We start from the raw sequence: 60948 nt of genomic DNA on the forward strand, positions 1-60948 counted from the left end.
TGCCCTTGCTGCTGTTGTTGTGCCCCCATGATAGGTTGGGCTACTGCAGGGGGTGTGTAAGGTGGAGGTGCAGTAGGGCTATTATCTAATAGCTGTAGCATTACCTCATCTTCCTCTAATGCATGTTTGGTTTCTGTTGGCTTTGATACATAACTTCCCTCCACCTGGGCCCTATGGACTCTATCTTCAGATTCAATCCCTTTCTGGGTTTGGGAATGGTGATAAAGGGCGGCCTTCTGCATGATGGTTCTCCTGTTTTCCCTCTCTATCAGTTTATCTGATTTAATTTTTCTTTTAGTGGCCTCCATTTCCCATTTTCTGTATACCTCAAACATATGTTGTCTAGCCTTTTTATGAAACAAACATTCCTGTAGGTAGGTTAGTTTCTTTAAATCAAAAGACCCATCCTCCGGCCACTGGAGGTCAGGACAATGTCTAGTATACCTGCGCCATATACTATTATACAAATTATTCTCTAAGCCATAATCCTTTAACATGTCCCACCCTGGTGTTCCCTCTTTTGGGATCGGTTGCTTTTTATCTAAACGTGGCACATGATTTCGGCGAAAACAAAGACATAACCCTTGCCAACATTTCTTATTTCCCATATCTAACCTTTAAAATTTTCAAAAGACAACACGCACCAAATTTCAAAATGCAACATGCACCAAAGAAACCCTTTTTCAAATGTGCACCAAAGAAAACCTTTTTCAAATGTGCACCAAAGGAAAAAAAACCCTTTTTCAAATATTTACCAACTTACAAATTGCTCCAGGCCTGGGCAAATTACTCAAACAAGAAAAACACGTGTAATACAAATTGTCAAATGGTACCTTGTACAAATGCAAATTTACCAAGAACTAATCATTCCCAAAAGTGATAAGTTATCCAAAAACAATTATTCTCTCAAATGCAAGTTAAAGCAGACAAGTAGCCAGCGAGGAACAGTCTTACCTGACTATCTGCTTTTTCCTGGATTTCTCTCCGGCCGCCCGTGTCAGACTAATCAGTCAAGATAAAACCGATGTTTTCAGGGACTTCGCTGGGACATCACGAGAAATCGGGGAGAGGCCTGCCCGGTGGATAAGATGCAGCTGCTTTTGAAACTAAGTCTTTGTGCAGGGGCCCCTGAAATCTACACCTCCGGAACGGCGTCCCCCCACTGGCAGCACGTCTCTTGACAGAGCTACTGAAGATATCCACTGGAAGGTCCCTATTCGGGCGCCAAATTGTCAAATGCACATATTTGCAGATACTTACAAATGCATTTACAAAGGAGTTTTTGACACGGAGAGCCGGAGTGAAAAATCAATGACCAAAGGTCTGTTTATTTTTGCTGCAGCAAAGAGGACAGGTTTACCACTGGCATCCCAGGCCCGAAGTAAAGTGTGCTAGCATAAAGCGTTTAACAGTGATATTTATACTCATACATCAAAGGATACATAAAATGTGTAAATAATGATATACGTCATACAGATATTTTAAGGAGTTAATCAGTTTCCACACACCGGTTCCATTCCCAGCTTTGTCCTTGCCTCCCCTCTGCAGCTGCCTGACTCCCCACATTCTTGAGACCCTTCAAAGGATTACGTGGTTCAAAGGTATAGATATCAGCCTTTCCCTCCCCAAAATACCACAGCCGAGGTCAGTTAGTTATTTGAACACACAATTATAATGAGTACAGTGCCCCAGTTAGGGAAAGAAACCAGCTGCAAGCCTATGGCGTGGAACCAGGCTTATTTTACTTAAACAAATATACATAAGATAACATATGTGATAGACAGTGCGTTCAGAGACAACAAAAGCTCAAACTTACACGTGTAAAAGGAACGAAGCAATTCAAAATGAATTCTAACAGCTGTGAAGGTGGGCCCTGCTGTTGTCTTTGTGCCAACTCTTTGCAAAGCCTTGAAAGGGGTGAAACTGTTGGAGACAGCTGCACTGGCACAGAAAGGACGATGGAGCTCGCTGTGGCCCACCTTTCCTTGAAGCACTGCAGGGCCAAGTCACCTAATCTTTGAAGAGATGGGTGCCATCAAATGGAATGCCCATTAGTGATGTCTAAACATTTACTCAGCTAGATGGGAGTCTGTCAGAGGAAAATATCCTCTTCCTGAATGCCTACTTGAGTTTTGATTCCTTCTCGGGTGGTGTAGAAGGGAATGAAATAGTGTTTATCCTACCCGAGGACACCTGACCACCAAGCTTTCAGGCATAAGGGTTTGCATTAGGAAAGGAGGACTGCCAGTAGCAGGTCGAGATCTTCTGGCCACTTGTGTATTTAGATGTGGGCAAGAACAAGGGTTGCGCAAAGTGGATGGTTGTCTGTCAAACCCTGGTTAAAAGAGAAAAGTGGTTTTGAGGAAGCCTGCCCAGATTTCAGGACATCTGTCAGGAGATCAGTTGATGAGAGCTGCAGATCTAAAACATCAACAGCCCATCTGATCACCACAGCAAAAAAAAAGCAAATTTCTCTGTGGAAGGGCCGGGGGAAGAGTTCAATCCAGGATACAAGGAGGTGTCTAGCCCACTAGCATTCTGAAAACCCATAAAAAGATTACTTTAATCATAATAATGGGATGCATCATTACAGTAATCTCCAGGATCAGTGCTGACTGTGTTCTGAGTCTGAGGCAAACAGAACGTGAAGTGTCCTAGGTAGCGGCAGTGTGCTGTCGGAGTCAGAATGAGTTTTGGCCAGCTGTACCAAAGGTGGTGATGTTGACGCAACAGGGACTGGTGTGGATTGAAGTTGAGTTGGGCATCACCCTTAGAGCTGGGAATACCCCACAGATGAATCAAGAGGCACAAAAGGTACAGAGAATGGATCTGCTGTCAGTATCACACCTGGAGGTCTCATTGGGGCCCAAGGCCAGGCCAGAGGGAGCCGAAACAGTGCAGAAAATGTGCAACACATATTCGTTAAAAGTCTCCTCAGGAATTAGCTTGCATCAGTATGAGTTGTGGAATCAGTTCCTCAGTAGGAGACTAAGACTGAGACTGAGACTAGGAAGCACCTTGACATACTGGAGACTTCTCTGGACAAGAGTTGTGGGATGAGGGAAAGTCAGTCTTTGAATTCTTAAGTTTCTTTTTTGATTTGGACTTAACCTGACGACTTGAAATGTGAAGAGGTCCTTTCGCCATACTGGGCAGGAGAACGGGACTGTCTCTTCACTGGGACAACTGTGTTCAGCGATGTAGAACTTCGTTTTGCGGTCACGGAAAGCTTTTGGATTCATTTGGGCACAGTCCTAGCAGGACGTGAGTCTTGTGAAAGCCCTAGGCACCAAAGAAATACCTGTTGGGATCTGTCACAGACATCTGCTGATGACAGTTCCTACAATTTGTAAACCCCGCAGCCCTGAGAGATGTTCCTTTGCATACTGTAGGAAACTTTGAGAAAATTTGTCAAAAGGATGAGGAAAAAGGTGACCTCCGGATCTCCGTTGGAAGGCAAGGAAAGAAAGAACAGACGGTGCACAGGAGAGGTGCATATATTTGGCTCTGGTGTTACTTCCGGGGAGGGATAAAAATGACGCTGAGCCACAGGATGCCATCTGTTGGCATGCAAGACAAATGCTGAGAAAAATCTCCGGATCCAGTCTGGCAACCAGGGGTATTCGCAAGATGAGAAATCTGCGGTTAGAAGAAGCCATTAGAAGCTACCACTGTCAACACCCACAATGAAAAGTGTTTGCAATAACAAACCGCGCTTTTGTGACCTACCACCAGATGTCAGAAAAATGTAAAGCCTATGAACCAACAATGTTTATTTCTATAGAACATGGATCCCGATCCATAATCAAAAGAAAAGATTGCATAGCTGGTCTGATACTGCACACATCTTATACTACCAAGTAACTGAAAAATAAGGTAACATTCTTTTTTATCCAATGGAAAGTCAATTATCCTATTATTGGATGGCACAGAGGACTTCTCTGGCCACAGGGTCAGCATGACATCACACCCTTAAACCATATCCTTGTTTTGAGCTAACCTGGAGTCAGCCTCTGCCATTTACATCAGGGAGGTGTCAAATTCTTCACATCCTATTAATTTCATCACTCAAACAAATGGTCTAACATAAGGACAAATTGCCATTTTGTTACACTTTTCTTTCCTATTTGTCCAGTGGGGAGACAGCTGAACTGCCTAGATATTTTCTCTTTCCAAATGCAACTGCACTCAGGAGTGGCAGGTCAGTAAATGCCTGCAGAAGGATAGGACTTTGGTAATACTAGGGTGGATCTTTTTATTTCTTTCATGTGCTTCGAAGGCCGAGGCATGTCATAATTTTAGGGCAAGGGATCCCTCTGAGGTGGTTTCCACTGCAGCCAAAACAACAATACTATTGCCTGGTCATGCTTCAGTTTCAGTAGAATATAAGTGTGAGAAGAAACCCTACCGGGATGCATAGAATACTGTGAGAAAGTGGATGAAGTGGGGAGAAGCAGACCTTTTAAGCCCCAAGCTAGGTGGTATCAAACATCATTCATTGTTGCCTACATATGCACTTTTGACAGGGAGTGCAAATTTGAGTCTGAGAACCATTAAGGAACACGCCTGCAGAGAGATGGGGCAGAGAAACGAAAATGATGAGCCTTGAGCAAAGAAGAGGTAGTTGGATGGACAGGGTGATCGGCTACGGGCAAGGAAAGGGGAACAGTGAAAAGCTCACATGTAGGGACATGGTTCTCAGCAGTTGGCAAGGAAACGTGTGTGGAAAATGATAACCTGCAGCAAGGGCCAAGATGATAGGTGAAGGACAAGAAATCGGGTGGAGGCAGTTTTATAGGGCTGTTACGAGAACCTTGAAGGCAAAACCTCCACAACAGTTATTAACAGAAAACAATGGCAGCGATGGAGTGCAGGAAGGAACGTGTGATGCAGAGACCAGAACTGTACCTTCAGGATGCTGGAATCTGCAATACAGACTATGACTCTACAAACAAATGGTATAACTAGGAAAGTCCCGGGGGGCGTGGCCTGACGCCGATGGCAGTGGAAGCCTCTCCGTGAGGCTCCTACCAGTGATCCCCACTCCGGTCCAGTCTGAAAGGAGGTGGACCCCTGCACGCCCCACGGACTATCAGCAGGGTCGGGGGGGTCCGGAGACTCATTTGGCGGGGTCCGACCCCGGAAAAAGGAGAATTTCGGGGCCGAATTAGCGCCCGACGGAGTGCCGCGAGGAAGGGAGAGAAAAAAAAGAAGATGGCGGCCGCGACTTGAACGGCGTTTTTGGAGGCGGAGGACCCAGTAAAGGCAGGTTCTTGCTCCCTTCCAGTGTATCCCCCCGGGAGTCAGAGAACGAAGGGTGCACTAGGGGATACTTTTGGGGACTCATAGCGACGAACAGAGAGGTCCAGTATTGCGGCGGAGACCAAATAGGGACCGCGGGGCGCCCCGCGCCCTAAGGCTGAATCGGATGGGACTCGATAAGGGGCGATAGCGCCGGGATCTCTCCTGGGGCTCCAGAGACAACTTACCTTTGGCGACGACTGCTTGGGAGAGACGCAGTGGATCCGGGGGGCCCTTTCCGGTGCGGCCCGACTCCTTGGTCCGCCGGAGGGGGGCTGGAGAGAGAAAGGCGAAGCTAATGGTTAGAAGGGGCGAACTTGAACGAGACAGAGAAGCGGCGCAAAAGTCCCCGTACTGCGGAGATTCCCCCTGATGACGCGGCGCTGTGTGCACAAGAGCGCAGGAGATCCCCAAGTTCAAGTTGAGAGCCACTCCGTCTTGAAGGTGCTCCCCATGAACAGCGAAGTAATCGGGTTGGATGAGATCGCACCCTGACTCACGGACGAGATGGTGAAGCAGCACAAAGGACCCCGTGCTGCGGAGATTCCCCCGATTGCGCGGTGCTGAGAGCATAAGAGCGCAGGCGACCCCAAAATCCAGGATGAGAGCCAGTCAGACTTGAAGGTACCCCCCATGACCGGTGAAGAAATTGGGCTTGATGTGATCGCACCCTGACTAGGAGGAGGGAGTGAGGGGCCCATCCTTGTGGAGTGAAATACCCCTCGGGAATGGTCAGTAGTCACACGCGGGCATAGTGTGCTGGAAACAGCAATTTATTAATGAAGGACTGGAGATCCCCCTGGCGGAGCAGGGCACCGAGTTGGGATGAAAGAATAAATGTTTAATGACCATTGAACAGTCGTTGTTGAAGCTACACCTCAGAAAATGGGTAAAACCGGTCGCGAAGAGACACAGAACAAAAAGAGGGGCCCACAGTTGAGACACAGGCATATACGCCCGAACACAGAAATGACGCCTCGGGGGTGAACATACCGATCCCACACTTCAAGATGTCCTGCAAGCTATAACGGCTTCCCGGGTAGCACTGGAGGGGAAAATTGATGCATTAGCCACGGATTTTACAGTACTACGAGACGATCACCGCCGCCTGGCTGAAAAGGTGTCCACCACAGACAGACAACTTAAAGAGCTCTTCCCGGAGGTCAAGGATTCTACTAAGGCCACAAAACTGCTGGAGTCCAGAATTAGGACCTTAGAACTAAGAGCAGAAGATGCCGAGAATAGGTCACGGCGCAATAACATTCGGGTGATTGGAATGCCTGAAAGTGTCCCTCAAACAGGCCTGGCGGAGTTCCTCGAGCAATGGCTTCGAGAGGGCTTAGCGGGCGATGGACTTTCTACCTTTTTTGCCATTGAAAGGGCTCATAGAGTACCGGCGCGCCCTCCCCCACCGGGAACCCCCCCCCCCGAGGCCTATAATAGCCAAGCTGCTTCATTACCGAGACAGAGACTACCTATTGCATCAAAGCAGAACCAAAGGGGATCGTACAATGGACAACCACAAGGTTCGTATTTTCCCAGACTTTTCCCGGGAAGTTCAGAAACAAAGGGCCACCTTCAGTGCTGCAAAACAGAAACTGCGCCAATTAGGTCTGCAATATGGCATGATGTTCCCGGCAAAACTTAGAGTAGTAACCAAAGAAGGGACACAGTTTTTCACTACGGCGGAATAGGTATGGCAATGGCTTGACCAGCTTCCACAAGAGGGGAATGGTCCTCCGGGACAAGTCCCCGGTCATGGGCGGAAGCGAGAGGCTAAACGCAAAACGGCCCGTACTGTAAACAGTCCTTCGCATGGGGAGATGCAAACGGAGAGGCGAAAAGCCATGGAGGCAGCAGCTTCATTGAACGGCTCGGATCGCGGGTCACAAGTGCAATCTGCAGCGAACTGTGAACCATCTGATTCAGAGCATGAGTCAGAGTCCTCTCGGGTATCCGACGGATCGGGACCAGTCATAACTCCGGGCACCTCGGACTGTATCATATGAAGGCCCTCATACCAAACTGCTCTTGTGGCAGTTGTCCTAGTAATGAAGGTTTCCAGTGGCGGACATCGTGGTGCTTAGTGAGGAGGGAGCACTGGCTGTTGCTGTGGAGGTTATCCTCACCAGATGGGCGAGAAAATGGGTCCACAAGTACTACGACACCCTGTAATCCGGTAGTGGGGATCAGAGGGATGGCCCACTCCTTCGAAGAACTTGGAGTAACCCCAATTACAATAAGCTAGTTAAGATTTTGAGTCGTTTGGATGAGAGCTGTTTTAACTTTTGTCCTGGGGAGAGGGAGTTGGGGTGTTAATTATTGGGGTATGTTTAGGGGGAGTGATGAATGGTGGGTATCTATCACTGATCTACTGATGGTGTGTGAAGTGAGAACAGGGTTCCTAGTGGTAAATGCTAGCCCTACACGGGATTGGACACAGATGGGGCTTGAAACACAGCTATGGCGTCATTAGGCAATTATAAATTTTTATCATGGAATGTACGGGGTATGCACACAATGGCTAAAAGATATAAGGTATTTTCTCATTTGAAGCGGAGGGGGATTCAGATTGCGCTGCTTCAAGAAACACACTTAACCCAGTCTGAAGGGCTTGCTCTGCAGAAAAGGTGGAGAGGCCAGACATACTATACCTCTTATTCTGCATTTGCCAGGGGTACTTTGATATGGATCGGAGCTGGGGTCCCATTCCAACTTTTGGACAAGCTCATAGACCCGGAGGGTTGTTTTGTAGCAATCCGAGGGCGATTGGAGGGAAGGGATCTGGCGTTGATTAATGTCTATGCCCCGAACGGGGATCAGGGGGGAGTTCTTCACTCGCTTATCGGGCCACTTGGCCGCCTATATGCAGTTCCCCCTCGTGATGGGGGGCGATTTTAATTGTGTGGCCGATCCTTCTAGAGATCGCTCCCACCCCCCGTTACACGATTCTCCGTTGATGAGAGTAGCAAGATTATTTTCTTCCTGGCAGGCGAGTTGGGGACTTGTGGATGTCTGGAGAAAGCTGCACCCGGGGGGCAGAGACTATTCCTTCTTCTCCCCTTGGCACGAGCTCCATGTCCGTTTAGATGTGTTTTTCTGCTCGCCAGACATTTCCCCTCGAGTACATAATGTTGAATACCTGTCCCGCACTATCTCCGATCATAATCCTCTTTTATTGGAGATAGGCTGGGGTTCACCCCCTTCCCGCATCACCACCTGGCGGCTGAAGATTGAATCTCTAGAAGACAAACCCTTTCAGGAAGAGTTAAGACAGCATATTGTCCATTACTTTATAGATAATGAGGCTTCGACAAATAACCCATTGATTGAATGGGACGCTTTTAAGGTGGTAGTGCGAGGGCGCTGTATTGCGGGTGCTGTGGGGGTCCGAAGGTCTTTACTTAGGGATACTGAAAAAGCAGAGAGTGAACTGCGGGAGATGGAGAAAAAAAGGCCTGAAAATCCGCTCCTTCAGCCTTCTATCTTAGAGCTTAGAGCAACGGTGGCTGACTGTGTGGAGCGCCTTAGATGTTTTGACTACCAAAACTATATTACACGGGCACATGAGGAGAGAGACAAAGCAGGTCGGATGTTAGCTTGGGTGGTATCGCAAACACATAAGACGTCGCCCATCCTGGAAATGATCTCGGAGGATGGGAATTCCCTTTACGGGCAGGAGCAAATTAACTCTCACCTGATGGCCTTTGATGAACGATTATATAAAAGCACTCTCTGTACAGACGGTAGCTCTATCGATAATTATGTATCTGGACTGCAGTTGCAGACACTGCCGCCAGATGCTACACCACAACTTGAGGGCCCCATTACACAACCAGAGATTCGGAAGGCCATTAGTGAGCTATCGAGGGGAAAGACTCCGGGTACAGATGGTCTCCCCATCGAATTCTATGCCGCATATATAGATCAGTTAGCTCCTAGACTCGAGATTCTATATCAATCAGCCAGAGATAGGGGAATCTTACCGGCAACAGCGAGGGAGGCAGTAATAATACCCTTGCTTAAAACAGGGAAAAATCCAACGGAAGCTGGGGCATACAGACCTCTATCCATGCTGAACCTGGACTACAAGATCCTCAGTAAGGTTCTGGCCACTAGACTGCTCCCCCACATGACAACACTAATTCATACTGATCAGGCGGGGTTCATCCCGGGGCGCAGCACAGCGGATAACATACGCAGATTTATAGCAGTCATGAATGATCGAAAATCGTCCAGCTCAGCCCCCGTAGTCCTCGCAGTCGATATAGAAAAGGCCTTTGACAGCTTGGAGTGGTCATTCCTTTATACAGTGTTATCCCATCTTCGATTTGGACCGGAATACATTGCCTGGGTCAGACTGCTGTATACTAAACCCATTGCTAGAGTACGTACGGGACGGATCATATCCAACCCCTATGTCGTTGAACGGGGTACCAGACAGGGATGCCCCCTATCGCCGCTGTTGTTTGCACTGGCTATGGAGCCGTTGGCGGCGGCGGCGCGGGGGGGGGGAGAGGGGGCCCTGGTATAGTGGCAGGGGACAAGAGACATCAAATAGCGTTGTATGCAGACGATCTATTGATTTTCCTAGACGATATACACAGAGACCTACCCCGGGCCCAACAGTTGCTTTCGCAGTTTGGTGAGCTTTCTGGTCTACGGGTGAATTGGGGTAAGACCGGCTTGTTTCCTTTGGATGCTACAGTAACACCTCCATTAGAATTGGGAAATGTCCAGTGGGTTCCAAGATGCCTCTCATACTTGGTGGTCAAGGTTTTTCACGACCCACAGGATATAATCGACAGCAATATTGGAGGCGCACTGAGTTCTACCCGATCCAACATGGCTTTTTGGCGAACCTTGCCTTTATCTGTGGCGGGGAGGGTAGCCATCCTTAAGATGGTGGTACTGCCTCGTCTCCTGTACTATTTCACAGTCCTGCCGGTATGGGTTCCTAAGGCCATATTTACAGAACTGGAGACCATAGTCATGGCATTTATCTGGGGAGACAGTCGAAAGCGAGTTGCTCTGTCCAAACTTCAGAGGTGTTCAATAGATGGTGGCCTAGCAGTCCCGGATTTTGAGGCTTATTACTTGGCAGCGCAACTTCAATGGTTGGCACAATGGATATCCAGCAGGGCTGCAACAGGGTTGAGGGTTAAGGCGTTTACTCCCCCAGAAGCTAGATTATACGAACTGTTACTAGGGTACCCGAGTATGGGGAAGAATGACTCCCCTGAGTTTAAAGTCCTTGCGCGATGTTGGAGGAGATTTTTGCGTAAAATCAAAGTAAGGGCTCCTTACTCCCCGGACCTGCCCCTCATGTCCTTAAGGGCTTTACCTCATCGTGGAGACTGGGGCGGCCTCCGGTCCTGGGTGGAAGCTGGGATACAGTCGGTGGGAGCACTGTTTAGGGAAGGAACACTGATGTCATTTGAAGCACTGCGGTCACAATTTAATCTACAGAGGGGACACTTTTTATTATTTGGTTCTGTGGCGGCTAGTATCAGAAAACATTGGTTAACAGGAACTGGGGGGCCCGCAACACAAACAACCTGTACATATTTGGTGACCTCTTCGGGGGCCTTTAGAGCAGTTTCTAACCTTTACAAAAGAATTCGGGAGGATATGGCCACACCTTTGTCTCAGCTCAAATCGTCCTGGGAGGTAGACCTGGGCACAGCTATATCCGACAAGGATTGGGAGCGTACGCTTGGTGGTTTCCCTAAGATGACTCGCAATGCCAGATTTAAGCTGATTAATTTTTATGTCCTACATAGGGCTTATCTCACTCCTGAACGGATCAGCAGATACTTTGGGGTGGAGGGATTGGGATGCCCGAGGTGCGGGTTGGAGAGGGCTGAATTTGGACATATGTTCTGGAACTGCCCTGTTGCGGAGGGATTTTGGGCAGGGGTGTGTAGACTGGTGTCTGGAGCGATGGGAAGAGAAGCCCCTTGCACGATAGGGCAATGTTTGCTAGGGTGGTTTCCACGCACGGCTAAGTACAAAATAACCAACAGATTCAGGGATCTGGCCTTCGTGTTGGCCAAGAGGGAAATAGCGATATCCTGGAAAAAGCCGATTGGACCAAGATTGTCCCAATGGTCCAGAGAGCTAATTAGATGGGCTGGATGTGAGAGCTCTGTCCTTCATAGTGAGGAGAGAAGGGGTAGACGGCCCCTGGGGGCGGCACAATGCTGGGATGCAATACTTGATTCCTTTGAAGAAGAAAGCCGGGTTGAACCAGTCCCCCTGTGCGAAGGGTGATAAGATGCCATTTAGAAACTGTCAACAGTCCCAACAAATAGTTGCAGTACAAGATGACCCAGAGGTGAGATTCTAGGTGTAGGCTACTCGGAGAACCACGTACACGTTAAGAGCAGAGGGCTGACTCCTTCATATCACATCTACACACAAAACGACAATCTAGGCATACTACTAGTATCATCACTGGGGGGAGGGTACAGTTGGGGAGGTTGAGGGAGGGGGAGTAGGGTAGTTAACATGACAATAGAATGCTAGTTAAGTGAGAATGAGTAGGTTGGAGATCACTGGTCTTATGAGTATGTAAAAGTTGTTTTTTTAATTTTTTATTGCTATGTACTCACAAGTGTTGAATTTCCTACTTATTGCCGTTAAGAAATGCAATAAAATTTGTTTACAAAAAAAAACTAGGAAAGTCCCCTCTTTCTGGCATGGTTACTTCCACTTTTGCCTGAAGTCAGTGTGCTTAGACTGTTAACTGGGATCCTGCTAATCAGGATCCCAGTGATTGTGCGCTCTCCTCTAAATTTGGTTGTCATGATAATTCCTTCCCCCCACAATTGGCATACTGGTGTACCTTTGTAAGTCCCTATTAGGTGGTGCTTATCTACCCACTGCATTGGTACACCAGGTGTCCCCATGGGCTGCAGCATGTATTATGCCACCCTCATTAACCCATGCAAACTCTGTCTGCAGGCTTGCCATTGCAATCTGCGTGAAAAGGTGCATGCACCCTTTCACTGATGGACACCACACCAGGTCACTGTAAGTCACCCATATGGTAGGCCCTTTCAGCCCAAGGGCAGGGTGCAGGTCCGTGTGTGTGTATGAGCTCCAGTTTCAATTCCCTGGGATTCGTAAGTGTGGGGAAGCCATTTTAGCTATTTACGGACCACTGGTCCAGCTACATAAAGGTGACTCCAAACTTGGGCATGTTTGGCATCAAACATGTAGGATTTAGACCCCCACTACCGATTCCAGTATTGGTGGCATGATTCCATGCACTCTGGGGGTTCCTTAGATAATCCCCCAGTTCTGCTCCTACCAGTCTTCCAGGGTCTGCGGACAGCCTGTGCTGCTGCAGCCCCTCAGACTCGATTCTGCCCTCCTGCTGCTTGACTTGCTTGAGCAGGGGACAGCAGAACAAAGGATTTCCTGTAGGAGAGGGTGCAACCTCCTCTGGTTTGGAAATAGGTGTTACTAGGCTGGGAGGGAAAACCTCCCCAAGGCACTGGGCTTGCTTTGATGGGCACCTTTGGTGCCCTCCTTGCATAATCTGGTTTGCATCAGTTCAGGAACCACTGTTCCTTGCTCTGGGGCGAAACACACAAAGGAAAGGGGAGTGTTCACTCCTGTGTCCAGCTCCACCCCGAGGTGGTGCCCAGAGCTCCTCTAGGTGGCCACCTGGTTCTGCCATCTTCAAACCAAGATGGGCAGAGGCCTTTGGGAGCATCTGACTGGGTAGGCCAGGTAGGTGGTGTCAGAGACCCCTCCTTATAGGTGGTCACTCCAGAGAGTGACCAAATGCCCTTTTTGGGTTATTTAGGGACTCCCTTGAGGGTGGGTCCCCAGATTCATCGTGCAAGACTCCACCAGGACCTCTCCGCGAAGACATCTTCTGCTCCTGGCCTCTGAAACCACTGTTGGGCAACACAGGGACCAAACAGGACTGCAACGCCTGAGAGGACTTCTCCTTGAGACATTGTTTCTGGGGTTTCTGTCAGCAATCTGCAACATTTCCACGGCTGTGCACCCTATGGGGTCGGCAAGACTTCAGCTGCACTAAAGAAGCACGAAGAAATCTCTCTTATGAGTGAAGGGTCACTCCCCTCCATCCACAGGTACCCAAGGCAACGATGTCCGGCTGGTGGGAACTTCTGTCCTCCGGATCTGCAAAGATTCTCCAACACATATGGTATTTCTGAGGATCCCCTGGGTCCTCGCTGCCTTCTCTCCAACGTGGGAGATGGTAAGCCCTGGCCTCTGCCACTGGGACAGAATCCCATTGTAACGCAACTCTTGCACCAACCAAGGCTTGTTGACTCCTGCTCTGAGGGATCTTCAGGCTACAAGTAGCTCCTGCCCCCAGCACTGTACCTCTGAAAGGATAGTCTCTTCTCTGTTGCTCCAGTGATGTGGGTCTCTTCTCAAGGTGTGCTGACTGGGCCTCACTGCGACTTACTATGCCTGCTGCCAGTGGATTGCTTGTGGGGGCTCAGATTACTTCTGCTAGCTCTTCTGTCTTGAGGGTCAGCCCGGACTCCCTTCCAAGGGTTGAGTCCCCAGGACCTGGCTGGTCCACCAGCATTCTGCAAAACTTCCAACAGCTCCTCTTGCATTTGCTTGTGCTTGTTTGTGGCCATCTTGACCACTGACCCATCTGTAAACAGGTGACCATCAAGGGACAGCTCATAGGCAGCTTCTGGGACCCCTCTGCAGCTCCTAGACCCTGCAGCTGGACTTTATCCATCACCATCGACCTGGATCTTCAGTTACAGAAGGGAGGGCATTGGCCCCTACCCCTTTGTGGTTTGCAGGTCCTCTTCACCCAGAATCCACCCTTGGGTTCTACTGGTTCTGTCCTGCTTCTGTATTCTCCAACCGGGATGTCACCATATTAGCTTGTGGGAAACCCGGGTAACTTACCTCTCTGCACCCGGCCACTGGAGATCTTCTAGGTACTTACCTTTCGGGGTTCCACTCTTCCCCGTCGCTTGTCTAACTACTCCATACACTCTGGTGGGTGACACCCGTTCGTGTCCCATTTGTTTTGTATATGGTTGGCGCCCCCTATAGGGCCCTTGCTAATTTATGCTTTTCCTAATTACTTACCTATGAATATCCGGGGTGTTCATACCTCCAAAGGGAGGTATACCAATGGTAGTCTAGTTTGGTGTGTCTATAATAAAATACTTTTATTTTTGCAACACTGTGTGGGTCCTTTCGTGTATGATAAGTTACTGTGTGGCTGCTTTGGTATTGCAAGTGCTTCACATGCCTTCTAGATAAGTCTTGGCAGCTCACCACAGCTACCCTAGAGCACCCTGGCTGTCCGGACACTGTAACACTCACTAGTAGGGATTTGCTTGAACCCAGTATAACGTGTAACACCCTAGGTGTCCACCAATCACTGGGACAGCTTCCTAGAGTATACATATACACAGATATCTCTGAGCTTTGTGGGAGAGGAAGCAACTCTGTCACAATTACATAGCGCGTGAAACCGGAGAGACAACCAGAAGCTAAAAGAAGTTGAGTACTTGCGACACCAGTTAACAGTGAATCACTGCTTGGTAAAATCAGTCATAACTGTCCAGACACAAGAAAAACTAGGGAGGCCAAGTAGTAAATATACTACGAGAAGCAGGATAAGTGGTAAATTTAACATAGGTGAAATAAAGGTGTTATTTTGTATATTTTATCTGCTTTTATGATTGTGAGATACAATCGAATAAAGTATTGCTTAAAGAAGGAGAATGTCATTTAAAAAAAAAAAATTCTAAGAACACAGTAGCCTATCTAAGGCAGGGATTACATTCACTTATCACAAAGTACAAAGATGACACCACATAACAAGTAAACCCTGAAACAAGGTACTTATCACATTGTAAAAATTAAACTATTCTAAAAATGGCAGTGTCAACTACGCTAGAACACAAAATGAATAAAAAATGCAACTGCACCATTTTATTTCTTAATATCATTTATTTAGCTAGCTCATAAATAATACTTCCAAATAAAGAGGATTATCTGGGTGTCTGATCTCATTCCTTGGGCCTGCAAAAGGAAATTATAAGTCTGTAGCAAGTCAGGCACTTTAAAGTGGCAATTTGGCTAACCACTGGACTCGTACATTTTACTCAAAAACGTATTCAAAGCAAAATTATTTGTAAATTACAATTACATAAAGACGTCAACTAAACCATCTGTAAAAACACTTGAAAATTCTGCTGTTACATGAACACCACTATGAACCACCGAAAAACGTTCACTGTTTTGTAAAAGTCCTTGTTAAGAGCTTGAAGAGCCATGGTTTACTGAGGATTCAAATTTCTGGATATAGTTTTCATTGTGTACCCCTTCCATTAAGGTTTTTCTAGTTGGCCTTCACCTATGCTGCCTTTATGCTAAAAGTCACACTAACGGGCTATTAGGATTAAAAGGCAAAACATCTTAAATTCATGTTCTAATCCCAAGGCCGTACAGAGACATTTTGCAACATTAAAGCCAAAGGTGGGAACTGCACACTGGAAAAAGACTATAATAAAAAATAACATATATATTATCTTTTTAACAATATCTCCTAGCAGATCACCAATTTTAGAACTCAGTTATTGTCTATTTTACCAATCCACACTTTCTCCCTTATTTAATCTATTGCAAAACTCCGTTATCAATACAAGATGGTCCCACCAGAGGACGTTTTATTTAATTCTTTTGGTAAAAATTCTAAGAAACCAGCATATTTAAGTTACAAGAAAGAAAAACAAAGAGTAACAGACAAGTTACCAGAAGATGAAGAAGCATACTTTAATATTTCTGGAACCACAGCTGAAGGCTTTGTGGAATCAATTTCATTTCTTTAAAGGAAAATAAAACCATTTTAGAAATAAGATTGAAAACTCAATGGCAATTCACATACTCTCAAATGCCACTGATATTGAATTGAATAAGTTCGCTTCATGTGGTTAATGACTTAAGATAGTATTTTAGGTTAACATTTCAAAACCATTATTACAAGTCACGTCTAGGTTACAGTGAAGTTGTTTTAAATGCAAAATATATGATATATATAATGTCATGTAAATGTTCTTTCAGTCGTTCCATGGTCTTCAGAGGCAACACCTGTTTAAAAGCAAAAAGCAGACACCAGGATGAAAATTCCCTTAGCTGTTATTGAGATCCTCCGAGATGAGTATGCTACCAAAACCACACCAATGACAGAAAGTAAAGGGTCCACTTCACTGACGCAACAGCCATTCACCGGTGAACACGTGGCCAACAAAAGAATTCTGCTCCAAGAAATTGTGACAGAGAAAATCTCCAGGTCTTTCATTTGCCTATCCTCTGGACTACCCAGTCCTGCTGACATAGAGGGCAACGATTGTTCTGTTTCACCCAAAGGGACATGCAGCAATTGTGGAATGAGTGATTACATTCTCCCCAGACCACTAGAAGAGAAGAGAAGAGAAAAGAAAAACTCATTAACAATAGCCGCTACAAGATGCATCGCTGAGTATTCTGGACAATGCAATAATAGTGGCTGTTCGCTATAACTGTTTTCTACAACTATACATTTTGCACTTCCCCTCCCCTTCCTCCAAAACGTACTGCAATCAAATTAGAATTAGGTGTACAAATGAAACGTTAACACTGCTGGGTTTCTTAACTGTGAGCTAAACTAAAACCTCTTCTATAATCATATTTTCCAAAGGCCACCCCTTATCTACGTTTTACAAGGCGTGAGAAAAAATACAAAAAGTTTTTTTTTTAATTCATATTATTCAATGGTAATTACTGCTGGCAAACAGCACTGCATCATTTATTTTCTTATTTTGCCATGAAAAAGACTAACCAGTGTTGGACACGCCAAGTGTACCTTTCCCTTGAAACCTTTGCTCCTAGTCGTTGCAAATTTGCCAAGGCATACGTTCCTTTAGCTCTGCTAAATAATAATAAATGTAAGTAATGCGGTTCCCGAAGGTTTAACTCCAGGTTAAACCCCAAAAGGCCAGACCACGGGTGTAGATTTAAAATCAAAAAAGCCCTCAAACGTTCTCGTCAGAGACTAAGCCAAGCCCCCATACTGTATGGCAAGGCTAACTTTACTGCTTAACAACAATCCTTTTATCCCAAGATACAATGCCACTTAAGGAAACAGTAAATATGTTACTTATCTGTAACAGTTTTTTCATGCTGTCTTCTGTTATATATTCAGCGCATCATTTCATCAACTAGTGTTTGAGCTATTTCTTTTTAGAAGACAAATAGTTGGTGCCATGTCAGATGTGTGAGTAGCCAAACTCTCATGAAGTCAACTGAAAACAAATAACCCCTGTATTGTTTTTAAACCAATGTAATACTGTAGGCTAAACCCTACGTTTTAATAGCTTTGGTTTGCGTGTCTCATCTTGGATAGCTTAACAACGTTATAATACACAGTTTGCCCTTCGAAGTGAAGTTCTCTTTTTTATTTATTTTTGTCTTTTGGGACGGACTGTTGAAAATGATCCATTTCATCCCCATAATGCTGTAGTTAGGAAAATGCTACCTGACATGTTAGCATTTATTCGTAGCAAGTAGTGTTATAGATTCACATGCTCTGCATACTCCTACCACAATAGAAGACTGAGAACGACAGAAGAAAGCATCAAAAGGCGCACCGATTCCTGAGCTCCGGCCAGGCCTACCCAAACCGGACGATGGAGGAGAAAAAAGGAAAAAAACTAACATGGAATCGGTTCCCGTGCATAATGCCATCCTACGTAAGAGTACTGTGTGACTCTAAATATTTCTTCTCACAAAAACAACTTGCGAAGATCCGAGCTTCAAACTAAATAGAAGGATTATGCAGACCATGTTTATCTACAGCAACACAAGCTACAGCCATTTCTTTATAACTTTACTTTCTATGGAGAAAAGTGGCTCCAATATCAACCTGAGGTACACTGACCCTCTCCATGCTGATCTATAAAATACAACATCCGATTCAGGATTTGTCCCAAAACTCTGGAGGTGGTGGTGCAGGACAATACTTAATTTTAATGCTACTCACCCAATGAATCTCTCATTCATCAGCTGACTAGAAAAACTTGCATCATTGATAACAATGTGATATGATCCTTCCTCGCTTCAAGGGTATCCACCATAAAGAAGTAATCTGTAGGGCTCTGTCAAAGTCAATTGCTCTAGTGCTCGTGATTCAGTATTGTTAAATTCGGTACAAAATCACTTTCAGTAGCAGGTTTACATTATACTGCAGCGAAAAATGGGCTTCAGGAACTATAGAAGCTAGCCTTGCTCACTGCACTCTTTTGGCTCTTAGTGGCACAAGCCCTCATCGTTCCTGGTAGCATCAGTGACACGTCAGCATGCAAAATGTAAGTGTGTGGGAAGACTGGCTATCAGGCCAGGTATTATACATCTTTTTATAAGATTTGGCACATTTTCCCTCGGAGTTAGCTCATGGGATTTTAAAATGGATGCGATCTCTCTTACATAAGACAAGCTAAAAAACACAAATACTGTTCTCAGCTAAGTGTTACTATGGTTAGAATTTCTACTTTTGTGCCAAAGAAAATCTGAAGGGAGAAAAAATTGAATATTTCCTAGTCTCTACTTTTTAGTATCTTTTAAGCGAAATTGCAATAAAAAATATTTTTTAACACATCCATGATATTAAAGTATAGTCAATAACGGAGAAAGGATGTCCCTCTCAAGTGAAACATTTAGCCCCTGTAAATTGGTGCTCTTGGAAACAATTTTACTTAATATGCTCTTGGTAGCAGGCAGTCTTACTCCTTTCCCAATCATGACGACTTGCCCATCAGACTCCCCATAATATACTCTCAATCAATATCCCGGTAGGACCATCCTTTCTCCGATAAAGATTTATAAAATGTTTACCTTATAAATAATTCCAACGGGAATGAGGAAGCGGTATTGGCCCCAAATTCTGAACTTTTTTGGGTAATCTTCACTTTACTGCAATTTCTTCAATAAGAAGTTGCATGATATTGTTCAAAAGTACCGTACAATATATATATAGCAAAACAATTGGTCTCAAAAGCGGCGCGCTCTGACTGCCGGTGCCAGCATAGGGTTGAGACCAGGACCCTCGAAAAATAAGCCAACAAGAATTGCTGCACTCCCAGAGGTAAAGATGTTCAGAGTCCTTCTTTAAATGTTACTAATCAATATTTGCGTTCTGCTTATTTCACAAGTAAACAAACTACAATAGGTCATAACAGTCTCTGTGTAGTTTATGCTCAGTAACATTTAAATAAGGACTCTGAAAGTGGCACTTTGAACTATAACTCCCAGAATACCACTGTGTCTATATAAGGCAGGTAAATGAGAACCATGTGTGCCTACAAACTAAAACCACCTGAGGAAGCCAAAATTTTGAAACGCGTAGTGGTATTTGATGTGCTTTTCTGTGAATAAATAGAATCTGCTAATATCTTTACTTGGGGGGGGGGGGGGGGGTGTATACACACACACACACACACACACACACACACACACACACACACACACACACACACACACACACACACACACACACACACACACACACACACACACACACACACACACACACACACACACACACACACACACACACACACACACATATATAGTCAGGGTCTTCAAAGATGTAATTTAAAAGTCATGAATGATAGACCCTAGTAATTTTTAACATTTTGTTTTGGTACCGGGTGCTGGTAGTGGGGTACCAGAGACCCTACGCGCCCAGCCTCAAACAGCTTTGAGTCAAGGCATGCCTATCCTGCCTATTTATGGGGCTTATCTTCTTTTTCAGGACTCAGGGACTGAGACCTGCAATAGGAGCTGCAACATCTTCGCCTGTGTGGAGGCCAGCCAATCATATGATACGGTACTGAGCTACCAGCAAGGCATTTTTAAAATGACCACCCATAGCCATTCAAAATAGCCTATTTTTTTTATTTTGTTTTTGGTATGGCTGAAGTCCCGCAGGGCTAACTGTCCAGACATTCTGAACTTTTTCTGTGGGTTAACCCTTTTATGCCCACCAGAGCCCCTCTTTATACATTAATTTCTCTAAAAAAGGCTGAAAGGATTTATACGAAGTCTCAAAAAAGAGCACTTTTTGAGCAAAGTTCTAACTTATGTTAAATTTGGTGTAATTCCGTTCAGTCCGATTTTTTTTTTTTACTATATCGGAGTTTTCCTATGGGAATTAACAAGGGAAATCACATTTTTAAGTCCCCAATTATTTACTGGTCTGTGCTTAACAGGATGGCACAAATCTTTCCAAGAAGGAGCCAAGGTGGATAGTAAAGTGTATGTATGTATGACTATACATACATAAATATATATATATTCACACACACACACACACATACACTCACATCAAATCGAATCCCCACATCAAGGAATACTTGGACAACTCCTGTGCTCGTCCAAAATTTTAGGGGGAAGCTAACTCATTAAAAGTTTGGCATGAACACTGGAGTTGTCAGAGTATTCCTTGAAATGGGGATTTGTTGTGACATTATCTAAGGCTACTGGAGCCCTTCTCGGACCGTGGTGAGACCAGCCATGTATTTCCAGACTATATGGTGTGTGTGAGATAGATATATATATATACACACACACACATATACATACACACACACACACACACACACACACACACACACACACACACACGTATTCAAACTAACCAAAAACTGCACTCCAGGAACGCCAGTTAATAAAGTTTGTTTAATACATAGCGTAGCTAACACCATTGCGTTTCAACTATAAAAATTCTTGTGCACTGTACAAGAGTCCTTTTTTTGATGTCGCTTACATACATCAACCTGCCCTGCTCATTATGAAGCATTCTGGGTAACGTGTTTCACAATATCTTCACACAAAGTGAAAAATATAAAATAAAAAACAAAGATAAAAACAATGTTTCATCACTACAATGTGATGATGTGATACATGTTTGACAATACTGGCTGAGTGCTCATTTTTTTTCAAGGTCAGCATAACAGTTCTCACATCAATGTTCCTGCTATGGTTTCAATGATACAATTAACGTGGGCTAAGTGCCCCTTGGTGATATGATATAAACTCTCACTGATACATAGCTTTTTGACTATGTCAAAAAGCTATGTATCAATGAGTGTGATTATCATAGCAGGAGCATTGACTGGGTGTAGCCGACAGACTTTCTGAATTTCTTCCAGATGGTCAAACAATAGTAGGCTTAGATGAGCTTCAATGGGCCATTAACTGGCTTGATGGATGGGCGGAACTAAGCACAGCTCCACTTGCACCTGAATAGGGTGTGCCATGTATCCCCACAATAGGCCTAACAACCCTGTACTGTCACTGCAGCCAGCCTGAGGCCAGAGAAGAGGAGGAGGAAACTCCCATTGATTCAAAGAATCTTTCTAGAAGCTTCTCCCAACTTGTAGGAGCAGGGCACCTGGGTATAAAAATAGGGCTCTCAGACCCACTCTTCAGCTTACTACTGGACCTGAGGAAGGTCTCTCAGAGGACTGCATGCTGCTGTGACCTGCTGTGCACTCTGCTAGACTGCTGCTGTACCTGGAAGGATTGTTGTGCTGCCTGGAGCCTACCCTGAGCCCTCAAGAGGCCAGCACTGCTGTTGAGCCCTGCATCTAGGACTTCCAGAAGTGGCCCCAAGAGCTAGTTTTCTGGCTTTCTGTTCAAAGCCACAGGGACGTAGCAGGCACCAGCTTTAACCCACCTCTGGACCCAGCCCGAGTGAGTCTTGAAAACCAGAGAGGTCTTCAACACTCCTGGACACTTGGTTGTGGTGCTATAGGTGACCAGATATCAGCGGTTGCCACTTCCATCTTTTAGGCGCTATTTGAACCTTAACCCCTTCGCTGCTAGGCCTTTTTTTGGCTATTTGGGGCAGTTCGCGCTTAGACCCTCATAACTTTTTGTCCACATAAGCTATCCACGCTAAATTTGAATCCTTTTTACCCCCAACATCCTAGGGATTCTAGAGGTACCCAGAGTGTGTGGGTTCCCCAGGGAAAAAAATGGGAAAAAAGGGCTGCAGAAGGCGGCTTGTATTTTTCCCCCTGAAAATGGCATCAACAAAGGGTTTGGGGTGCTAAAATCAACATCTTCCCAGCTTTCAGGAACAGGCAGACTTGAATCAGAAAACCCCATTTATTTTTAACCACAATTTTGGCATTTTACTTGGACATACCCCATTTTTACAATTTTTTGTGCTTTCAGTTAGCGACCGAAATGGGTGTGAAACCAATGCTGGATCCCGGAACGCTAAACATTTCTGAAAAGTAGACAAAATTCTGAATTCAGCAAGGGGTAATTTGTGTAGCTCCTACAAGGTTTTCCTACAGAAAATAACAGCTGAAATAAAAAGAATATTGAAACTGAGGTGAAAAAAAACTGCAATTTTTCTCCACGTTTTACTCTCTAACTTTTTCCTGCGATGTCAGATATTTGAAAGCAATATACCATTACGTCTGCTGGACACTTCTGGTTGCGGGGATATATAGGTCTTGTAGGTTCATCAAGAACCCTAGGTATCCAGAGCTAATAAAGGAGCTGCAACTTGCAATGGGTTCTATATTGGGTATACAGCAGTTCATTTGCTGAAATATAAAGAGCGAAAAATAGGTATCAAGAATACCTTTGTATTTCCAAAATGGGCACAAGATAAGGTGTTGCGAAACAGTGGTTATCTGCACATCTCTGAATTCCGGGGTGCCCATACTAGCTTGTGAATTACAGGGCATTTCTCAAATAGTGTTTTTTTTTTTTTTTTTTTTTACACACTGTCTTACATTTGGAAGGAAAAAATGTAGACGGACAAGGGGCAATCACTTGTTCTGCTATTCTGTGTTCCCCCAAGTTTCCCGATAAAAATGGTACCTCACTTGCAAGGGAAGGCCTAATGCCTGCGACAGGGAACGCAACATGGACACATCACATTTTTACATTGAAAATGGACGTGTTTTTTGGCAAAGTGCCTAGTTGTGGATTTTCATCTCTAGCTCAGCCGGCACCTAGGAAAACTTACCAGACCTGTGCATTTTTTTTAAAACTAGACACCTAGGGGAATCCAGTATGAGGTGGATTGTGGGGCTCTCACCAGGTTCTGTTACCCAGAATCCTTTGCAAACCTCAAAATTTGTCACGAAAAAAAAACAACAAAAAAAAAAACACTTTTTCCTCACATTTCGGTGACTGAAAGTTCTGGAATCTGAGTGGAGCCACAAATGTCCTTCCACCCAGCGTTCCCCCTCCATGTCTCCTGATAAAAATGGTACCTCACTTGTGTGGGTAGGACTAGTGCCCGCAAAAGGAAATGCCCCAAAACACTATGTGGACACATCAAAATTATTAAATACAAAACTACCTGTTTTTGCAGGGGGCGTTTTTTGGTCCTGGGCTCAGCAACCTTATTGTGATATCTACCAAACCCAAACATTTCTGAAAGCTAGACACACAAGGGAATCCAGGGAGGGGTGACTGGTGTGGATCCCCCAGTGTTTTCTTGTCCAGACTCCTCAGCAAACCTCAAATTTAGCTAAAAAAAAAAATCTGTTGATTACCGCACCGGGACAAATTTCCTACCACCCAATGTTCCACTTAGTCTCCCGGTAAAAATGATACCTCACTTGTGTGGGTGGGCCAAGTGCCTGTGACAGGGAAGGGCCAAAAACATGTTGAAATTGAGGGGGACCCAAAGCTGGTCCAAAAGGGCAGTTTGGAAAAAAACATTTTTAGTCTGACAAGTGGGGCAGAATTTTTATCAGTATAGATGAGACAATGCTGGGTGGATGAATTTTGTGGATTCCTGCCGATTCTGGAAGGTTCCAACAAAAAAATGGGGGGAAAAAGGTGTGATTTCCAGCAAAGTTGGAGGTTTGCATTGTGGGTAAGAAAATGGTACGGGGTGCATGTGAAGCACACCACCCTGGGCTCAACCAGATGTTTAGCTTTCAGATGCATCTCCGTCTTGTGGATTTTTCTAAATGGCAGCGACCCAAATCCAAAAAGTGCAGCCCCCACCATTCCACGTGGGACGGTTTTGAGAGTTAGACAAGCTCTCACGGCCCAAATGTAAAATCAAAACTCAAAATAAGCAAATGTCCTCTTGCTTGCTGTGGAATAATATGTTTTAGTGTGCAGGAGAGAGCTGAAAGACTGTTATCCCCTTCAAGCTAGGGTGGGGGCATCACCATGCGCATCCTGGTTGGTAGCCACCACCCCACTATTTTCTGCCCCCACGGGGGGTGAATCAGGGGTAATTGCCTTATCTGCCCATCGGTGGGCAGAACAACTTTGGCCTCATTTTTTTTTGGGGGGGGGGGGGGGGGGCAGTATGGTCATACCGCCCACCCTCTTTTTAAAAAAAAAAAGAAATCTTCCCTGGTCTCTGTGGGCCCTCTGCCCCCACTGGGGGGCAGATGGGCCTTCCAAAAATAGGCCGATCTGCCCCCAAGGGTGGCATATATGGCCAACAGTAATGTGCCCCCATTGGGAGCGACCCTAGCCCAAGGGCCTTCCCCCATCCCCCAAACAAAACAGATCGTGCTTAATAGAAATAGGCCGATCTGCCTCCAAGGGGAGCTGAAATGGCCTAAAACAAATCCCCCCCCCCCCCCCAACCCCCCCCCCCCCAGGGCAATGACCCTTGCCTAAGGGGTCACTCCCCTTGCGTGAATCTGATGCAAAAAAATAAAAATCCCTGGTGCCTAGTGGTTTCTGACCCCCTTGGGGGCAGATTGGCCTAACAAAAATAGGCAGAGCTGCCCAAGGGTGGTCAGAAATATCCTAGAGTTTATTTTGCCCCAGCAGAGCGACCCTTGCCTAAGGGGGGGCGCTCCCCTTATGACAAACAAAAAAATAATAAAAATTCCCTGGTGTCTAGTGTCATTTCTGCTGCCCGATCCATCGCTATCGGGCAGCAGAAATGCTGAAGCAATTCCCCTTCCATCCCTGCCCAGGGGAGGGGGGTGCTTTGCCATTGGGGCCTACTACAGGATGAGCTGGTCTCATCCTCGGCACCGGGCAACCATTGCCAAGGGCGAGACCAGCTCGCCGTGGGCACCCAAGGGGTTAAACTCTAAAAAATCATAACTCTGGTTCTACTGACTGTATTTTTGTCCTTTTGCTGTCAAATACATTATTAAAATTTACTCTTTTTCTACATTGGTTTGGAATTTTTTGTGGGCTGTGGTTTCACTTTATTAATCTGTGTGTGCTGCATGAATACCTTATGCATTGCCTCTGTGTTAAGCCTGGCTGCTTTTTGTGCCACGCTACCCAGGGTTAAGTGCAGGTTTATTTAGTGATTTTTGTGGTTCACCCTGCAAGGGATCCTGGCTGTTGCCTGACCAGGGGTTACACCCAGACAACCAACAAACCAATATCACACAGAAGCCAATTAAAAATAAGAACTATAACAAAAAGTGGCAGTGAAATTAGCCAATGACAGACAAACTGTTACCTTGAAAAGGTACCAGCTGATAAATCAAGCCACATGGAAAAAAAAAGGGAAAAGGAGTTCGGAATTACCAGAAAGCTCTTGTTTTAGCTAGACATAGTCAGGACAGATATACGGTGGAACTAAAAGAGATATCAAACATGTAGTGCAAGTGGAAAATGATTTGGCCTCTATGTGGAGTATCCGTACTGTGCACTGAATTTTCAAAGTCTATTACTGAAAAGATTAAATTACTTCAGAATGAGGTTTCTAGTTTACCATTACTCAGTGTAGATAATCCATTATTGTGGTTTTTAATGTCAACTGGTTCTTTGCACAACTTATTCCTGCTTAAAAGCCCCAGGCTTACCATTGAGTCTACTCACACTAAGTTCTGTTGAAAATCAATTGGAGTATTTTGAGTGCCATCCCACCAAACTGGAATGGTAAAGGTATCAAAGAATGTATCAAAATAATATATCATCTGAAAATGGTACTGCATTTCAACTGCCAAAGAAGAGGCCTGAAGAGCAACAACCACTGCCATTTGATTCCTGCAAGGTATGGAGCTTAGTAAATATCATTGATTCAGCTCTCTCCAGGATCCCATCGGTCGACTAACTATGCAAATCAACATTTCGCTCTACGAGGGTACATCATCCCTCACCTTGGTCTCCCACAGAAGGTGCAGGGACCTACCTCATTCATTCAATGGCGCATATAATAGGTCTAAGGATTTTATCATGGAGGATTCACTATCAATTACGAGATGACTCCAAAGAACTCAACATGTGTCAGCAAGACAACTTCTGCACCGTTAGATTTGCATCCAAATCTCACTAGCTCTGAAGGCTCTACTTTGTATACATTTGCAGATGATCTACCTTCAAACTACTGCGGATAGCGCATAAGGCAATAAACAGGGAGAACTAAATAGCCTTTTACAGCCAAAGGGAAGATCTGCTTTACCAGGCTTAAGACCCTTGTGCATCTCCCCCCCCCGCCTTTTCGGGTCTTGTCTGGCTCTCCCCTAGAAGAATCCGGATAGCTTGAGACGGTTTGGAGCATAGAGAAAATGTGACTGATATGAACAACCTCATCATAAGAAGTAGAAGTGCTTCTAGAACTTATCAGTAAACCAGATCATAATTACAGCCAGCAGTTACACCTTGATCACTCAGAAGCCTTCAGAAATGTTCCATGTTTTGAAGCATGGTTTGAACCGTCTACAGACCACGAGTGACTACTACATTTTAAACCTTTGGACTTGGACGAGGTACTTTCCCTTTTTCTATCTGTTAAATTTGGCTCTCCTTCTGACCCGACCGCGCCTGCTATTTTGGAGTGCAGAACGGATGAGCTTCTTCCAGTGTTTAAGGAGCTTATCAGTAACTCCTTTGCTACAGCTGAAGTTCCAGCAAAGTGGAAGTGTGCTTCTGTGATGCCGCTGTTCAAAATGCTTTCTCTTAACCCCACTAAAGCTGAGAATTACAGGCCTATCTCGCTGCTCCCTTGTCTTTCAAATGGACGAAAAACATGTGAATCGACAGCTCTCAATGTTTATTGAAGATAAGGACCTTCTCCATGGACATATGCTTTTGTTCTCAGTATAGCACCAATCAGCCCTTCTACTTGTGTCAGATTCTGGTGCAGGGTGACACTGCAGTATTGATGCTATTGGATCGGAGTGCAGCTTTCAACACCGTTTCTCACAGCCTCTTTCTTGAGAGGTTGTGGAATTGCGGTGTCGGTTGCAGGGCACTGCAGTGGATGACATCTGTCTTGCAAGGCCGCCCTTTTGAGGTTGTACTGAAACCTTTTCACTCTTGGGTTCTGTCACTGCAGCAGCGGGATGCTGCAGGGCTCCTCGTTGAGCCCTACTCTTTACTATCTCAATCTGCAGCCCCTGGCTGACATCATTGAGCGTCACAGGTTTGACATCATATTGTATGCCGATGATATGCAGCTGATTGTCACCTTAACACGGAATTCCAACCATGCAGCGGATTCTCTGATAGCCTGTCTATCAGAGGTAGTTCAATGGAGGGACCTTAACTGCCTAAAATTAAACACGGGCAAGATTGAGGCAAGCCGTCGTCAATCTGGTCTCCCGACTGGAGGCCTCCTACCTCAGGCTTCCTTCCTTCATCAACGACTAGGGTTAAAAACTAAGGCATTTGGTTTGATGAAAATCTTACCTTTGACAGTCAAATTGCAGCTTTGGTAGGCAATTGTTTTGAGATTTTAAAAACCCCAAAGAACACAATTTGCCTTTTACCCAAGTCTGTCAAAAAAAACGAAGAAAAAAAAACTAACAAAAAAAAACCCGTTGATTCAGGCACTTGTGATTTCCCGCTTGGATTATTGTAATATCCTTTACTTGGGAGTCTCAGTGTCAGCTAAGGAGACTCCAGCGTGTGCAGACTTCAGCGGCCAGGCTTCTGTTAAATCTTTCTAAGATGGGCATCCATAAGCACAGCTCTGAGCAAATTGCACTGGCACACAATCAAAAAACGTCTCTTTTTAAGGGGCCCTGCTTTTGCTACCAAGCCTGTAGAAAGACAAGGGCTAGGTACTTGTACTCGCTTATTAAGCCTTACTTGCCTGTGAGGTGTCTCATGTCTTCTGAGACTTTGTTGGCTAAAATACCCAGAGTAAAGAAGGCCATTTTTGGGGGGCGGCGCTTTCAGTTTTTTGGCACCTAAGTTATGGAATTTTCTTCCTCTTTGTCTTAGGCAATTAGAGACAGAGGTTTTGTTCCGTAAACATCTGAAAACATGTTTTTTTTTTGTTTTTTTTTAGTTAGGTTGTTCGCTGTCTAGTTTTATATTAACTATCCTGGGAGTTTCTGACTATGCAGCACTGGGACACTTGTCCGAAGTTACTATTGCGCTTTATACATTTTATTGTATTGTACTGCACTAATACAACTCCAGTGGACTCTTCATTTGTTTTGGGGTGGGTTTGTGATTTGTTTCAAGAAAACTGCCGGACCCCAATGGGGCACAAGAGAAGGTGGCCTACCCCCACACAAGCATGTATTGCCATATCTTTGCAACCACATACCTCCATAAAAGGTGAGAGACCAGCAAATAGAATATCGCTGGCTGGGCTGGGCCAGAGTCAGTGCAGTGTCTTTTAGCAGGTGGTGGGGACTGCAAACCACCAGGAGTCACGCAGCCCCAGCCATCGGAAGCACGCCCCTCCCACCACAAAATAAGAACTTTTTCTTCTTACATAAACGCACTGGTGTAACAATTATTTATTGCCTGCCATCATGTGTCTCATTTACGTTGGAGTTTCTACACCCACCACCTCACTGAGTAAGCCTCAGATTAGTTAACTTTGCTATCCTGAGGGTCAACAGCTAAAGTAGTGTATCTAGTACTCAGTGTTGGGTTCAATAGCACGGTAAAGCCCCAGGTCACCAGTAGTAAAAGGCTCTCATTGTCACAATTTGAGCTCAGTACCTCCTGATTGCCACGGCACCCCTGAAAATGTCCCACAAATCATCACACCACTCCATTCTCCATGGAGGGATGGTTCATCAGGCTAGACTGGTCACACATGGCTACCTTGTTGTTAGTGTAAAAGTATTTCCCCGGTTCGATCCTCTACATGCTAATAACCACAATGTAGCAGGTGCACACTTAGGCACCTGATTCCATTAGATAAATAAAATGTTAAATGCTCCCCTAGGAATGGAGCAGCAAAATTAAATTTGCCAGGGCCTACTAGGAGACTCTCAGCCACTGGCCCTTCCACCGTTCTCTAGCAGAAGACTTCCTGGTGGACACAAGGCAGTTATCCATGTTCTTTGAGAAAAAGCTAGACTGGGGGGGGATTTTTTTTTTTTAAAGCAAACTTTGATAGTTATTCTGTATTTGCCCTTTCTCCCTGGAGATAGGTTGACGCTTTGGTAGAGGCAGATACATTTGCTCTGCAAAAAGTTGAGGATATGCCAGGATGACAGGGCCTGTGAAGAATGCCCTCGGTTTTCAATTTACACTTGGAAACAGAGTGGTCTAAGGAAAGGCCTATTGGAACTTCTGCCGTTCCCCGGGGATTTATGACCCTTGCTCATCCAGGAGGTAAACTGCTTGTGACTGGAGTTTTGGAGGGCGGTAGTGCTGGGCAATTCTATGCTCCAAAGATGGGTGTAAACTTCTTGAAGAAAATTCCCATTCAGAGTGAGTAAAGATGCTTGATGAGGACTTCTGTTCTGATCTTAAATGCCTGCAATATAGGAAACCAGCAGAAACATGCGCTGGATGACAAAGCATTTCCACAATTCTGTCAGCAGGCTGATTTGCTTAATGTGACTGCCACATTATTTCCTTAAATAAAAGCGTGATTCAGTATTACCTTTGTTGGCTTTTCACCCCTCTGTCCTTAACCCCGGACCAAATGACTCGAAAAAACACGCTTGTACAGTGAGAAAGACAACTTTGCGCTCCTAAAAACCTCTGTTGAGGGCTACATCAGATCGGTTGCTCAAGGCCAGTAATGGTGCACGGATTACCAACGATCAAGGCAAATAGCATGGCCCCAACCTGAAATAGGATCGGTACTATAAATTGTAATTAAGGCTTCTACTGCCAATATTAAACCCTTGACAACGTCCGAATACAAGTTAATGGATTATCTATAACCCCTAAAGGTACTTGTATGCAACACTGAGACACTGATTACCTTTGGTTCTGAGAAATGAGGTAGATGCTAATGGATCTCATTACTAGTAATATGCTTATTTTGTATATTTTAACAATTTCTTTGATGTTAAACATTAAACAAATAGGTAACAGACTTCCACATAAACTGATTTTGCGGCCATCAGTAGAAATTGAGCACCCTGAAGCGGCTGCCTTACCCACACCTTACAAAAACACTTGCCCTGCACAAGACACAGATGAAGAAGATCCCATCCAAATTCTGAGTCTGTGTTGACAACAAACTACAACTTTTTAAGTGAAAGTGGACATCCTAACAGAAGGCCCAACATCTTACAGACAGTAGGAGAGGGAAAAAACTCAAAAGACTGGCTGCCAGGGATTGGGTTTAGGTTGCTCAGCGTCCCCTTGAGAATACAAGACAGTTGCAGAAAGGACTTTTTGACCTAGGTGACTATTTCGCGATCCCCAGTTGCCTGAAACACAGAGTACGAAGCTTTATGTGGGGGTAATACCACAGAATGTCTTTTGTTTTGTTCTAGCCGCCTTTTGATCGGCCTCTACATAGTTAAATAATAACTTTCTTGATGAATGAACAAAACATTTGTAGCTGAATAGGTATATAAAAAGATTGACCGGAGTATAAGTTGACACTACATCATTAGTTACTTTATAGACTCTAATTATTTAATATTGCCATCACGTACAGGCTCAATAAAATGTTGATTTCCTGGAATGAATGACAATATTTTAAATATTCTAGACATGAGCAATGATTTTCGACACCGTATAGCCATTTTCATAAATTATTTTTAGGCTCCACATGAAATAAGGGGACCCCCAAGATTAATGGAGTGGCACAACAGCACTTGGCCCACGCTCACATTTGATTTCAATGCATGGTAGGAGGTAGATAAACCCACTCCACTATACATAACCAGCGCTGAGTCCTTGTGATAAAAAGACATATGTTACTAAGAGGAAAAACTGTGGGTAAAGTCATACTGAGGTTTCTAATCGATGACCACACAATGCGTTTTTAAGGGGCCCATTTTTAGATGCCTTTGTGTTTTACATTAATGGAATTGGGGATTTTATTTCCACATGTAGGCGAGCACAAATTTAAAAGCTAACCAAAAGGGTAGGTAGTAATACAAGTCGTATTATACCGGAATATTAATTGATTTATGCAAATGTTTCTTATTTTATTCTCTTCTTGTTGTTTTGATATACTAGAAACGTCTCCCACTGCTCTAAAGATAGAAATGCAGAGACAACATGTTAAGATTTGTTTGGGGAACAATCCTAATGCACAACACCTATAATCTCGGAAGTATTTGATGCACCTAGGTTATGCTGGTTCCGATTAGGAACAAATGCAACCCGAGGAGCAATAATCTCTCCAGGTGAAGAAAGGACGATTGTGGTACAAAATTAGTTGTACCTTAGTAAGTAGAATGTTGGTAGCTGTATGATGTTTGCTAGAATCTTCATTACTCACAGAGTTCAACATTCTAAGTTCCAACTTTAAGCAGTTGGCCTTTCTTGCTTCTGGCCTCCAGCTGGCCGGTAAGGGGCTATGACTGCAATAAAGCTGCAAGTTTACTCATTTATGGTCTGGTGTGTAATTTCATGACCCCATTTTAGTGACAGAGTGTTCCACTCTCTATCGGAGCCCATGAACAGGTGCATGTCATACTGGTTTGCTCCGAGATTCAACCCTTAAAGATGGATCCTGTTCACCAGCCTAGCGATGCAGCACTGCTGGAGGCACTTCCGCGGATGACAACATTCTGGCTGCTTGTAATATGGACCACACAGAGATGGGCCACTGATCCTTCCATAAAGGTCTTGAAGACACAGCCAGCACGTTCTCAGCACATCAATTTTGGAATGTACTCCTGCGCTGTGAGCCAGCTATTGTGCATCAGCTACGCTGCCACCATCTTGCCCCTCTTAAAGAACTGACTAGTTCTTGCCTCAGGCTCACTCAGTAGCTTCTAAATGTACACACATGTAAAACAAGAACTTCATGACAATGTTGGTTTCATCCTTCATCTACAGTATGGCGTGTGCCTCTGAAGATGATTAGACGTATGCAGCCTATAGAAAGTTATTTCACTGTACATTCTAGTGAGGCCTCAGATTAGGTATGAAGAAGCAGAAATGCGTAACGAGAGTCTTTACTTCTTAAATTTCCACACTGATTAACATTTGGGCGCATTTTGTATTTTACATTTTAAGATGGATGTTACAGTCTTACAGAGAGAAAGCTCTTGGTTCTCCAACCACAAAGTGTACTCTTTCTAAAGAGGTGCGTTTTCCTCTTGTTCAGCCAGTATTTGTGAGGTTCTCATCATTTCTGTCATTTTCAGTTAATTTCTAATAAAAAAATGGGCTCATAATTAGGGCTCATATCAATTTTGTAGACTACAATGTCAATTTCTTAACGAGCCCAGGCAACCCTGCATGTGATGGAAAAATGTCCTAGACTCTTTAACAATAGATGCTGGCCACTGATAGCAATTCTTTTGACTTCAACTGAAAAAAGCTCTTCAACAAAATACATGGTATTTGGGGTAACAAAGTAGTATAACGACTACCATATTTGCCGTCTTCTAATATTGTTGATGGTAGGAACAATGATTCCATCACAGAGGCTCTGGATAGACTAAAACTGCATTTCACAGAGGATCCAAACGCTGTCAAAGAAAGATTTGTTATACTTGTCGTCAAATTGTTAAGGAACCAGTTGATTAATATGTGGCTGCTCTAAGGGTTCTGGCTGCTCAGTGTGACGTTTGCAGCTTTGTAAATTCATAACCAACGTATTATTCGTTTGTCAAAAAAAAAAACAAGTAATCACAGTTGCTCAGAAATTGCAATTGCAAGCAAACGTTAGCAAAAACTGATGAAATTTCTTAAACTTTTGGACAGTCTATTTATTTTGGCTTTTAACAACACAAGTACCAAATGCTAACGAAGCAGGTCTTCGGTCATCAACAACCTATCTGCCGCACAACAGAAGCAATCAAACGCCAACCACTGATAAGAAAAGAGTTCTGTCAGTTACTTGTCTACTTTGGTGAATCGTTCTTAAGTCTAAGTCCCCTGCAAAAATGGCTGACATGAAAGACCAAAAAGATAAAGAAACAATAGCCAAATTGAAGAGATCAAAATCGGATCCTTCTGTTCAACAGTCTCCAGTCAAGGACATACCAGACAGCTCACCTACGCTGAAGGCAATCTTAAGAAAACTAAACACTGTGCACAACATTGCCCAAAGCACCAACCCAAACACAGATCTTCTTCAAGAGGAAGTGGTCGAAAGAGCTTCATATCAGAGTCACCAAAGCTAGAATCAGCATACTAGAAGGGTGCAGAGACCTCCACTCCAACCACCTAAGAAAAACCGCCAACTTAAGTGCAACCTTTAAAGAAACATCACTGACTTAGAAGGCAGAAACAGGCAGAGTAACCTGAGAATGTCTGGTATACGGAAGTCACTGAAAACGCAGCACACACTCCCAATGAAATTTCAACAACTCGGATCTTCTACTTTACCAAGGATTTCGAAATTGAATCTGCGCATCAAGTTTCCACCATCAGACCCAAAACGCCCACCCCACCTTGACCCTAATTTGTAAACCACTGAGACACCATATGCAGAGCTAATCTTAGCTCAAATGCACATTGTAACAGTTCCCTCAAAATGTTACCCAAGAGGAATATTCAGTGTATGACTTGGTCTTGTGTACTCCACATATACCGCACTTACTACAACCACTCATAGGCCTCATTCTAAACCAGGTGCAGACCAGGTTGGCCATACCAGTTGATCAATTCTCTATGCCACATGCTAAAATTCATATTCTAAAATGAATATAAACACCCACAGCTTGTGTGCTACACCTTCGCTTTCTACAACCAATACTAGAGTGATGCAGAAGACACTGGGTTCCAAGCACTGTGGGATGGTCAACTAGCTATTCTCCCTTCGGTGAACTCTATAACATGCCGAGTTCATGCTCATACAATAACAGGGAAGCATATTTGTGACCCCAATTTGTCTGTAGCTCTGTTATAGATTCAGCTGTTGTGACACGTTTTATTGATTTTTCCATGGTTCACTCTGATTTCCTGCAGATTAATGGTTTATCCGATTTCTTCCTGCAACCCATGTACAATAGTATAGGTCATGGCATGTTCCTAAAGGTTGTTTCTGCGGGACCCAAATGTATGGATCTCCTCACAGTCCCACCAGACAGATCTTGTTTCCTTAAGACTTATCCAGGCTGGGATTGGGGAGGGGTGTTTTTGGTTGTGTTCTTTATTGTGTACTTTAATGTTTCTCATTTGGGTCTCTTCTACCCCAATTCAATTTATTACTGCTACTCCATGTTCTTATATCCATGAACTTAACCAACTCTTCCCTCTCTTCTGATCCTACATCGGGTGGCCAGAGCATTCAGTCGCTTTATCCCTACCTTCTTCATGCTATTGCCTACAAAACCTGTCATCTACTCCCTCTCAATATTACTCACCGCATTTCCTATGGCCAACCTGAAACACTAAAGGGCTTAACGACCCAGTCAAAAGGTGGAAAACTGCTGGTTACTGCAACAACTTGAAAGGGAACCTTTTCTTTCTGCAAGAAATCAAAATCGCCTACCAAGGAGCCATCTCCTTAACGTTGGGTTATGTAAATGACTTAGGCTGTGCTACGTGGATGCCCAGAAGTACAGCGTTATTACCTGATTTTCGAGGAGATAGGGCCTGATTAAAATAATTTCTTAACAAGATAACGAGGGCTGATGGCTCCTAGCTAGACACAAAAATGGGACAGCAAACTGTGCGATAAATATTTATGCACCTAATGGAGACTGTCCACAATTCTGGCAATCACGAAACAAGAAATTATTCCTCCTACCGCCAAAGACACGTATCCTCTTCGAAGGCAACTTCAATTACCCATGGACACAATCTCAGACAGGCAGCACAAATCCAATTTAGACTCCCTAGGCACATATATCTACGCATTATCTATGTACATCCCATGGTATTAATGGCATCTGGCATTTCCACAAATTTACAGCCAATGATTTCATATTCTTTTCATCCCCTCATCAAAGCTATTCTCGCATAAGTTACCTACTCATTGACGTCACCCAACTATAATCTAGTTTCCTCTTCCACCACCAACCAACAAGTAGTGATTTTGGATCATGTCACAATCACCCCGTCCACACAAAAATGGTAACTCCAGCCCAAACAGTGCTCTCTGCATATGAACAATGAAATCCGTGAAAGGGATTGAGACAGCCAAGTGTTAGACTAACTGATAAGAAGAGGAGTTTTAGGGAGGAAAATGTTGAAAGGATGCAACTGCTGTACACAAGATCAGTAAATGCATGTTCTGACGTGATCAATAATTACAACAAAACACTTGTGTGACATGTCACCCACAAATATTAAAACATTAGAATCTGGCAGCAAAATGTCAATCAGTTATAAAACTGAGTGTTGCAATCGGCCTGCACATAATCTTTCACTATAGCCCAGTGGCTCTTGACTTATGGTCCGAGGACGCAGGGGGTCCGCAAGGCCTACACAACTCTTTTACAAAATTAATAAAGTATGCAAAACTAAAGAGGCAAAATTGAAAATTACATATTTTTTCTATATTTGAGTGTGAACTAAACAAAATATTTCACTATTTGAGCATTTATTTTGTGTATACTTATTTTGGTATTTTTGTGTATTGTTTTGAGATTTAATCATATAAACTGCTTAGGCTGGGAGTCCCCGGCTCCCCGTAAGGCCTCAGTGTCAGTCCCAGGATTCCAGTAAGGATTCAGCAGGGGACCAGAGCAGTCAAAAGTTTGAGAACCGCTGCTATAGACCAAGAGACAGTCGACAAAAACGTTCTCTAGATAGATAATGAAAAAAGTGAACATACCAACACAATCTTCTTGTTTGTTTTCTGCCTGGCATCGAAGACATGCATCTGAAACAAAACAGCAAAGAACATCAACAATTGCATCTTTGGAGCGTGCTCAATTAGAGTAATAGAGACTAGGTTCATCAATTGTTGTGATCATCAAAATGCCTAATCAACACAGAATAATAATAATAAAAGGGACTATTGATGCTTCAACCAGCAAAATTAATCATATCGTGGCACTAATGACCAAAGATAATATTATCCAAATGAATAATGATAAGGTAGACAGATAATTGGATGAATCAAACTACCAGGTATTTGACGTTAATGCTAAACAAAGCTCCCTTCTGCATCGTGGATTAAACCGATGAGGTAAATCAGCACTGTAATACATTAGAAAAATAGTTATTTGCATAAAACAAAAGTTACACAACACTTGATAAACTGTATCCAAAATCCCCTAGACAATGTGACCTCCTACAAAGGCAGACACGGGTGATTAAGGTTAATATATGTACATGGGCCCCTATAGATCTTTTATCTCACTAGGCATAGCCAGAGTGCAGGATGTACAGGACTAATACAAGTGTGCCTCCACCAGGAGGTTATGGAAGAAGAGCTGAACCTGCTGTAACAAATGCACAACAAAAACTTAGTTTGAACATCGATCTGCATGTTTGGATTAAACGGGAGTCCCTCGCCAAGGGTGACAAAAGGTTGTGAAGACTTAAGAGAAAAAACTGTGAGGTAAAGATCAGGGAAATCCGGACAGAGCACTTCACTAGGAAATTATGGTCTCAGCATATCTGAGATCCGTGTTAGAAAGGTTTAGGCTACGAGTTTTCTCCCCCCACCCCAGTACCTTACCAAATGATGATTGAAGCGTATCTGATGTAAGAATCTAAACAGCTCAGCCAGCTTGCTATGTTTTGCTACACCTAGTCCAGCATCAGTCAATGTATATTGCCTCTGCATGCTGAACAACTGAATTTAGTTAGTTTTTACATTCACGCTGCTGCGTTGATTAATCCAACGTTTTATTTAAAAAGATGCGGTTCCTCAATAACACAGATTGACAGATGAACAGTTTAGAAGCTTTCAACCATACTGAAACCTGATTCTGCACTGTAGTGCAGGCACAAATTCCCAGAAAGTGAACCAACCAGCTAAGTATAATTTGCGTGCCTCAATAGCAAATAGGTCAAAACTACTTTAACGATTAAATGATTTTAGAAAGATTGAACAATACAGTATCTACTACTAGGATGACCTCACAACAACAGTGGTGATTTGGGTGACAGCCCAGCAAGGTTTTACATGTTATGAAGATCTTGCTTGGTAAATTTTGTTATTGGTGACTATAGGTGGATTTGAAACCCCAGAGTGTCAACTGTGTAAATATGTGCGATTGTGCCTTTCACTTTTGGTAGATATTTTTCCAAGCTAACCGGAGTCCCGGCCAAGACTTGATTTTACTAGGAGTCACCTAAGGGATAACTAGAATCCGATGTATGGAACATTCTTCCAGTGTGTCAGAAAATACTTATTTTTTTGTTATAGTACTAGTAGTATCATCCATACTTTGATTAATGTTTTTAATTACAAGATTCACAAACGACTGTCAAGAGTTTCAATATTTGTGTAGACCTGTGCATTTATATGCACATATTTTTAGGTACTTTTTATTTTTTACCAGGCGTCCAATAGGCTGTACTTTAGGATGCAGACAAATATTTGCAAAATTCGTTTTGGGAAACATGTCTTGCTAGCATGCCAGACAATCTACCAGGGGTTACTGTCCCAAAAAGGTTGCTGATTAACTTATCACTGACCAATAAGCAAACAAACTGTCTATAGACATGTAGTAACTGTTTTTATTATTCTAATATTTGTCTGCAAAGTAAGTGTGGCAATGTAAGAAACACTAATGAAAAACTAAGAAACACCAGTGTAAACAATTAACTTGTGAAAGCTTGTCAGAGACTTAGCACTTAACCAGTGGCTTGATGATACAAGACTTTTTTTGGTAAATGTTATTTTTTTTAAGGACATAAACCATACAGATGTAAGGAAAAAAACAATAGAGAAGCAGGTCTTTTGAATGGCCAATTTTGCATGTGTTGTGATATATTTGTGATAACTGGTAAATGTGAACTATATATATATATAAGTTTCTAAACACTGGCAATTTGTATATGGTATTTATAAAGCACAAATCTAGACAAAAGGTAGTGGAGTGTGGTACGTGGTCATAGACAAGTGGAAAGTCGGCGAGAAATATGAGAGGAAGTTGGGTTGTGGATGGTTAATGTTTTGTGATGTACTGTTCTTTAAAGAGATGAGTCTTCAGCTCTTTCCTAAACTGGAGCACCATTGAGGCGATCCTGATGGATTGGGGTATGTTGTTCCAGATCATGGGTGCAAAGATGGAAAAATCATGTTTTGTTTTTTCCTTTTTACACTTCTTAGTCTGATGGTGTCCTGGCTGTGGGTATGCTAAGAATCACAAGAGATGGTAAGCTTGCCTGCAAGATATGCGGGGATGCAGGTTGTGATGGTTGTGTAAATGAAGTAGCTACTTTTGAAGATCAAGCAGGCTGGCATGGGAAGCCAATAGAGTTCCATCAGAGAGGGGGTGATGTGATCATATTTTTTTCATGCCAAGCAATAGGATACCCCTAAGTGGTGTCAGTAAAGAGGCTGGGAGGCCATGGAATAGATCATTACCAGCATCAAGTCGCAAGATTACGAGGGCTTGAGCAACAGTTCTTGAGACGCTTTCTGGAAGAAACAGTCTGACTTTCTTTAGAAGAGGGAACTGGTACCAGGCAGCCTGTTTTTTGGCAATGTGTTCCTGGAGGTGAAGGTTGGTGTCCAAGGTAAATCCAAGTGACATGGCATTCGGTAAGAGTTTGGTTTTGAAACCATCCAGATTTATGTCATTGAGTCTGACTTAAATAAGAACTTCGTATATTTTTTGTTTTCCAAGTTTAATTCCCATAAATCGCCAGAATACACACAAAAAAGCAAAATCATAATGTAATCTGCTGGAACTTTATGCATCAAGTCTAATTTAAACAGCAACTCTTTGTTACATTGATGTAATTCCTACTTGACATAGCATAGGTGGCCTAGAAACTGTATTACTTAGGATTCCCCGAGCATAGTGGGGCACAATTTTTGGCAAAATCTGAGCCGGAACCAAATACCATTTTTTATGTCCTAAATGTGAAAACTTATTTGCAATGTACATATTTAAACCTTTGCATACAGGTTTGGAAAGCAAAATATATCTGACATCAGCAAAACATTCTGAGTTCAACAACTCATTAATTACCCTCCTATGAAAAACTGGCCATGGTTATATTGCTGTACTATTCTGCAGCAATTTTAGGGTAAACTGAATTGTGTACACATCTACATTAGGAAATATGTAGACATCAAGGGCTAAATTGAACTGCCATCATTCTGTGTTTAAAAAATATCAAACATTAAATATTTTCCCGTGAGCTCGAAGTGTGATATATTAGTAAAATCTTGCCTGAGAGTCCCAGATCCTAGCATTTGTGCGTTTTTGAAACACAACATCGAGGTAGACTCTTCTATATAATTCTCTCTAAAATTAATTAGTTCTAACTATTAAAAAAATCATTATGTATATTGAGGTTTAAAAAAAAAAAAAACACACTAAAATCCTAAAGAAAATAGAAATGACATATGTTGCTGCTTTTCTATATTTTTTACCATTCTGAATAATGGAGGAGATTTTTGGAGAGGCCCACTATCATATAAAAAAACAACTAGCACTGGCATAGCCAATAGGTCTAGATTTTGGGGCCTTATGAACATTTAGCCATGCAGCACATAATCCTGGGTGCTACAGCATCTACTGTTACTTCACATGCCACTGGTGAAAGGGCACACACCCAACAACCCAAGCATTGGCAGCGCCAAATGGTCTTGGCTTTTGGACCTTATAAGTGTTTAGATTATGATGGGTTAAATACAATATGACGTAATGATATATATATATATATATATATATATATATATATATATATATATATATGTATGTGCAGCAACCTAAGTTCTTTAACGTCACCTCTATGAAGTACAATCCATTTGATTCCAAGTTCCCTCCTTGGAACTGCTATTATCCATCCAAAATGCACAACTAGTATTGTAAATGAACCAATAAAGTTAAGGTTTACTCTAAGATGTATCTTTCCAACATAGTAAAATAGTGGCATGGCTGAGAAAAAAAACGATAATAAGCATGACACGCTGTTGGAAACCAAAAGGGTTTCTTCGTTAAAAACCCCAAAATCTTTAAAAAAAAAAATAAAAAAAAAAAAACTAAGTTAAAACCTCAAAGTTACAGCACATTGAACAGGATCAATAAAATATATGTATTTCAAGCCAAAAACAATTAATCATGGTATGTTTTTGAGCACAACTGGAATGTATTTCAAAATGTAAACATTAAGAGTGGAGGGGTGGGGAGTGGTCAACGCAACACAAAACTCCACATTTCCCCAAACATTGGTGTATCGGATAACGTCCTTCATTGTATACACCAAAGTGTTGCTAAGACACATATCTGTACTGTCCACTCTGTGCGCACAAACACAGGCTGGTGCATATTTCACATAATAGTCCATTTCACTTCACCAGGGAGGCCATCCGGGCATGCGGGTAAAGAGTTTAACATGCCAACCTTTTGTCCAGAAAACACCAAAATGAGTTGTGCTAGGTATGCATTCATTTGGCAAAGGAATGTCAACCAGTGAAATCAGAAGAGGGGAGCAACATTTCGATACTACACAAAGAGGTTGCACTGTAAGGTATAAAAACAAACTTCCAGCAGAGGTTTGTCTGCAAGTTTCAAGTTCTAGCATGCTTAGGAAGCTAGTGTGCAAGACTGCCACTGATTAAATTTTACATTTAGATGAGATACGGGATCACATTGCTTTAATGTGATATTAATTTGCAAGTTGTGACCAATATACAATGGAAAAGTGTGGATTGATTTTCTGAGATAAAGTCCTGGTTCGTATTTTTGTTAGATGATTACAAGTCAACACAGATAAGGCACTATGGTGTCTAACCTCAACCACATTTCCTCAACTGACACACAATCACCAGCCCCAGTACTGCAACCCCGCTTAAACATTTGACTACCACATGCACATGCCCACCAGCAAATAAATAAAACACACCAACATACACACTCTAACTCCCATTTGAACCACAGACGACACTTGCCTCCAGTGAAAAAAAAGACATATGAAATCACCAGTTGAGCCGCCCCGAGAACACACAGTGATCCCCAGTACCTGTTTGCATAATAGAGACTAGGTTCATCAATTGTTGTGATCATCAAAATGCCTAATCAACACAGAATAATAATAATAAAAGGGACTATTGATGCTTCAACCAGCAAAATTAATCATATTGTGGCACTAATGACCAAAGATACTATTATCCAAATGAATAATGATAAGGTAGACAGATAATTGGATGAATCAAACTACCAGGTATTTGACGTTAATGCTAAACAAAGCTCCCTACTGCATCGTGGATTAAACCGATGAGGTAAATCAGCACTGTAATACATTAGAAAAATAGTTATTTGCATAAAACATAAGTCCTGTCCTCCTAGGCACTGATCCTCATGGGCTGCACTCACTCAATACGTCTCCTGCTGCCAGCTCGGTGCCGGCTGAGCTGTTCCCACCACTGGGCAGTGCGAGATGGGCGTTGGCCAGGGCATAGGCTCATACTCCTGCACGGGAGAGCAGCTGGCCACCTCCTCAGCCATTCCTGCTCTCAATGCCTCCGGCACCTCTACTACCCTCAGAGACGGCCAAGGGCATGCGCTGCATAACGCACAACATGGAGGTGAAAAAGCCGTGTACTCCAGGAGAACACCATACTGGGGATTCACGGATGAGAGCAGAGGAACCAAGTGCACAGCAGGTGTGTGGAATTTAAAATGTCTACAAGTCCTGTAAAAAAATCTACTTGTCCTTTTGGTGCCATGTGGTGCAGTGTCAAATTATGGCAGCAATCTCATTATGTAAGAGCTTGGATCATAGCCCCTTTGATTATGCCAGGGATACTACTAGTAGGGTTTGAATACTTGCAGTTTCAATCTCTACAATAGCAATTTCCTTATTTTGCCACCTTTCTGCAGATCTACGTAATGGGGTTTGAGGAAGCAATAAGCAATAGTTCCAGTGCAGAAATGCCTTTGAGTCTGCAAACCTATTAACTTGCATGTTTTAAAGATTTTCACCAGCTCTTCTCTAATCTTTTGCCATAATGATAAAGTTTGGAAATTGACTTCTGACAATGGCAGAAGTAGAAGTTCTTCCAGGGCTGGGGAAAAAAGTGGTTTGAAGGAAAGTGAACATGTAAACGCTGAATAGATTTTCACATGAGCAAATCTATACATGCATATTTGCTTGTGCTAAAATACAATGGTCTAGTTCTGTAAGTTCTTGTGAATTCATAAAAGTCACTAATTCAAAGACATATACCATGGAAGCACTTTTGTGACTTTCTTTAAGAATTGTCCCCCTAACTGGGTCTGGCGTTAAACAAGACATTTTGTTTTTATTAAACTTCTATTTCTTTTTCTGTCGCCTGGCTTTACTGTGAGTGATCGCATTCTGCTCTTCCACAAGGAGCATATTGGTACACAAAGTAGTTTTGTTCAGTGCCAGGAACTACTGTGGCAGTGGTGTAACAAAACTGGAGGGGGCCACTCTGCAAAGAACATGGAGCTCCCCCCCCTCAAACACATTCAAGGCAGGTGCTGTGCTGAGGGGGGCATCTGGAGGAGGGTGGTCTTTGTGGGAGCAGAAACTTATTTTTTCATTTTGCCAGTGTTTGTTACAATGTCAAGGGCCAAGCAACCCCCACAACAATAAAGTGTTACAAAAGTCATGTCAAAAAAAGACACACTGATGAAACGAAAAGACTCACAAAAAATGTCAGATCGGTTGGCTTTGACCGTGCTTGTTTATTTTCATGCTTCTCATAAGCTTGTTGAAAACGGTTACACTGATTTTTCACTAGGAATATTTTTGGGAAATACTAGCATGCATCAAAACATTTTACTAAATGACGCTTCAAAGAAATAGCACCTACAATTTCGTAGTAGCAAAATGTTTTTTTTTTCTACTTGCATTTTTTCTGCACATTTTATTTTTAAAGCAAATAATCATCACTCTTGCTTACAAGCTTCTGCAAACATTTGCATCTAACCAGGGAGCATTCTTGGAGAGCACTATACTTGGCCTCATATTGTTAAACTTTTTTAATGTGTACACTTTTTTTTTTTTACAGGATCCACTGTCAGTAGTGCAGTGTGACCTTAAAATGTTTATTTACAGCGCTCACCCTAATAATGAAGGCTTTTCATTAATGAACCATAAATACAAGTTCGAACAGCATTAACATACGGACACACATTACCTCAATTGCAGACAGTTTCCTTCTCTGTAAACTGGCAGCCAAAGGTTTTCTGCTGCAGGGGGTTGGGCCTACTTGTCCTAAGGACAAAATAAACATGAAAACTTGTTGCCCTTGACCCCAAACAATATGTCCCGGGCCATAGGAATTCCACATCCCTGGCACAGTGAAAGAGGAAGAACAACAGGAAGGACTAATCCCTGCATGCACCAAAAGAATAAATAAACAAGCGCGCTACACTGGAGCAGGAAACAAATTATAAAAGAAGCTGCAACTGGCACCAGCACTGAAGTCACGACTTCAATGTGGATGTGGCGCAACAGCTAGAGTGAGTGGCCGACTTTTAAACTGTGGAACCGAGTTCAAGTCTCTGCGGGATGCTCAACAGCGTGATTGTTTCGAATTTTTTTAAAATAAAAATGCAACAGACTTTGAAATGTCAGGAGGGGCAAGCAGCAATTAAAGCGTTTGGTGCACAAACAGGCGCCCTTCTGGCATTTGATCTCAGTCTTTGAAAGTTTAGCAAATGTGACTGAGATAACAGCATGATTTACAGTCCTGTTTACAGAAACAGCATCGCAGCAGCGCTAAGCTGAGAGCAAGAATGCTTCGCAAATGAAAAGGGAACATCACTTAACACAAACAGGAAACCAGGGAAGAAAAAAAAAAAAAAAGTCCCCCCAAAGAACAGATAAACACGACAAAGTGTAATTATACAGGTGTTATCCCCGGTTCTGTGGGAGGAACAAAGAGAACAAGCATTTGCAATACAATAGGTCTTGCATTTTCTTGAGTTAGAGCTACTGACATTGTAAATTTATAACTGGACTTTTTGCCACATATATTGTGCAAGCATGAATATGACACTAGAGGACTCGTGGCAAGAGTGTGGATGGGATGGGGAAAATTACAAAAAAAGTATTTTAAAAAATGATTGTGGTGTGTAAAACCTTGAATTCGCCAAGGAGTGCTTGGATAAGCAATCGAAATAAACTGGTAGTCATGCAAAGCGCTCAATTACTCCCCAGCGAGATCCTGCTGTGTGGGAAATAAAAATAAAAAGTAGTGCAGAAACCATGCGGAAAACAAGGAGCCTCGAATGTTTTCAGTAGTTGGCCAGTGCACTCGAGGAGGGCTAAACAGCAGTAAAAGGCATGACGTATGCATTCCTTTAACAAAACAAAATCAAGAGGATTTTAAGAGGCAAGCCCACAAACCAACGAAAGTGATGAGTGTGACATGGGCGTGGTTAAAAGCCCAACAAAGACAACAGGTCAGAAGCGCTTGCGCGCTGAACCTAAAAAGGAGGGCCAAAGAGGCAGACTGACCACAAGCAAGCAAGGATTTTTAAATGACACTGAAACAAACAAACGAAAAGCAGGGGGATAGCTTTAAGCCCACAAGAAAAGTATACAAGAGGTGTTTCTGTTACGCTCGACCTAAAAAAGTGGCTATTCAGTTACAATCTCCCATTACACTATATGAAAAGCAGTACTAGATGAATTTAACATTGGGGCACTTTTGGCTAAGGTCAAAAACCAGCTATTTGAAGCATAGTTTTCAGATCTAATTTCTGTTCCACGTTCCAAAATGATCTTTGTGTAGTTTCTTGACTGGATTCTCCCTTATGAAGGGTTTCTCCAATCAGTCGTAGCTGCTCTATCAACAACACCCTCCAGCACGAAGTCCCCCAAGGAGAGAACATCAACACCATAAACGAGGATCTCAAGTGTTCCCACCTAACATAGCATTCACTTTGAAGAGAACCATACCAGAGGTTTCTAGACAATTTTTAAAATCCATCCACTTGCACGATACTGAAATTGATTTCCCTCTTGAAACTTCTTCCATCCCACCGCCACCACATTCAGGTACATTTTCGGTCCCTACAATCCTTCCTGCATGTCATCTGCCAACCTGGTGCGGTAACCCCCTGTTCATTAAACATAACCAATTACCTAATTCCACATAAACCATTTCAACATCTCTCATACCCTTTGCATGAATTACTTTCCAACTTTTCTAGCAAAGACTCCTAATCCAAAGCGTAGAACTGAAAACCCACTCAACTCCTTAACCTCCAACACCTAAACTAAGGAAAATCCCAAACCAACCGATCTCAATTACAAAAGAACTGTAGTTAAATGCATGAAGGACGTATGTCCAGAACATATGATTAAACCCTGTAAATTCAGACCAAATGAATAATGAACGAGACAGATCTCAACTGAAAAGTAACAAAACACATTTTACTAACCAATAACACCTGGCAGGCATTCTAGGGTAGCAAGCTACTTGTCAAAAAGTGTTTCAACTCACTACAACTAGAAAGCACTTTATAAATGCAATTACAATCCAATACATAACTCAGAAAAGTAGATATACTTTCAAGTCTGTGCCTCTGTGATGTACCACCAATATCCCCCGACGCATAATGCCACTGAAGCAGCATTGTACTGCACAAGGCCACATTTTTGAAGAAGGATGCATTAAAAACCAACAAAAATCCACTATTAAACTTCAACCTGGCTCACGTTCCCCAAATAGAGGTTGACATGGTTCACTGAAAATACGTTGAACCTTCTTACAGACTGGACAAAAACAGTTAAAACAAATGTCAAATGATACAACCAATATCCTGAACCTATAATGGAAATTGTTAACACTACACATCCTAGCTTCTGTGGATACACCCTCTGAGGAGAATCTTTCACTTCCATTAGTTTGCCAATGACACTGAAGCATGGAGAAAACATATGCAAACAAGCCCATACCCCATCACATAGAAATCTGTATATTCAAAACTGCTGGATCCAAATCTTCCTACACAGGTCAGCAAGTAACACCAATAACTTTTGTGCCTCCCTGGGTTACAACCATGTGGTGTGGCTTGAGACTCTGACTACAAGGAAATTGCAATTGATGACATTCCCCAACTGGGTCTGCTTAAAAAAAAAAAAAATACACTTAAATTACAATTTGAATATTTGTGACTTTACTTCTGGGTTATCACAGGTATACTTTCTCAGAAGCACGTAGTAAGCTCTTACTTTTTGTCCTCTTAGAGAGATGGAAGAATTTGGAAATCTCTCACGAGCTTACATGTCTAAATTGAAGATATGTAAGGTCTCCGGAGTAGGACTGCTAATGACAATTAAGAACAATGTTTATTATCACAGTACTTGGAGCATCAGCTGTGTCTTTGGCAAGAGAACAGTTTGATTTTGTAAAAGTGTGTAACCTGTACCATTCACTCCCTAATAGGATTGGGAGAGCCCAACACCAGTGCCAGGTCAAGCAGTTTTCTCATCCAACTGCCGGGAGTGTAAGATCTGCAGCTAAATTTGACTGTCATGTTTAGCACTGTTTGATGAATTTGTACAAAATTTGGCAGATGTTTGGCAAGTTTAGCTTCTTCTTTGTAGTTTTAGACATTTATGTAGATTCATCAAACAGGGGCACTTTAAAAGTGGGGAGGCAAAAATGTGTTCACTTGCTAAAACCTATAGCATAATTTCACAAATCCACATGAAATTCAGCAGATATTTAGTATGTTAAATATTTTGTGGCACTTGCAAGTTTCGTGCAGATCCATCAAGTGGTAGGGCAATACTAGATGGGGAGGGGGATAAAAATGATCTAATAAGGTAATAACTCTGGTGCTCAGTAAAGAATATGCATGAAATATGGCAGGCTCTTAGCCTTTTAAGCCTAGTGCAGGAATACCACGTTTCACGCCAATCTGGAGGGGTGGGGCAGGGGGGTGTAAAATGGGTGTGCTCTGAAACTCACCTTCTTACTAATACCTCTGGCTTAGTTTTACTGCTCTGGACAACACATACCAGACAGCATATTTATATTTTGAGGTTCTTGCAAACCTTTCAAGGAGGGGTACACTTAAAGGTGTGGGCAAAATAAGCACCATTTTTTTCCTTTAACTCCAGTAAGAATCTGTGTTCTCTACAGAAAGAAACCCTGAATGGAACTATAGCAAAGTTGGAATAAAACTAAAACTTTACTTTAAGAAGTGCTGTGCCCTGGTCTGCAGTAAATTGATCCAGTAGCTTTCAAGATATTAGTGTTACAGTAATGTGTCAGTATGCTTGAAAGGGTTAAAGGGTGAGAGGTATCCGGACCATTAGTATGTGTGTGGACAGTCCTTGAAACCAGGTTTGCAGACTGTCCATAGATCTATATGAAAAAATAAAAGCTCCTATTGGACAAAAAAAGCATTTTGCTCCTGTGGCCCATTTGAAGACTAAAAACAAGGTACACGTTTATCAAGCCAAGACAAGTGGGGGTTGGCAGTCTTTAACAGTATAGCAAATGAAACCTTTTTTACCCATCTCCAGGGAATTCTGTCCCCTGTTGATGGATTTGCATGAAACTCCATATACTAAGGGTATGCTAAACATGCAAAGGTTCTGTCAAATTTCACACTGGTCCACGATACCACATGAAAGATTAACAAATAAAAGAATTCTTGACACTGCTTTACTTTGCCACTGGTAGACCCTCACAGGTGAGTAGAGCACTTTACAAAAGCTATGATTGCCACCCTTGTCGGATCTTCTGAATCTTGAGATTCTTGTACTTAACTGAACTTGCTAACAACCTACAAATGTCATGCTAATACATTAACCAATGCCAACAAACTTTTTTACCCCCTATTTAACAAACTCCTCTTTAACAGTTTGCATGAAACTCCATATATCAAGAGCAGGGTAAACATGATAGGGGCCTGCCAAATTTCAAGTAAATCTGCCATAAGGCCTCCAAGAGGCTAACGTGAAATATTTTGTTACTCCATTTTAAACTTGCGCCCCTTAGATCAACCTGCATAAAACTTGACAAGCCAAGACAAAAACAAACATGCTAAAAGGTTTTACATATTTCATGGCGAGTTCTGAAACGGTATGACAGTTATTAGCAAATGACCATCTACGAAAACCCTATGTAAATGTGGCAGCCCTTGATGAATCAGCACAAATGTGAAAACACTAATAGTGTGCTGAACATGTGAAATATCAAAAGTGCTAGATAGCATACTTAAAAGTTAAAGAGTGATTTTATTTGTTAGGTGGGTGGATACTAGTAGAAAAGAGGGTGAAACCTACCAAATGTGGGAGTGTTCACAAATATAGAATGTGTACTGCATGTTGCCAAAGGTTAAGTCTGTTATTACTTTATTGCTTATAAACGTTTGGACACTGGTGTAGCTAGCTGAATTATTACCAAAGCAACAAGCCACTGTCACAATCATTGAAGGATGTCAACAGTGATGTAATTTAATGGGATGCGTGATCTAATATGTGAGGACATAACCAGTGCATGATAGTAGTGCAGTATATAGTCAGTTCACTGACCTACAACTGGCAAATTTCAGTGGCTCTTATGTGTTGTTTTGTAACCATAGCTGCATTTAACTGTGTTTTTTTCCAGTTCATTTCTGTTTTTTAACATAATCACCAAACCTAACTGCAAATTCAGTTTAGCCTTTGTTTTATTTCAGTGAATATATCCATCCGTCTTTGGCCACCATTCTGTATCCAGTGGTCTGTTAAAGTGTTATACACTTTTTGCTTCCACTCACCACAGCATATAGCATAGGGTAATGGGCCAGCTCACTTCAGTCACTGGCTCTTTTCACTGTGATTGCTGGCATTTTGCTTGTGTGCATTTGTCTAAAGATTAGTCCACTTCAATGCCAGTACTGCTTTTATTTCAGCTATTTTGTGATTGGACTGTTTTGTTTACTTAATGGCAGAGCTAGACAATGCCATTTATACATTTTCATTACTTCTAATGCTTGCAAACATAATCTAATATACATTTTAAAAAGTACTGCAGGCTTACCATGCTTATTGGTTTTTCCAGTGTGTCAGGATGTGGTTTCCATAAACACTCAACCCTTGAAAAGTAATTTCTTTCTGATACTGGGTAGTGAGGAGGGCCACATGCTGAGGCCACTGTCATTGTTAAAAGACTGCACTGGTTTACAGATAAATAAGATCACCTATCAAATGGAGCATTGTGAAGCACTGGCTACTGCGTATGTTACTTCAAATGGGAATTCCACCAGTTAATTTCGCCTTAGACAAGGATTTAGCCAAGACAGGGGTGAAACTGTTCACCAGTGGAACACAAAGGTCTAGGGGTGGCAATGGCATAATACTGGAAGGTGCAACGGTTGCAGTAGGTGTTGATAGTAATTTATTTCTAGTTAAGGGCAGATCACATACAGGTTAGCCTCTTCTGTTGCAAAACACAGAGGGACAGATTTACGAAGGTTAGACCCGCGGCAAAACCATTTTCAGGTTTTAAAAAACAATGTAAATTTATATTTAGGTTGGCTTCTAAGAAAATGTTACACAAACCGGTGTAAAGTGCTGCTTTGCATTACTCTGCATCAAGGGGACGATCCATGGGTGGTATATAGGTGTTCCTGTACAACCACCCATGGTTTCTGACGAAAAACCCTACCTAATAACAATAGTGGACAAGACAGGGTTTTGCGCCAAAAATTAATGCCACTTGAAAGCAAGTGTTAAAAAGGAAAAATGCTATTATTTCTCCTAGCGTTTCCCACTTTGCATGTGTGCTGTACTGCACAGTACACATCCAAAGTGGGAAAAGTTTTAAAGGGTCAGTAAGCATAGGATTTTGTTCTAGAGGGGCACCCTTCCTGTACAAAATATATGCAATACTTACACAGACACTTTGCACCACGGGTGTGTGGGGCTCAGTTGTCAGATTGCGAGCCAGCGCTAGGAAGAGAGGAGAGTGCTGTAGATATGGTGCTTTCCTGCTTTCTCCCTGTCATGCAACTCAGTGCAGCAACTTTGGGAGCTGCACAGCGTCCCGTGACCGTTTAGCACATTTGGGCCTGAATGGTCTATCTTCATCATGTCCTTGTTGAAATGCAGCTGTAAGGAAGTCATTAGCAGTAGTGTCAGAGATTTGTAAATTGCAAAAATAAAGTACTATCGCTTTGCCATATCTTCACTTGTGAATTACTCATTAAGTATTAGCAATCTAAGGAATAAATTGCATCAATAATCTGATACATGGCACATTCTTCTTTCTAACCCATCTCTTGCAGGCCTCACTGACATCTTTAACACCCTCAAAGATACCTGCTATGAAAATGATTTACACTCATCTACCATCAAACACCTCTCTGGAGAAGCTCTCTTTGCCCCTACTTGCCATCATCAATGCCTGTTATTCAAGGTATCTCCCCAGAAGCTTTCAAGAGAGGCCAGGTCTGCTGTCTACTGACGAAACCCGCAACAGACACCAAGGACTTTGTCAACTACTGGCCCATTTACCCATCTACCATTCATCTACAAAATAATCAGTCTATGTCAACTCTAACACTACATTAATAACAACCATGTTCTACATGACTACCAATCGGGCTTCAGATCATGCAGCAGCATAGACAGAGCTGCATTACAAATCAGATTATACCCTCTGAACACAGATGAAGGGGCCCCCTTGCCTCTTGGCCTGCACCTATCAACACCCACTTTAACACCATCAACCATCCTATCCTCATCTACACCCTGACACATGAATAAGATTCACTCACAATATAATTTATTGGTTCTCTTTCTACTTATCCAACCAACAGTAGTTGGTTAACATGAGTATATCTACAGGTCCCAGAAGATCCCTCTCACTTGTGGAGTCTCTCACACTTCCATGTTGACTATAGACATCGTCACCCTCTATATGGATCCCCTTGGACTCTACTCAGCGATAACAGCATCAAAATTCAACAGCCTATGTCTCAAACACTGCCTGCACCTCTCATCCAGACATGGATGTTCCAGCACTAACTTGGAGCTCAGACCCACAAGACAGAACTCTGCTATCTGCTAAAAACACCAATCAACTAGTCCAACCCTGGCTCAGCAACATGAACCTATACTGATTCAAACCCCAACTTTTACCCTATGCCAAGTAACTCAGATACACCCTGGACTCAAACCACTTGCAAGAAACATATTGCAAAGAAAAGCTAGGCCACTGAGTATAACTCAGCTAAACTAAAGTCAGTGAAAGTATTCCTCTAAGAAGGCAACTTTCAAACTGCCATTCAAGTTTTTATACTCTTGCATTTGTGTGGTGGCTATGACCTGCTAGCAGCATTCACACTGCACACTGGCCCCCAGCATCTGAAACGTCAGTGGGTGCACTGGGGTCTGGGTATGATTAGAAGGTGAAACAGGCCTGCAAGGCGGGAGTGGGTGTGGTGTTGGTGCAGGACGAACCATAGTTAGCAGCTTATAATTAGCTCTGTCTTTATAATGTATCCTTCCTGCATAGTGCCTCTAAATAGAGGTGGAAGATTACTTTTCCAATAAATATACAGTGTTATTGAGGTCTGAGCACCAGTGTTAAAACTGGCACAAGTGGTATTTGAGTTCATTATGGCATGTTCGTACATTAGAGGAAAGCAAATTGTGCTTGCTCTTGTTTTGCATTCTCAATTTTATGGCAAGACTGGAGGCTCCTATTATGCTTTTAAGACTTGATTTATTTCAGTGAGCAGCAGTCAAGGAAGAACTACAATTCCCATGAGGCAAAGGGAAACAGAGCCAATGGGAAGTAAAAACGGAATTTGAACCAATGGGAACAGGAGACCTAATATAAATACTATACTTGACTGCGACCTGCCCTCTTTCTTGCTGCTCGCAGTCAAGGATAAGTGTTCACCTTCTTATACTGTTTATTTCAAATCGTTTTAATGACTGTTTGATTCAATTGTGTTACATTCTGTAATTTCTTTACTGTTTATTTGCCGCCAAATGTGCCTGTTTTTTCCATTTGCCGCCCGCTTCGTTCCCGACAACCGGCGCCTCTCCTCACAGCGAGCGAGCGCTTGCAGTGTTCCCTCACCTTCTTTTTTCTTTAATAGACGTTTCCGGCTCCTCACAGTTGCGCAAGTTCTTTTGTCAACTCGCAGCATTAATAACGGTTGCGGAGACGCTCATTCTGCTCCTTCGCCTGCAACCTCTCTTGCCGGTCTTACTCTGCCACATTCCCGGACATCGTTTTCTCTGCCTCAGTAACTCCCCGTTGGGAGTGTATTACCTCTCTCTTCAGCACAACAATTTTTTCTTAACCCTTTCCTTACCACACAGTTTTTTCCTCAGTTAAAATGAATAATGATAACTTCCCTGAACACTCCAGCAATCAGGATGACATATGTGGCCAAGATTTTGGAAATCTTATTAATGAGGCAGTAGCAAAGGCCATTTCAGTTTTTATGGGCAAACTGACAAGAAACCTTGAGTCTTCTGCTAAAACTATGGTTTCAAACTCCTTACTGGCCCATTCTGCGGGGAAAAGCAGAAAACGTAAAATTAAGGATTTGACTGCCCAAAAAGCCCAATTTGACATCACCCCTGATGGCGCTATACTGACTAGTGAAGTCTCTTCACCCCAGATTGAGGACGAGTCTCCTCCCAGGCCTCCTTTAAAAGGAGGGGAAATTAAAGACCTCCCATTAAAAATGTACTGCCAAAACCAAACATATTTCCAGTGCGCCAAAGAAAATCGTAATATCCCACATTTCCGACACTGATGAGGATATGGGTGACATGGACGACGATCCAGATATTTGGGGCTCCCTCTCTCAGTCCTCTCCTCCCCTTAAAAAAAACAGAATTTGACCATTCCAATCCTTTCGCAGCCAAATTAATCCTAGATTCTGACGGTAATCCCATGTTTGACCCTCCTCCACATCCAAATTCTACTGATTGGCTTCCCTCCTCCCACATAGGGGGATAACATAGCTTCCCGGCTGAGACTACCTTTGGATAAGCCCACTAGAGCCAAATTGAGATTTGAATGCCCCAGACCATCCCTTTGTTCTAATATTGCATCCACTCCCTCTATTGACCAACTCCTCCTTACTTTCTTTTCTAAGTTTGGCAAAGATCCCCGTAAGGGAGTCGACAAGACCTAGTCAAACTGCCAGGACAAACTCTTGGACTTGGTGGGGCCGTTGGCCCGTATTTTTGACATGGCAGAAACTGCAAAGATGGACAACGCTGATATTGACCCTTCTGAACTTTCATTATGGATACAGAGAGCCTTTTGCCTTTTAGGCAACGCAAACGCTGCTATTATGCATAAGAGGAGGAAAGGCCTGTTACTAAAACTAGATCTAAAACTGGCTAACCTTGCGTCTATTGACACAGGCATTAAAGCAGACGGACTCCTTTTTGGCGAGTCGTTCATCAAAGACTTGGGAAAATTTGTCTCTACCTTTGCCTCCATAGATAAGACACAACAATCCATCAAGAAAGTCTTTAACCAACAGGTTTTTGCAAAGGCCGGTACAGGCAGGAGCCACTTTACCGGCCGTTCCTTTCGATATCAAGGATCCAGAGGCTCCTTCAACTCCACCTACGAGACACAATCCTACAAACCTCAGTTCTACCCCCAGCATGGCAGAGGCTACCACGGCCAACGTGGTTCCAGACATAACTACCAAAACGGTAAGCCACAATTCTGGCCTTCCTCCTGTAGGAGGTCGTCTTCGCTTGTTTGCAGCGAAATGGCACACTATCACAACCGATCCATGGGTTCACAACACAATTCAAGGTTACTCAATAGAACTTTACTCAACCCCTCAACAAACATTTCGCCCCCGCCTCTTCGTTTTTCTTCAGAAATGAACTCTCTCATCTCGGAAGAGATTCAGTCACTTCTTTCCAAACAAGCCATACAAGTTTCCCGTCCGGGATCCTTCAGGCTTTCTAAGCACTCTCTTTTTAGTCCAGAAAAAGAACAGGAAATTAAGACCGGTTATCAATCTCAGAGATTTCAATCGCTTCGTCGTATACAGACATTTCAAGATGGAAACTATCGTCCACCTAAGAGATATTCTCCTTCCTTGCGATTTATATGGTTCGTCTAGACCTTCAGGATGGGTACCTATCCGTCCCGATCCACGTGGATCACAGAAAATATCTCCAATTTCAGTGGCAGGACCAAACCTACCAATTTTCGTCCCTTTCATCAGCACCCTGGTGCTTCACGAAATAATGAAACCAGTGACAGCCCATCTCAGATCCTTGGGCGTCAGATTACTAATCTACCTCGATGACATCCTTCTAATGCACCAGAACCACCTTTCCCTTCAATCCCATCTCCAGACCACATGCTCCCTTCTCTCTCATTTAGGTTTCCTCATCAACAAGGAAAAATCCATCACAACACCTTCCCAGAAAATAGAGTTCCTGGGGTTCATAATCGACTCCTCTTCCGCTACGCGGCATCATCCTTAGCAAAAAGTAAAATCCATAAAATCTGAAATTCTGAAAGTACTACACAGTTCCCAAAGTTCTCTCAGATCCCTAGCCAGAATCGTAGGCCTTCTCACTTCTTTAATTCAGGCCATATTTTCCGGTCCCCTCCATTACTGGGCTCTTCAAAGACTAAAAATTCATCATCTCAGAAAAGGAATTTCATACCCGGAGACAATTTATCTGGACCAGGAGTCCCGATCAGAGTTTCAATGGTGGATAGACCATTTAGATGCCTGGAACGGCAAAACTATCTTTGCATCAGCCCCAGATCTTGTGTTAGAATCAGATGCAAGCCTGGCGGGCTGGGGCGCCCGCTGTGGCTCAATCTCGACTGGAGTTTCCTGGTCTTTAGAGGAGTCCAAATTGCATATCAATAATTTAGAGATGCTTGTGGGCTCCTTTGCAATCAAAAGCATCGCAAAAATCAGGGTTCAATGTACCATCCTCCTCCGTATGGACAATGTCTCGGCTGTCCGCTACATAAACCATTTAGGGGGCACCAGGTCAAAACCTCTAGCAGATCTGGCAAAAAGTCTTTGGGAATATTGTCTCCACAACGAAATCTCACTCTCTGCAGAATACCAGGTTCCCTCAACGAGATTGCGGATTGGCATTCTCGCTTCCTCAAAGATTCCTGCGACTGGAAACTCCATCCCTCGGTTTTCCAATCTCTTCTACACAAATGGGGCCCCTTCAAGATAGATCTTTTTGCCTCTCATCTCAACACACAATTTCCACTGTTCTTCAGCTGGCGTCCGGATCCTTCAGCTCTAACCTCCGATGCTTTTCTCCAGGATTGGTCTTCTTCTCTCAATTACGCGTTTCCTCCGTTCATAATGATTACCAGAGTACTCACTCAAGATATGCGCAAGAAAGCAATGCTAATAATTGTTGCCCCCCTTTGGCAAGCTCAAGTCTGGTTCCCTCCCCGAGCTCACAACAGACTTTCCGGTCCTTCTACCGATCTTTCCGTCCCTTCTACGGATTTCCCTAGGTTATCCACATCCCCTTATTCTCAGCAACACTCTCACACTTTCGGCCTAGAAGGTATCGGGTCTTCCCAATCTTCCATTCCAATTTCGGCAGAAGCTTTGGACTTCATTAATTAAGCCTGGGCCCAACCACCAGGAAAGCCTACTGTTCCGCCTGGTCTCTTTGGACAAGCTGGCGTGTGGGAAGGGACCTCGATCCCTTTTCAGCCTATATAATTTACATAATTAATTTCCTAGCTGCCCAATCCAGCCCAGGTAAATCTTACGGAACAATCAATTTGTATAGATCAGCTATTTCTTTACAGCATACCTACAGCAACGGAAAACCTATCGGAGAACATCCTCTACTCTGTCATCTACTCAAGGGAGTAAAGTTTTATTTCCCTCCTTTACCCAAGTATTCGAAACTTTGGGATGTTAATGTTGTTTTAAACCTGTTTCTTTCCTGGCAGGATAATTCTGACCTACCCTTAAAAATGCTTTCTGCTAAACTTACTATGTTACTCTGTCTGGTTTCTATCAAACGTGTATCAGATGTGAGAGCTTTAGAGATTTCCTCTTGTCAATTCTCCCCTACAGGTGTTCTTTTTTCCATCAAGAGACGCACCAAAACCAATCTCTGTTCAGTGTTTTACCCTTATTTCCCTAACCAACCTAAATGATGTGTAGGTCAATGCCTTAAGGTATATGAAGATCGCACAGCCAATCTCAGAACGTCCTCATGTTCCCAGCTCTTTATTTCTTTTCGCAAACCTCACAGGCCAGTTTCCTCAGCTACCCTAGCTAGATGAGTTTGTTGGGTCACATCCTTAGCGGGTATCGACACCTCAGTTTTTGGCGCTCACCTCTTCCAGAGGAGCTAGCGCTTTTAAAGCTTTTTGGGTGGGTTCTAGACTAGAGGACATTCTAAGATCGGCTGATTGGTCTAATGACAATGTTTTTAGAACGTTCTATTGTAAAGCAGTTCATATAGCAACTTCTGTCATTATTAACATGCTTTAAACAAGCATAATAGGAGCCTCCGGTCTTGCCATAAAATGTAGATTTTCCTAGTATTCTATGACGGAAAGTCTTAATTTTATTAAAGACACGGAGGCAAGTATTATCCCTCCTCAGTGTCTCTTTAACATTTGTTTTTTCTCGACTATTATTCCCTCCCCACAGTATCGTCTAATCAATCACAGAATTCAACCTGAACGTCATGCAATGTCCTCAGCAACATCATCCTCGTCCTACCATCTTCCTCGGTGTCAACTTCATCCTCTTCCTGCGCCTTGGATCTCCCTGCGCTTCCAGTACTGGATGGACTTTTTTCAAGATCTTTGTTCTCTCTTATTGGCAGTTTCTATTGTTTTTGCTATTTTTCCTCTGTTCTCTCACACAGACTAGGCTTCTCGCACCAAGAAAGAGGGCTGGTCGCAGTCAAATATAGTGTTTATATCAGGTCCCCTGTTCCCATTAGTTCATATTCCGATAAGTTTTTACTTCCCATTGGCTCTGTTTCCCTTTTCCTCCTGGGAATTGTAGTTGTTCCTTGACTGCTGCTCACTGAAATAAAGCAAGTCTGAGAAGCATAATACTCGCCTTCGTGTCTTTAATAAAATTAAGACTTTCCGTCACAGAATACTAAGAAAATTTACATTACCAACAACCTTCAGAAGGTGGTAACAGTGAGCACAAACCTATGAAAAATGGGTAAGAAAGTACCCAAAGCAACAACTTAACATTTGCATACTTTACTCCCCACATTTACACAACTGGGTGTGAAAATGAACCCTGGGCCCAGCAAAAACGTTATTTGCGCTGGGGTGTTTTTATTTATAATCCTAATAATAGTGTGTGTGGGGTAAAGTTAAGCTCATCTGCTCTCTTTATAGCACTGTCAAGTATGCTTTTTATTTTTTTAACTTTCGATTGATTTACAGTTCTAAAGGCCAAAACGACGAAGAACTGAAACAGTGGGATGCAGCAGCCGGTCAACAATGGTTTCAGGTGCCTCTAATGCTCTCAATTCAGTTAGTGTCAAAAGACCTAAATTCACACAAAAAGAACAAGCGCCTAGACACTGCCCGATTTGTAGGGTGACCTGAAGAAAAACAATAAAAATCCTCAGAGATTACCAAGATTGGAAAATAAAAGAGGAGCAGCGACTGCAATTAAAGGCTATGTTTTTCCTCGTCCCCGATATTTTTATTAGTACGTATAACTGTATAGTAATAAAGAAATCTCAAGAATAGTTTATTCCCTAACGTGCTCTAGTCAATCCCAACCGCATCGTAATAAGGTTATCACTACGTATGAAAAAAAAACATTCCTACAATCTGCACAATGTGTGCAAGAACCCTTGCAGATACTGTTAAGCCAATAAAAGTAATATTGTGGTCTAAAATGCATTTCAGCACGCACGAAACATTAATACTAGACTTATCGGCATGCAGTGGTTAAAAATAAGGCTGATGAAAAAAAGTACAATTTGCTACGATCACAATAATCTATTACAACATTTTCGGTCTCACTGAAAGCTTCTTGTGCACAGTAAAAATCGGTGATTGTGCACGGTTAGGTACGGATTAGGAGTTAGAATTAAAAAATGCGGTCTAGCAATATGAAGGGCACCAATAAGGGTAATTTGCTGTAATTATTATTTTACGGGTAACCAATAATAACCCAAAGATGGCGATACCCACTCGGGTCCCTTTTACAGAAAGATCTCAATGCAAGCGCAGACCACATCTACGTCGCCTGTGTTGCACAATAAAAATCATAGGCGCCCACGTTACAAAATGTCCGCAAGGTAATTTGCATCTGTAGAGGGTTTATTATGCGTCTGTTATGGCCCGGAGCTTTCGGCAGTCAGGTGGCCTCCATCATAATTTAGAGAAAACATGAGCACTGGGCGCTCCAAAACTATTCTACGCTACCTTTGCTGTGTTTTATATTCCCATGGACACGCTTCTTTGATTGATAATTGTTGAGGCATAGGAGGTGGACATCTTATATTGAGCATTTTACCCCCACCCTCAAGGGAGAAGCATATGTATAAGTCTGACAACGAAATGATCTGCAGTAGTTTTTTTTTTTTTTTTTTTTTAAATGGTGGTGGGGGGGGGGGGGTGCTGGTCGAACCTGACAGGGTGGATGGGCGGGGGGAGGAGAGAGTACAGTCAGACTCCATGTAACTTCTCTATTTATGTGGTTCGTGTTGGGGAGGGACAAACAACTTGCACCACCCATTCGAGGGGAGGAACCTTAGGAAAAGTATCCAACTCTTTAATCTTTACCACTGCTCCCGCTGGATATGTACAGGTTGTAAAACCGGTCTGTTCAATGTAGCAGCCTATCCATGCATGCTTCTGTTGGGGTAAAGTGAGGGGTAGAGTATCCAGTGAGAGGCCTATGCGCATCTGTTCCTGAAAAGCTCTAGACTAGGGAAGGGCGGTCAGCATGTTGTGGAGACGTTTTCAAACATTGATAAACATGTGTTTTCGGGAAAGTTGTCAATCGCCTCTCTGGACAAATACTGCCCTCTGTTTAGAGGGGGCAGGGAAGCACTGCGGCGGAGGGGGCGTCTCTTCTTTACCTCCGCATCAAAGGCTCCCATTGGAGATGACGGGGCTCTATAGGTTTTCTCACAAAACAACCAGCCCTATTCAACCTCACAAGAGGGAAGATCAGTGGTCGCGTGTTTAAAAATATGGAAAAAACGACTCCCCAAGCATGCAGGCCTCGGCGAAGCACCGGCCTCCAGTAGCGCGCCTCTTACCCATGACCTGCACCCGGCAGATGGCGCAGGTGTCGCACTCCACGTCCCAGCTCCACATGGCCACCGCGTTCCACTTCTTCAGCGAGAACATCTTGTCGGTGGCGCCGGCTCTGGAGCTGAAGGACGCGGCGTGGGAGGGAGGAGGGCCCGGCTCGTCTCCGTCATCCATGTCTGCCATGGCGGCGGGAGGCAGCGGAGGAGGGACTTGGGGAGGCTGCGCCGCGGGCGGCTCCCGCCAGGGGGAGCTACGGCTCACCGGCCGAGCCCAAGCAGCTGCGCGGCAACAGAGGTGCCCTGACAGAGCAAACCAGACCCACCCCGCACAGCAGCACCGTGCGCGGGTGGAGCGGGGACTGAAGACTCTGGATACTACCAGGCTGGGTTCTTCAGTATAGAACAACAAGCCAAAAACAGACTGAACAAACTGGACTGGATTTAGTATTGCCACTTTTCAGAATGAAAAATACCGACCGATTCCTCATGGTTTAAGACTCTGCAAATGCCTGGACAATACACTTAAATAAATCAATATAAAATAATCCGTATTCGTGCGTAACATAACTTTTCTAATTTTGTTTATTTATCTGTCAGGGCTCATTAAAGCAGCCCTAGAGTACGTTTTAATGACATTATCCTTAGATTTTTGTGTGTGACGTATGTAATGATATGGGGAATAATATCGGCTTTAGGTGATTTTGTACTGGTCGGGGTATTAGAATGCCGGTAGAAACTAGCCAAGTGGCACCCGTAACTGGATGAGCTACCCACGCATGCCTAGGACGTAGGAAATGTAAGATGCCTGTGTTATGGTGTGTGGCACTGAAGGAGGCAATAACGATACAGACACACCAGTTGTCTGGTCACTATCTGAGACATATACAATGAAGCTCTGATCCTTTTAGCAACTTTGTCTAAGTCACCTCGTTTGACCCATCCCCATCATTTCGTGGGGTAGTGCAATCCTGCTCCCTCTTAGTGCATACATACCAACATTTGCAGAGCGAAAGA

The 60948-nt window shown here is 43.2% G+C and overlaps 1 protein-coding gene across 1 annotated transcript; it reads right to left on the reverse strand.

Moving 5' to 3' along the window:
- Nucleotides 1-15256: 15256 nt before the first annotated feature.
- On the reverse strand, nt 15257-60346 carry RNF7 (ring finger protein 7). Its single transcript, XM_069213937.1, has 3 exons — nt 59941-60346; nt 36395-36442; nt 15257-16742 (listed from the first exon to the last, which is right to left on the reverse strand). Exons 1-3 carry the CDS (start codon nt 60116-60118, stop codon nt 16624-16626), a joined length of 345 nt encoding a protein of 114 aa, XP_069070038.1. The 5' UTR covers nt 60119-60346; the 3' UTR covers nt 15257-16623.
- Nucleotides 60347-60948: the final 602 nt, after the last annotated feature.

This window comes from Pleurodeles waltl, chromosome 11 (assembly GCF_031143425.1).
Source record: "Pleurodeles waltl isolate 20211129_DDA chromosome 11, aPleWal1.hap1.20221129, whole genome shotgun sequence".
In the NCBI taxonomy this organism is placed as follows: domain Eukaryota; kingdom Metazoa; phylum Chordata; class Amphibia; order Caudata; family Salamandridae; genus Pleurodeles; species Pleurodeles waltl.

Coding starts and splice junctions, on each gene's coding strand:
- RNF7 (XM_069213937.1), bottom strand. CDS start 60,118: ATGGCAGACATGGATGACGGAGACGAGCCGGGCCCTCCTCCCTCCCAC. Junction 36,443..59,940: donor CTGCCGGGTGCAGGTCATGG/GTAAGAGGCGCG, acceptor GTTTTGTTTCAG/ATGCATGTCTTCGATGCCAG. Junction 16,743..36,394: donor CAAACAAGAAGATTGTGTTG/GTATGTTCACTT, acceptor CTTCTCTTCTAG/TGGTCTGGGGAGAATGTAAT.